This window comes from Ceratotherium simum, chromosome 2, assembly GCF_057802395.1.
Source record: "Ceratotherium simum simum isolate JZ-2026a chromosome 2, ASM5780239v1, whole genome shotgun sequence".
NCBI lineage: Eukaryota > Metazoa > Chordata > Mammalia > Perissodactyla > Rhinocerotidae > Ceratotherium > Ceratotherium simum.
In genome coordinates, this window is record NC_141901.1 from 13,535,589 (window position 1) to 13,606,423 (window position 70,835).

Genomic DNA, 70,835 nt, shown 5'->3' on the forward strand with positions numbered 1-70,835 from the left:
ACCTCGGAACACTTCTCACACTGCACTGTGAGGTGTGTGGCCTCTTTGTGCCTCTGTTTTTAAATGGCCATGAGAGTAACACCTATCTCATTTTGTTGTAAGAATTAGAAGAGTTAATACACATAAACGTGGTTGGAGCAGCTGCTGGCACATAGCATGCTCCATTACATGTGAGCCACCCTCATTATCGCTATCAGCATTATTTCTGTGCCCATTTTCCTCAGTAGACTGAGTTCTCTGAAAGCAGAGACCGCGTCTCATTATATTTGTTCCCCCAAAGCCTAGCCCTGTGCCAGGCACCGTTTAATTGCACAATAAATACCTACTGAATGAATGAATCAATGAATGAATGGTAGGTTCCCTAATCCTGCTGTTGGAAAGGCTTACTCCATCCTCTGGCTACACAGTCATTTCTTCCTAATAGCGTCAGGTCGTTAGTTCATTCAACAAATAACTGTTGGTCACCTGCTCTGGGCCAGGTCCTGTTCTGGGAGCTGAAAGTACAGCAGGGGAACAGAAATTACAAAACTTCCAGGCCTTGTGAAGCTTACCTTTTATAGGGGGGAGGGAAGAGACAAACAAAATAAACAAGTAAAATATGTTATGTTAGAGAATGATCTGTGCTATGGAGAAAAATTGAACAGTGAGAATGCCAGGAGCAGGGGTGCTCAGTGTACCCCGAGTGCCGAGGGGAGACGGGCCTGAGAAGGGGATCCTTGCAGTCGGCCTAGGAGACGAGGGAGTGGCCACGGGAGGTGGGGAAGAGCCTTCCAGTCAGAGGGCACTGGGAGATCAAAGATCAGCTCACTTTTACTGTGCTCTGACTGGTGACCCCTCAAGGACAGCTGTCACAGCCTTACTGAAACGGGAAGGGTTGTCTTCAGTACCCTCTCAAGGTCGAGGTCAAGGTCAGCGTATGGTACCGAGTTTTCTACAAAGTACCATCAACTTTATTAACTAATGTGCGTTTGTAGAGTGAAACTGGATTTCACGATCTGATTAGGGAAGGACACTCCTGAAAATTCCCGATCTGCTTCTATCTATATATCATAGATCTCTTTTCCTCCTGGATGCACCAAATGAGAATTAAATGAAATAGTATATGAAAAATGCCTAGTGCTATAACTGGCACATTGTAATTGCTTTAAATGGTTACTCCTGTTATTCCAGTCTTACTCCCTCACCCTCCCATTCCTCCCAAATGTTGCAAAGGAGGAAAAATACTGGAGGAGGCTTTGGCTCTGTTGCTACGTGGGGAGCACAGGTCGGGAAGGGGAGGAAAGAGATAACTGGCTATTGCATATTTTCTGCACCAGACCGTGAGCAGCTTGAGAGCAGCAATCTCCGACTTTGCAGCTATGCACAGTGCCCAGCAGAGCACCTGCCACATGGTAGGTATTCAATACATTCTTGAGGAAAGAATAAATGGGAAGTCCACTGCAGTGCCATGCAGTGGGGCATGCCCACTGTGCTCGTTTCGATGACCTGCCATGCTTCTCAGCTGGCACGAAAGAGGCTTGACCAAGACCCAACATCTCAGGAACTTAACGCTCTCACTGTCTCCCGTGTACACTCTCTCAAATGCTGCCTGGCATTTGGGTGGTGAGTGAATGGCAACCCACAAAGGGGTTTTGGGTGATTTTACTTCGGTTTAGCTTTGTTGGCATTTAGATAAATCATCCCTTTCTGTAGTTTTAAACTTTAGCTCAGTGCTCTCAGAGAAGATATAAATTATTAAACAAAGGAAAGCAACTCTGGCTTCAGATCAGATGGCAATTAGCATCACCTAGCACTGAGAAAAGGCCCTTCATGTGGTCCACGTGTCAGCATAAGGAGCTGATGATTTGGCAATGATGCTCAAGTTCTGGCAGATATTAATCCCAGATGTGCCTGGAACCCGGAAGGACTAATTGAAATGATTCGGGCATTCACCCCCACAACAAGAGAAAAGAAGAGGAAATTTAAAAAGAGAAGAAAAAGAAAAGAAAAGAAAAAGTAAATCTTGGTATTAGAACAGAGGGAATTTGCATGAACTGCTCGTTTTCTGTGTACCATGCATGGAACATATATGATCTCACTTTAATTTTTGTATCATGAAGTAGGTGCTAGTATTTTGCGGATGATGAAACTGAGGTTCTAAGAAGTTAAGCGTCTCACACAAAGGCACACAGCAGGCGGAGGAGCTGGCGTGGACAAGGATCTGCCCCACGCTAAGCTGCCTCCTGTCATGACAGCCTGGGGCCCCACAGGCAGCCACACAGTACCTCCCATAGGGCTCATGGGCAACGAGCAACAACGCCTGGGAAGAGCTTAATCTGGGCCACCCCCTTTGAGTGGGTACACCAGGAGGGAAGAATGAGTCTTCACACATTTCAGTGACATCAGAATTATCTCGTCCCTCTATGGAAAGGAAAGAGAGGTTTCTTTATTACAAACTGAGCATAAGTCATGAGGTCCAGGAGCAGTGTTTCTCAACTTTTTCTCTACTGTGGGCTCCCACTTTTTCATATGTTGTGTCCTGACTATTAGATTATAATCTATATTACATGTGTGGATATAGAGATCGAGATGCGTTATATATTTTATATTCCCCTTCAATGCCAGAACCGGGCCTTGCCCCCAACACACACTCAGTAAATATTCATTGAATGAATATTCTTGTGCAAAATCTATCATGGGAAATAAAAGATTATAACCGATCCAACTAAACAGGGTTCAAAAAAGAGAAGCCTTTAAGCGTTGATTTTTTTTTCTGATTCCAAAAGTAAATCCTCCTCTTGGAATTCAGAAAGTGACAGGAGTTATTGACGCTGGAATATGGGGAGAGGGGAGGTTGAATTAATCAGGTATCAAAATGGAAATCTTTATTTACCTAAGAGTCCCTCTGCTCCTGCCAGATGCCTCTTACCGTGAAGAGTCTCCACTTCTCAGGGATGATCCTCGTAGAAATGAGGGAAATGCCGCTTAAGAAGGTACATAAAGAGTTAAAAGGACACCATTAGAAAGGCGTGCAGAATTTTCAGGTCAACGTTCTGACTGGTCAGACAAATATTAACAGGAAGGAGAAAGGGCAGAGGGCTACACTGCAAAAGACCCTCGAACTACCGAGACAACAATGAAACTCTGAACAATGAAAGCCAGGAAAACTGGGAAGAACATACTGCTTCAAAGGTTCCCAGTAAGACGGTTTTTACCCATCTGGAGAGACCACACAGACACTCACACACACATACACACACACACAACTGATGAGAATGTTCTGGGGCCTTGGAAACCTTCCAACAACCACTGTTGCCAACACTGTGCCCTTGGTCTCAAACCACCTGCTTGGTGTGACACAAGCCAGATCTTCCAGCTGAGCATCCCAGGACCATCGGAGTTCACATTTGCCAGGTGACTTCAGAGCCTGAGGAAAGAGCCAGCTCAAACATATCACTTGGGACCATGCCAAAAAGCAGCTGCCTAAATAACAGCCCCATAACCAGCTCCAGTAAGATTTTCCCGCTGGGTGAGAAGGGTCATTTATGCTGCCAGGATATGGGTTGCAAAGCAGGAAGAAACATTCAGGTAAAAGGGGCTGACAAGGGGCCGGCCCCGTGGCGTAGTGGTTAAGTGCGTGCACTCCGCTGCTGGCGGCCTGGGTATGGATCCCAGGCGTGCACCGACGCACCGCTTGTCAGTCCATGCTGTGGGGGCGTCCCATGTAAAGTGGAGGAAGATCGGCACGGATGTTAGCTCAGGGCCGGTCTTCCTCAGCAAAAAGAGGAGGATTGGCATGGATAGCTCAGGGCTGATCTTCCTCAGCAAAAAAAAAAAAAAAAAAAAATCTGACAATGTGATAAAATCTATAGCTTTCTTCCTCAGAAATTTCAAACCCTCTTGGAACGAAAAGACCTACAGATGTCCTCTGATATAGCTACTCTCTACCATTGCATAGCTAACCCACTTTTATAAAATACCTAGAACTTATCCAATGCTCTATGTGCTCAGCACTGTTATAACTATTTACAAGTATCAATTCATCTAATAAACGCAAAAAAATTCTATGAGGTGAGAAATATCATTACTCCCATTTTATGGATGAGGGAACTGAGGCCCTGGAAGATTAACTTGTCCAAGATCCCATGGCTCCAGGGCCCTCACTCTTACCCACTACACTACACTATGTCTTGTGTTAGGATCCCAGGGAAACCTTCTTAGATTTTTATCTCACTCGCTGTCGTTAACCCGGAGTAACCTCTTGGTCTTTCCATTGGGAATATATATGTGCTCCTGAGGGTTTATTCAATTCAGCAAACCCAATGAAACCTTATTCAGCACGTGCTAGGCAAAAATCAGGACCAGATGCAGGGGCAGGCTCCCTCTAGTGCGGTAGTCAGGAGTCTCCTCACTGTAGCTTCCTCCCAAGGAGGAGACGCACTGATGCGGGATACAGCTTAGAACTCCACTGGACCATAATGCAGGGGGGATTCTGTGCAGTAAGCAAGGAGTTAAATGTACTTGCATCCCTGACCTGCTCTCTCCCCTCCTTATGTAGTCCCTGACTTTATTCCCAGATTGTGTCCTCATATTTGGTGAGTGTGATAACTTAAGCCTTCGGCTACCTACAAACTCCCCTCTCCCAAGTCTGTTGGGGGTATGATGTAGGCCAGCTCTGCTCTAGGCTGTGTTTCCCTTGACCATCTCTCTGTTAGAGTCAGTTGTCCTTGCCCTCTTACCTTCAGAGTGGTCAAGATTTGGGTGTTGGCCTCAGAGAAACGGACCAAGGAAGCCAGTTTTCAGTCCAGTCCTTGAGCTCTTCAGGAGGCAGAGAAGAAACCGGGACTCACACGGTGAAGCCAGCTCACACAGGCTGCGGGTTCCACGTGGGGGTTTTGGCCCCCCCCAGTAGTGTGTAATCAGTAGTGTGCTACTGTCTGGCCATGTCCTCCATGCATTTCTACTTCAAAACCAGTAGTGGTGAACTGTGACTGATTGAGGATTCTGGTTTTCAGGATCCCAGCCGTGTATATATCCATCTTGGAGATCTCTTAGAGATATAAGGATCAATGAACCATGGTCCTTCCCTACCTTCTAGGAACTTACAATCTAGCAGAGACATAGACATAAACACAAGTAGTCAGATACAAGGTGGACAGAGAACACACAGTCTGTCTACCTGGGAACACAGAGGAGGGCAAGATGGACTTCAACTAAAGCATCAGAAGGGGCTTCACAAGTCTTGAAGGATTAATAGGATTTTGACAGCAAGGGAGGGAAGCATGTTCCAGGTCAAGGGAACCACAGAAGTAAAGACTACGAAGCATCAAGGGGTGTGGGGTTTTGAGAATATCGATGACTGAAGCATCAGGTGAAGGAGCTCAATGAGAGATGAGGCTGAAACCAGCCCATAAAAAACCTTAAATGTCATATTAAAGGGCTTGGCCTTTCTCCTTTAACAAGTAAGCAGATATTACAGGCTTTGAGTATTTTCTGAAGACTTCCCCTATCTCTCCCTTGAACTTTAGACTAGTGAATACAGCTGCATGGACTTGGCACATCTCCACTTGTAATTCTCACACACATCTCAAACTTAATATGTCCAAACCAAACTCTCAATCTTCTCCCCATGTCTGCTCTTCTGGCAATCTTCCCCATTTTCCTGCTTCTAGAGCCAAAAACCTGGGAGTCGATTTTACTCCTTTCTTTCTCTCACACCCACCAGCCAATCCATCAGCAAATTCCAATAGCTCAACCCTGAAAATATATCCAGAATCCCACCATTTCCCACCACCATCTCCACGGCTACCACGTTGGTCCAACCATCATGATCTATTGCCAGGATTATTGCAAGAGCCTCCTGTCTCCCACTCCGAGTCTAGGATCCACTCAGCAGCCAGAACCATCCTTGAAAAATGTAAGTCAGATCATGTCAGTCACTCCTCTGCTCAAAACCCATCAGGAGTTTTCCTCTCACTCAGAATAAAGGCTCAAGGCCTTACCTCAGCCTCTGCGTCCTACATGCCCTGACCCTGCCCCCTTCTCTGAGCTCTTCTCCTACAGCCTGCTCCCCTGCATCACCCCCAGCATCCTGGCCTCTTTGCTGTTACTCACACACCAACACTGCTCTACCTCAGGACCTTTACACTTGCTGTTCCCTTCACCTGGATCTTGAAATGGGGAGATTATCCTGGATTATCCAGGCGAGTCCAGTGTAATCAAAAGGCTTCTTATAAGAGGCAGGCAGAGAGAGATTTGACAGAGAAGAAGAGACAGCAAAGTGATGATGAAAGCAGAGATTGGAGTGATGTGGCTACAAGCCAAGGAATGCAGGCAGCCTCCAGAAGGAATCAGCTCGCTAACACCTTGATTTTAGCCTCCTCAGACTCATTTCAGACTTCTGGCCTCCAGAACTGTAAGATAATAAATTTGTGTTGTTTCAAGCCACTAAGTTTTGGTAATTTGTTACAACAGCAGTGGAAAACAGATACAGCTGGGGAACCACCAATGTCTGTCACAAGTAGAAAGGGCACCGGACAAGGATTGTTGGATCTCCAAGAATCCTTTTACTTTGGAATTCTAAGAAACTAAAGGGGCTTTTAAAAAAAATCTTGCAGCCTCTCCTGCTTCTGTCTGCTTCCATGGCAAGATGCCAGGGGCTGAGCCAGCCCCGTGCCACCTCCTGTCTACTCAGCTGGGCCTCTTTTGCAGCAGAAGCTTTAGGAAACACTATTTCCAGACCTGACATATAGAAATCATCTTATTTTTTAAGAACATTAGCTGTCCTAGCTTTTTCTTTCTTTCTTTTTCCCCCAATGGGAGAAGGAGAAAGAAAAGACTTCGTGCCCTGAAGTAGAAATAATTACCTTCAGGACTTCAAGACTGCCTTCCCACTGTTTATGCCGTTCTGATCGAAGTCAGTCATGAATTAAGAACAAACTGGAGCCTTCTATTCACTATTTCTTTCAATAATCTTTCTGCCTCTCCTCCTTGAGGAAAAAAATTTAAAAACCAAAGACTGGTATTACCCACAGTGATAATGTTTTCACGTTTATATTCTCAGAGAGCGTTAGCGTCATTAGGCAGTTAAAGCACACGACACTTCTGTCGCTGAGGCGGGTCAGTGCTGTTATTCTCTCTTAGCGACAGAGATCCAGGTGCTGCAAGATGCAGCCCTCGCTCACACGCTTGTCACCCATCAGTCACAGAGCCAGGGCTGGAAACCAGGTCGACAGACTCTCAGAGCTTTCCAACATAGGTAGAACCAGCAGCAGCCAATAGTCTCCAGAAAAGATTGTTAACCAAAAAAAAACAAAGTTTATCCATTAATAACAGGATTCAAATAGAGTGTTCCCATTCTTTGGGGGAGATAAGATGTGAATAATGATGAGAGAACAGAAGACAATGTAAAAATCAAGCTGTGCTGTGTGGCATAGACAGAAAGAGCTGCAGGAATTCAGAGAAAGGTGTGTGATTGTGGTTTGTGTGATTGTGGAGGTGCGTCTATGCAAAGTCTTTTTTTCCCACATTTTATACCAACTAGCATTCTTGTAGCTGAGAGAGGTGCTCTGTACTCACGTGGTCAGAGCACATGTATGTTCTACCTAAAGACAATACAGCAGACGAGAACGCATTAGTCATTAGGGAATCGGGCCTCTGTACTCCTCTGTTCTAGTGACTGACCTGGATTTAAGAAATCTCCTATAGCTTAGTGACGGCATTACTATAAGACTTATGTGACCCAGCCTGGATCCCTGCTCCGAAGAGACAAGACAGAGAGGTATTTGGAGGACTTGAACTGTCTTATCATTTGCTGAAATGAGCTAATTCTTTTAAGCGGCTCCGTGTCTCACTTAAGGCCAATAGGTGATTTCAGTGAGCTTTTTTCAGAAGGACAGAATTGAATTAAATCAATGGTTCCAGACTTTGGGATTTCACAGACCAATTAAACTTCCCCTCCCTCCCAAAAATAAATGTGGGGGACTCAGGAACTTTTTGTTTTGCCAAGTAAAGGCATTTAAAAAATCGCTATCATCTGCTGTTACCATCATTTTATAAAAGAAAGGGCATTTTAATATCAAATAAAGTGAAAGGACCTAATCTCAGAATTCTAACAGAGAATTCACGTAGCTCTATGAAAACCCACTACATTGTCCTTATTTTTCTCATTTCATTGCAGACTGGTGACAACTTTGCAATGTTCTGGCCCCAGGGGCAGACCTGTGTTTGGAAATCCCTGGGTTAAATGCTCTGTAAGGTCTCGGACGCTCTTAGTTTAGACATCTCATTTTACCACTTGAGTACAGATTCAAGGAAAGCCATGCCACATACCTTTTTTGCTCCTTGAAGCCACAGTGACAGGTAGACTATGCCAGCACAGGGTAGTCTCTGAGGGAATAAACGCTTTCATCCATCCACCTACCCTCTCATTCATTCATTCATTCATTCATTCATTCATTCAACATTTACAGAGCAGCTGCTGAACACCAGGAACTATTTTAGGAACCAGGGAAACAAAGAAGAATTTTCAAGCCCTACCGGTACCTAAATCTTGAAACAAGGAGACAACATTGCGGAATGCAGCAAGACCTGCAAACAGCAGCGCCAGGGCCCACGCAGGTGTGGTCAGAAGATGGGGGCAGTGGGGCACAGGGAAGGAGGGGTTTGTGCATGTGCTACATCCACCAAAATTTCCATCTGCCATTGTACACGCCATGGTAACAATGCTGACAGCAGGCCTATCTTCAGATAAGGCAGACAATGATACATCCCACTGTTCTAATTCTGGAGCTGCTATGCCACCTCATTAATATGTGAAAATGTGTTAAAAAGCTGCTGATAAACAGCTGCACAGAGGCAGAAATAGTGGCTCCCATCACATTTGCAAGCTTTATTGGCTCTCAAACATGGCGTGAGAAGCGAAGCTCTGCCTGCATGTATACACTGGGTAATTTGCTGTAATACTCCATTTTATTGGTAGACATTTTGCCAAATCATGTCTCCCCAACCACAGTTTAAGGACACTTCTGATTTGCACAACTCTGTAAACTGCCTCTTTCTTAGAAAGAACTGTCATGTCGACAAGTATAGTTGTTTTAACATTCCAATTTATCAATAAAATGGAAGATTGACTAGCTTCCATGCATTGCACAGTTTCTAATAATGGAATTTCTATTCACTCAGAAAGCCTTTGATTAAGGAATTAGATACAAGTTATCTACAAATCAGTGCAAGCCTGGATCGACTGGGGCAATGGAAAGTGCATTTCTCAGGGGAGGGGAGTAGAATTGTACCCCGATCCAGGACCAGACTGGGAGTTAGAAAAGAGGCTTGTCTGAAATGGTATAGCCAGAGCAGATTTTCATTTCTCCCGGGCACCGCCGCCCAAGGCCAGGGGCAAAAGCCCCAATTTACCCTACTGTGGGGACGGCTCTGCTCTGTATTTCTCTAGCTACACTTCCAGCTGGAGGAGAAGTCCCCAGGAAGCTCAATTCCAATTACCTCCTTTCTCCCCCCACCTCGCCCCTTTCCAGTGACAGATTGATGGCCTTCTCAGGTGCCTTCTGAATGCACCCGTGACGGGGGACAGCAACGTTGAGCTCACTGAATTGATTTCCACCGTGTCCCTATTTAGACCGGACCTGCGGAGGCGATTTCCATCGCTGACCTCCCCTAGCCTCCCCCACCCCGCAGAGGAATTGCAGCCTGTTGTGGGACCTCTCTTCTGGGTAAACATTAAACTGTTTTCTGTTGGGTGCCAGGTAGCAGCTGCTCCTTTCCTTCTGGGCTGGGGATTACGTATCTGTGTAATTTTTATATTGTGTTTGTTTTCTTGACAGATGGCTTACTTCTCATTATTGGGGTGGCATGGCAGGGAGAAGAAGGGTGTAACTCTAGGGGCGTGTTCTGCTTGATAAAAGGCAGAAAAAAAAAATGTGGATTTTTTTTTAACACACAGAGAACAAAACTATATAATTCAACCAAACACGAACAGCTCTGGATCCTGCAATTACCCAAGCAATATCCAAGCGATGCTTGGAGCAGGGTAACTTAGAAACAGATTTTCTTTCTAGCAGCATTTAGATGATTCTCCCAGCACACACATCTCCTTTGGCCTAGCTCCCTTGGACCCCGTCCCCACCCCACCTCCTGGAAGAGTGCAAAAACGGGCTCTGGGTCAGGGTGCCCCCACGTCTAGAAAATGTGAATGTTTCCTGGCAGGGCCAAGAGTAGGGGGCCTTAGAACTGCAAATGCGGCATTAACCTAAAGCCCTTGGTATAAAATTTGACCTAATTAAGACACTACCAGGGCAAAGCGTTCCAATAGCAACGACACAGGTTGTAAAGGGGTGAAGTACCTTTGAAACGAAGAAATGCATCTGCCAAAAATAAGCGCCCCCAAGGGTCAAATGAGGAGTTATAAATGCAGACCATCACTCAGGCCAGGCACCGCCCTTCCCTCCGCTGCCACGAAGGTGGCCTGCCTGGGGCTCTCTGCAAGGAGCCCTGGGCTCCCTCTTCTGAAGATCTATCATCTCTCCCAGGGACAGTTTCTCAAAAGCTGCAGTGATCCTCTCCTTTGTGCCCCTTGCCTCCCTTACTAAGCCATTCATTCATTCACGGATTTTTTTTTTTTTTTTTTTGAGCATTTACTCTATACCAAGACCTGCCTCAGCTTCTGAAGATATACAAATGGATCAACTTCTAACAAGATGATGACCCCACATGGAAACCTCTAGGCCATAATAATTTGTAGAGATTTTCTTGCAAACAGTTTTGAGGTTCTCATGGTGGGAGAAATTCATTCAGGTCTGTTTTGAATATTGAGCCCTTATTAGGCATAGGCACTGTGGAAGGTGCTGGAAATATAAAGATGAGCAAGTTACATCGTCCCTGTCCCTGAGAAGTCACAAGTCTAATGGAAAAAATAGACATATGCATAAACACTTAAGATGGGGAGTAAAATCCCTCAGTTGCAGATGGGAAACAGAGGACCAGAGATTCACCCCAGCTGAGACAGTAGCATGAGACTGGAATAGGCTCAGTGAAACTGCTTGGGTTTACAGAACAGGTACAACTACTATGGATTTTTTTTTTTAATTTTTTGTTTATTGCAGTAACATTGGTTTATAACATTGTATAAATTTCAAGTGTACATCATTATACTTCTATTTCTGCATAGATTACATCATGTTCACCACCCGAATACTAATTACAACCCATCATCACACACATGTGCCGAATTATCCCTTTCGCCCTCCTCCCTCCCCCCCGTCCCCTCTGGTAACCACCAATCCAATCTCTGTCTCTATTTGTTTGTTTATTGTTGTTATTATCTACTACTTAATGAAAGAAATCATATGGTATTTGACCTTCTCCCTCTGACTTATTTGACTTTGCATAATGCCCTCAATGTCCATCTGTGTTGTCACAAATGGCTGGATTTCATCCTTTCTTATGGCTGAGTAGTATTCCATTGTGTATATACCACATCTTCTTTATCCATTAGGCCCTTGATGGGCACTGAGGTTGCTTCCAAATCTTGGCTATTGTGAATAACGCCGCAGTGAACACAGGGGAGCATGTATCTTTACGCATTGCTGTTTTCAAGTTCTTTGGATAAATACCCAGCAGTGGAATAGCTGGATCATATGGTAGTTCTATCCTTAATTTTTTGAGGAATCTCCATACTGTTTTCCATAGTGGCTGCACCAGTTTGCACTCCCACCAGTGAGAGTTCCCTTCTCTCCACATCCTCTCCAACACATGTTGTTTCCTGTCTTGTTAATTATAGCCATTCTGATGGGTGTGAGGTGATATCTCATTGTAGTTTTGATTTGCATTTCCCTGACAGTTAATGATTTTGAACATCTTTTCATGTGTCTGTTGGCTGTCTGTATATCTTCCTTGGAGAAATGTCTGTTCAGGTCTTTTGCCCATTTTTTAATTGGGTTGGTAGTTTTTTTGTTATTGAGATGCATCAGTTCTTTATATATTTTGGAGATTAAGCCCTTATCAGATGTATGGTTTGCAAATATCTTCTCCCAATTGTTAGATTGTCTTTTCGTTTCGTTGATGGTTTCCTTTGCTGTGCAGAAGCTTTTTAGTTTGATGTAGTCCCATTTGTTTATTTTTTCTATTGTTTCTCTTGCCCGGTCAGACACGATGCTTGAAAATATGTTGCTAAGACTGATGTCAAAGAGTGTACTGCCTATGTTTTCTTCTGTATGTTTCATAGTTTCAGGTCTTACATTCAGGTCTTTAATCCATTTGGAGTTAATTTTTGTGTATGGTGTAAGGTAAGGGTCTACTTTCATTTTTTTGCATGTGGCTGTCCAGTTTTCCCAACACCATTTGTTGAAGAGACTTTCTTTTCCCCATTGTATGTTCTTGGCTCCTTTGTCAAAGATTAGCTGTCCATAGATGTGTGGGTTTATTTCTGGGCTTTCGATTCTATTCCATTGATCTGTGTGTCTGTTTTTGTACTAGTACCATGCTGTTTTGGTTACTATAGCTTTGTAGTATATTTTGAAATCAGGGAGTGTGATACCTCCAGCTTTGTTCTTTTTTCTCAGGATTCCTTTACCTATACGGGGTCTTTTGTTGATCCATATAAATTTTAGGATTCTTTGTTCTATTTCTGTGAAAAACGTTGTTGGAACTTTGATAGGGATTGCATTGAATCTATAGATGGCTTTAGGAAGTATGGACATCTTAACTATGTTAATTCTTCCAATCCAAGAGCACGGAATATCTTTCCATTTCTTTGTGTCTTCTTCAATTTCTTTCAGCAATGTTTTCCAGTTTTCCGTGTACAGCTCTTTCACCTCTTTGGTTAAGTTTATTCCTAGGTATTTGATTCTTTTTGTTGCAATTGTAAATGGGATGGTATTCTTAATTTCTCTTTCTGCTACCTCGTTGTTAGTGTACAGAAATGCAACTGATTTTTGTATGTTGATTTTGTATCCTGCAACTTTACCATATTCGTTTATTACTTCTAAAAGTTTTCTGGTGGATTCTTTAGGGTTTTCTATATATAAAATCATGTCATCTGCAAATAGTGACAGTTCCACTTCTTCCTTTCCAATTTGGATCCCTTTTATTTCTTTCTCTTGACTGATTGCTCTGGCTAGGACTGCCAGTACTATGTTAAATAGGAGTGGTGACAGTGGGCATCCTTCTCTGGTTCCTGTTCTTAGAGGGATGGCTTTCAGTTTTTCACCATTGAGGATGATATTAGCTATGGGTTTCTCATGTATGGTCTTTATTATGTTGAGGTACTTGCCTTCTAAACCCATTTTATTCAGAGTTTTTATCATAAATGGATGCTGTATCTTGTCAAATGCTTTCTCTGCATCTATTGAGATGATCATGTGATTTTTATTCTTCATTTTATTAATGTGGTGTATTACGTTGATTGATTTGCGAATGTTAAACCATCCCTGCATACCTGGAATAAATCCCACTTGATCATGGTGTATAATCTTTTTAACGTATTGTTGTATGCGATTTGCTAGTATTTTGTTGAGGATTTTTGCATCGATGTTCATCAGTGATATTGGCCTGTAATTTTCTTTTTTTGTGTTGTCCTTGTCTGGTTTTGTTATCAGGGTAATGTATGCTTCGTAGAATGAGTTAGGGAGCTTCCCCCCTCCTCAATTTTTTGGAAGAGTTTGAGAAGGATAGGTATTAAGTCTTCTTTGAATGTTTGGTAGAATTCACCAGGGAAGCCGTCTGGTCCTGGACTTTTATTTTTGGAGAGGTTTGTGATTACTGTTTTGATCTCCTTACTGGTGATTGGTCTATTCAAATTCTCTACTTCTTCTTGATCCAGTTTTGGAAGGTTGTATGATTCTAAGAATTTATCCATTTCTTCCAGATTGTCGAATTGGTTGGCATATAGCTTTTCATAGTATTCTATTATAATCTTTTGTATTTCTGAGGTGTCTGTTGTAATTTCTCCTCTTTCATTTCTGATTTTACTTATTTGTGCCTTCTCTCTTTTTTTCTTGGTGAGTCTAGCTAAAGGTTTGTCAATTTTGTTGATCTTTTCAAAGAACCAGCTCTTGGTTTTATTAATTTTTTCTATTGTTATTTTGGTCTCTATTTCATTTATTTCTGCTCAGATTTTTATTATTTCCCTTCTTCTACTGATTTTGGGTTTTGTTTGTTCTTCTTTTTCCAGTTCCTTTAGGTGCATTGTTAGATTGTTTATTTGAGATTTTTCTTGTTTGTTTAGATAGGCCTGTATTGCTATAAACTTCCCTCTTAGAACCGCTTTTGCTGTATCCCATAAATTCTGGCATGTCGTATTTTCATTTTCATTTGTCTCCAGGTATTTTTTTATTTCATCTTTGATTTCTTCGTTGACCCAGTCGTTGTTCAGCAGCATTTTGTTTAATCTCCACGTATTTGTGGCTTTTCTGATTTTCTTCCTATAGTTGATTTCTAGTTTCATACCATTGTGGTCAGAAAAGATGCTTGGTATTATTTCAATCTTCTTAAATTTATGGAGACTTGTTTTGTGGCCTAACATGTGATCAATCCTGGAGAGTGTTCCATGTGCATTTGAAAAGAAGGTGTATTCTTCGGTTTTTGGATGGAATGCTCTGTATATATCTACTAGGTCCATCTGTTCTAGCGTGTCATTTAAGGTCAATGTTTCCTTATTGATCTTCTGTTTGGATGATCTATCTGTTGGTGTAAGTGGAGTGTTAAAGTCCCCTACTATTATTGTGTTACTGTCTATTTCTCTTTTTATGTCTGTTAATAATTGCTTTATATATTTAGGTGCACCTACATTGAGTGCATAGATATTTACAAGTGTTCTATCCTCTTGTTGGATTGTTCCCTTGATCATTATGTAATGCCCTTCTTTGTCTCTTTTTACAGTTTTGTTTTAAAGTCTATTTTGTCGGATATGAGTACTGCTACCCCAGATTTCTTTTCATTGCCATTTGCATGGAGTATCTTTTTCAATCCCTTCACTTTCAGTTTGTGAGTTTCTTTAGGTCTGAAGTGTGTCTCTTGTATGTACCATATATATAGGTCTTGTTGTTTTATCCAATCAGCCACCCTATGCCTTTTAATTGGGGCATTTAGTCCATTGACATTTAAAGTAGCTATTGATAAGTATGTACTTACTGCCATTTTTTAACTTTTTTTTTCTCAGTGTTTTAGTAGTCCTTCTCTGTTCCTTTCTCTTTCTATACAGAATTGATGGTCTCTTTAGTTTGACCTCTGTCTGAAAGCTCTACTCTTTAACTCCCCTCCTCCCTCCTTTATGTTTTTGTTATCATATCCAACCTCTTTTTTGTGCATTTGTATCCATTACCCTCTTATCATGGAAATAGATAATTTTTCCTATTTGTGGTCTTCTCTTTTCCCCTTAAACCAGTCCCTTTAACATTTCTTGTAGCACTGGTTTCTTGGTGACAAACTCCTTTAATTTTTGCTTATCTGGGAAAATTTTGATCTCTCCTTCAATTTTGAATGATAACCTTGCTGGGTAGAGTATTCTTGGCTGTAAGTTTTTTCGTTTAGCACTTTAAATATATCATGCCATTCTCTTCTAGCCTGTAAAGTTTCTGCTGAGAAGTCAGCTGATAGCCTTATGGGGTTTCCTTTGTATGTAACTTGACTTTCTCTTGCGGCTTTTGGGATTCTCTCTTTATCTTTAATTCTGGACATTTTGATTATGATGTGTCTTGGTGTGGGCCTCTTTGGGTTTATCTTGTTTGGGGCTCTCTGTGCTTCCTGTACCTGGATGTCTGTTTCCTTCCTTAGGTTAGGGAAGTTTTCATCTATTATTTCTTGAAATAGATTCTCTGCCCCTTTGTCTCACTCTTCTCCTTCTGGGACACCTATAACACGGATGGTAGTGCGCTTGATGTTGTCCCAGAGGTCCCTTAGACTGTCCTCACTCTTTTTAATTCTTTTCTCTTTTACCTGTTCACCTTGGGTAATTTCTTCTAGTCTTTCCTCCAGCTCGCAGATCCATTCTTCTGTATCCTCTACTCTGCTTTTGAGTCCCTCTAGTGAATTTTTCATTTCCAGTATTGTATTCTTCATTTCTGATTGGTTCTTTTTTATACCTTCCATTTCTTTGTTGACATTCTCACTAGGTTCATCTATTCTTCTCCCCACATCAGTGAGCATCCTTAACACTCTTTGTTTGAACTCTCTGTCGGGTAGGTTGCTCATTTCTGTTTCACTTAGTTCCTTTTCTGGGGTTTTGTCCTGTTCCCTTACTTGGAATGTATTCCTTTGCCTCCTCATTTTGCCTCTTTCCCTGTGCTTGTGTCTACGTATTAGGTAGGTCAGCTACGTCTCCTGCTCTTGGATAGGTGATCTTATAGAAGTGATGCCTTAGGAGGTCTGCAGTGTGCTTCCCTCAGTTCTCAATGTTCCAGGGGTGACCCCTATGTGGGCTACGTGTGTCCTTCTGTTGTGGCCTGTTTGCTCTCCCTGTAGGCGCCCAGGGAGGCTGAGTTATGCTCCTGGCCAGCTGTTGTAATGCTCAGCTGCTTGTAGTTGTTGTGGGCCCTTCAGTCTCTTTATCAGCTATGGGGAGCCCCAGCACAGTTGGCTGCAAGTTCTAATACCACAATTGTTTTGCAGTATTTCTTTTAAGTGAGTAGGCCCCCAGCGTGGCAGGTTGTTAGGCTCAGGGCCTTACAATTGCTATAAGCCTCCAGGCTTTAGGTCTCTTGTCAGCTCTGTGAGGATTGCAGCTGGGTGGGGCTGGCCTCAGGCACAGGAGCACCCAATTGTTTCAGGCTTTGGAAGGTGGGGTAAACCCCCATCTGGGTCTTTGAGAAGCACAAGTCTTCTGCAGCTGACAAGCCCTGCCGCCCACAGGTCCACACACACAGTCAACACAGTCCTGCCCCATGTGCACACCCTGACCTCCCGAAGTGGACCCAGTCTCTCCATGGCAGGAGCCCCACACACTCCATCCACTCCTTCTGCACACCCTGCCCCACTGAAGTCAGCTCAGTTGCCAGGCTGCAGAGAATCTAGTCGCCAATCTATGCAGGTCCACAAGTTGCCTGAGGGCTTGTTGTTGGGTGGGGCCGGTCTCTAGGGTGGGCTGCCTGCCCTGGCTGAGCTGGATTAAATAGGTGCTCTAGTGGGTGGGGCAGACCTGGGCTAGCAGGCCTCAGGGAGAACTCCAATGGCCTCTGTGTCAGCATGCCCACACCAGGCCACAACAATGGCCACCGCCAATGTCCCAGTCCCTGGAGAGGTCTCACTTCTCATCGAGATGCACACAGGGCCTATTAGGTGAGTCTCTTTTCACCAAAGCACTGTGCACCTTTCTTTCTGGTGATTTTAGGTTGCTTTCTGAAACGGGTGTGTTTGCGCATGGGCCCTTTAAGAGCCTGTTTTAGTTTCTTTGTAAACAAATTTTCTGGGGGTACTCCCCAATGTTTTAGTAGCAGGCGAAGTCAGATGTTATGCCACTCGTCTCGACTGTGCTGGGTCCACGTAATGCCCACAGCGGGGGCACTCCCCGGCTCAGGGCCCCGCTCCTCCAGGGAGGGCCGTGTACCTTTGGGCTGCTCCCGGGCGGCCGTGAAGCTGGCGGCTTGTGAAGGTGGCGTTTTTCCTCTCCAGAAGGGAGTCTCTGCCTCTTCTACCTCAGTTAGGATTGTCTGTTGTTGCAGGAGTTCCTCTTATCCAGTTTTCAGTCTGTCTCAAGTGTAATTTTTCCACGAGTAGTTGTAAATTGGCTGTGTCCTCGGGAGGAGGTGAGTTCAGAGTCTGCCTACACTGCCATCTTGACTCCCTCCTCACAACTACTATGGATTTTAAACTAAGTGAACAAGAGGTAAGGGTCTAGGCTCTGGGACCAGGGGTCAAATCCCAGCTCCTCCACTTACTGTGTGCTCTTGGGGAAGTTGCTTACACTCTCTGTGCCTCCATTTCCTTGTCTGCAAAGTGAGGCTAATAAAGCCACCTCTTTGAGTTGTTTTAAGGATTAAAACAGACAGCATATATGAAGCATGTGGCATGATGCTTTCCCGGCTCCATCATTAGCTGTGTCACCTTGTGCAAGTTATTTGAACTTTGTGCTTGATTTCTTCAAAATACCTACTTCATAGTGTGTTAAGAGAATTTAATGAATAAACACATGTAAACTCTTGTAACAATGCCTGGCACAAAATCTTAGTTATTATTATTGATGTTTTTATTACTACAAATAGACCCCCAATGAAATAATAAAAAAGTTTTACATTTTAAATTATGTTCTCATATTCAAAGAAAAAGAGCATCAGCCTGGAAATCAGAACGTTAATTAAGGAGATTTAGGAAAATTGATTAACCACTCCGGGCCATGGTCTTTTCATTGATAAAGTTGCCTCCTCCAGAACCCGCCCAATCACCTAGTTGGCAGAATCAGGGCCTCCTGAAATGGCACCTGGAGCAACACCTGTCCCGGGAGATACCTGGTCACGGTCTCCCAACTCTCCTGTGAGCTTTGAGAGCTGGTACTTTTCTTTCACCTATCTATCCCATGAGAGGTTCTAAGTAAATGTGTGTTGAATGAGCAAATCCAAGTTTTTAGTGAGAACTTTGGGGACACTGAGAAATTCCATTAACTTCCTTAAAGTCACCAGTTTAGCTCGTGGGAGACTTGAGCCTAGAACCGAGAGTCTTCTCATTCTTATCACAGCGTCTTCCCCGAGACTACAAAGTTAGCCTCTACAGAGTGATAAATTGGGAGTGATTGTTTTCTTTGCAAATGATTCTTTATTTTAGGGGCTTAACATCAATTACCTTTAAATTGCAAACTAAATGTCAATGTATCTGCAACTTGTTGGTAGTATACCTGTTGTGTGAAGCAAGTGCGGCTGGATCCTGACTCAAGGTATTAACTGATGTGCATTATCAGAATGACTAACACCATTTGCAGGCTTGGGGGTTGCTTTGTTGTTGTTGTCTGCAAAGAGAAGCTGAAAAATTACATAAATAAGTTATGACTGTAAGGCTCTGGTTTGTTCTTAATTCCTGGATATTCATCCAAATACCCAAAGAAGTGTAAATGAAATCTTTAAGCTCAAATCAAATTATTTCTACTCCAGGACAATGAGGTCTCCTTGTGATCCCAAATCATAGTTGTAGAACATAAGAACAGTGAAAAAGAAACAGTCAGTGATCATCTTTCATATTCCAAAATTGCCTCTTAGAACTCAAAGACAAGTTTTAAAAGTCAAGGCCTGTGATTTCCAAGAATAGTTTCAGGGAATATAAAAAATTGACTAAAATTTGCTAGCCAAAAGTTTGGATTTATTGACATAGGATCTGTCACATCCTATTCTGGTAAGTGGGACTCCATGGATATCTACACAGTATCAGCTACTTGGAGGATGCTTAATGGAGAGGTTGTCTTCTAGAAAATCGTCACTTGAGAGTGAACAGTAATTGTGAAGAAGAGGAAATAAAAGGTTGGGGTGGAGCTTAGGTGAAAAGAAATACATTGTGAAGGGATCCTCGTGGAATGGCATCCATGGATGTGCGCACACGAATCACACTTCAGAGAGTTCCACTGCAATATTCACGGTCTTTTCCTGCCTCAGAATCCCGTAAAGGGCAGGAAGAAGCAAGAAGGGAGTCTGTGATAGCAATTCAGCAAGTCTAAATCGGATTATCTCCCTTTCAGGTGCCGCTGCTCCACGGTATTTGCCGTCACAGTGCACTACTACCCTTGTTCCTTCAGACTTCATGCACATCCACCACATCCTGACACCACTTAAAACTCTGGCCAACAGATTAACTACTCAACACGCTAGCAGTGAACTTAACCTTGATCTTAATTTACAAGAGGCGGTACAATTTGAACATATTAGCCCCCAAGTAGATATATAAATAGATAAAACCCCTATATTATTAGGGGATATCAAGGTACAAAGTTCTTTGAATATATCTGTAACTGTTTTCACATTAGGCAGTAATTTCTGTGTTTATATGTCTGGCTGCCTCACTAGACTATGAGTATTTTAAGTGTCAAGACCACCTTGTTGGGGATTGCTGGGAAGATGGCAGCATAGGTGGACTCTGAACTCACCTCCTCCCAAGGACACAACAAATTTACAACTATGCTTGGAACAATCACCCCTGAGAGTGAACCAGAAACCAGATAAAAGAACCCCCACAATTTACCACGCTGACTGAAGTGGAAGAGACAGAAATACCTTTCTGGAGAGGAAAAAGCCACATTCTAGCCGTGACGCTTCATGGCCGGGAGCAATCGCAAGGTACGAAGCTTTCCCTGGAGGAGCGGGGGGTCTGGGAGGGAGAACTATGCCACAATAAGCAGCTTTTGAACTCAGCACAATCGAGACAAGTGTCATAATATCTGGCCTTGCTGGCTGTTAAAAACAATGGGGACTATAATCACCAAGACAAAAAATAACAAATGTTGGAGAGGTTGTGGAGAAAAGGGAACCCTCATACCCTGCTGGTGGGAATGCAAAGTGGTGCGGCCACTATGGAAAACAGTATGGCGATTCCTCAAAAAATTAAAAATAGAAATACTATAAGATCCAGCCATCCCACTTCTGGGTATTTATCCAAAGAACTTGAAATCAACAATTCAAAGAGATCTATGCACCCCTATGTTCATCACAGCATTATTCACAATAGCCAAGAAGTGGAAGCAACCCAAGTACCCTTCTATGGATGAATGGATAAAGAAGATGTGGTATATATATACAATGGAATACTATTCAGCCATAAAAAAAGGACAAAAGCATCTCATTGGCAACAACATGGATGGACCTTGAGGGTATTATGTTAAGTGAAATAAGCCAGACAGAGAAAGATAAATACTGCATGGTTTCACTTGTATGTGGAAGATAAACAAATACATGGGAAAAGAGAACAGATTCGTGGTTATCAGAGCGGAAGGGGGCTGGAGGTGGGCAAAAGAGGTAAAGGGGCACATATGTACAGTGACAGATAAAAATTAGACTACTGGTGGTGAGCACGATGGAGTCTATACAGAAATTTATAAATAATAATGTACACTCAAAATTACACAATGTTATAAACAATTATGGTCTCAATAAAATAACTGAAAAAAAAAGAAAGAAAAAAAATAACAATGGGGTATACCCCCAGAGAAGCTATCAAACATAATAGAAAGAAAACCCTGCTCTTAAATGGCCCACGCACAAATTCACCCATTCCAGAAAGCAAGACCATCTCGTCAGGAAAGCAGTGCAATGCCTAACACATCATTTAGTTAATATTTGATGAATAAGTGAACCAATAAATGTGTGTATGTCCAGGGACAATGTGGCTAAAAGCCCGCATTCTGAGGTCTACCTGATTCTAATCCCAGCTCCATCCTTACTAGCTGTGTGACCTTCGACAAATTGCTTAATCTCTCTCTTGAGTTTTCAGATTCCCCGTCTATAATATGTTGCAATAATACTATATACTTCATAGAATGCATACCACAGTGCTTGACACAACGTAAATACTCAATAAATATTATCACTATTATGATTGAAATTCAGAACGTCTGGCCACTGTAGCTACCAAAAGACTCCAAGCATTTAGCTAGTTTAATCCCCAACTTTAGTCAAGAAGAACCCATTTTGTAAGGCTTCATTTCATAAGCTGAGACACAATTTAATGGCCTTCCAGAATGTGAAAGAGTTCCAGGTACAGGTGGTGGTGAGCAGCTGTTTTCCATCTCCGCTGAGGACCAGCTGAGAGTCTTAAAGAGCTGCATGAGTGATTTGGGTATAAAGTATTAGGAATAGCTTCCTAATGTTTGAGGGTGTGGAACTCTAGGCTGAAGCTTCAAGGGAAGCAGTGGAAGCCCCCTTTCTTGAGAGTCTTTAAAAATTGGATGCTTAGGGGCTGGCCTGGTGGCATAGCGGTTAAGAGAGCGCTACCGCTGCGCTGGCCCGGGGTTCGCAGGCCCAGACCCCAAGCGCACACCGACGCACCGCTTGTCAAGCTGTGCTGTGGCGGCGTCCCATGTAAAGTAGAGGAAGATGGGCACGGATGTTAGCCCAGGGCCAATCTTCCTCAGCAAAAAGAGGAGGATTGGCAACAGATGTTAGCTCAGGGCTAATCTTTCTCTCTCTCACACACACACACACACACACACACAAAATTGGATTCTTAACTGGCTCTAAGATGGGTAAAGACCAGGAGAACATCTCACATTCAAGTAACAAGTAGTTTGCTTGGGTCAGTCAAGTTCGAGCTACTCTGCTGTTGACCTAGTTCCAGCAAAGTACTGTTACCTGGAGGTATATTCAAAAAGGAAGAAAGTATGGGAAGCCGATTCCTCTACTTAGTGAGATTGTAACAAAAACATTTTAATATGCTGCTAATCCTCATTCAAAATAACTTGAAATCTCATTAAGAAACCATTTCTGAAGGACCTGAATGAATGGTGCCTGGTGTGAGTGCTCCATGAGAGCAGGCAGCGTTGGGGGTCGTGTTCAGAGGAACCTCAGGTAAGTACCTAACATCCTATTGCGTGCAGATCATACTATATGCAATTTCCAGCCTAACATGGCAAACAGGAGGGGAAAGTCGCTTCCATTCCACTCTCTGGGGGCGGGGAAGTGTCAGAGAAACTCCTGCGAGTGGAGAGACCCAAATTACACACCTATTATTCTTTTCAAGCAGAAGAGGAGTTTGCATATTTCCTCTTGGGAAGAAAATATTCTGATTTTAGTGAAGAGGTGGATGCAGTCTGTTGCGCTTCTTCTTGGTTGCTTAGAGGAAGAGACCAAAGAGAAAGAAGATTTCTAGGGGGAGAAAAAAGCTAGCAGAGGCTTTGATCCTGAGCATCTTGCAGCTTGAGTTAAGGCTGAAAGGGGAGTCTGTATAGGTGACTAAGGAATCAAGGCCTGTTTGCAGTTTTACAGCCATATAAGGGGATTAGACAGAAGGCTGGAATGTGACATGTGATAAAGACACTTTAAATGGAGTTTAACGGTTTGTTCTCTTCCAAATTATTAAACATTAAGTTTAAATGTTTTCATATAAATATTAAATTATATGTATATAGCAGGATCACAAATTTGCACATTACCACTCAGTTTTTTAAGGAAAATGTAGCTGCTTCATTTCCTATAACTGTTCTTCCTCTAAGCTCGAATCCCATTGAGGAGTAGAGATTCTATACTCAGTCTCTTCCCTCTTAAACAGTGTCTTTGGTAATTCCTTTTTTTTTTTTTTTGTGGTGAGAAAGTTTAGCCCTGAGCTAACATCCCTTGCCAATCTTCCTCTATTTGCTGAGGAAGACTGGCCCTGGGCTAACATCCGTGCCCATCTTCCTCTACTTTATATGGGACGCCGCCACAGCATGGCTTCACAAGCGGTGCATCGGTGCCGCCCAGGATCCGAACTGCGAACCCTGGGCCGCCGAAGCAGAATGCACGCGCTTAACTGCTACCCCAAGGGGCTGGCCTCTGGTAACTCCTTTTTTTAAAGAGAGAGAATTCTGTTTGTTCTCTCTCCCCAAAATGGCTCATGGCGATGGGCAAAGAGGGTCTGTGGCCGATTTGGTGGGCCCCATTCTTTGCAGGTGGCTGGTCTGGCCTGGCCCTGATCTGGTGTCTGCTGGGGCATGACTGGTCCCTGTGGCCTTTCGTTCCCTGCCGGAGTCCACATACACAAGGCTGCAGGGAGCTAGAGGCTCTGCCTCAGACCACAGTCATCCCCAAGACCAAGCTGCTATGGCTTCCAAGCCACACTGGACAAGTTGCCAACCCACAGCCAGCTTCTCCTCAGGGGTTGCAGCCTTTGCCCAGCTATGGATGAGGAAAGGGGCCACGACCCCAGTGCTCCCAGGCTCCCCACTCCTAGCAGCATGTTTCTATCACAACCTGCTCTGCTCCCAAAGCCTCCACCTTGTAAAGAAAAAGAAAAATTTTCTTCTTACGGCTGCACTTGCTTTGATTTACAACTAGTTTTAACCAGCTGAAGCTGTAAATGACCTTTAGCAACCTCAACACCACTAAAAAACACTGATAAGCAACTAAGAACTCTGAGTGACCCCGGTTCATCAAACCCTCACTGGACCCAAGTGAGGGCTCTTTCCTGACCAATGAACAATAGGACTTGTTTTAACCAATCATGTACTGATTCATGGGTGCATTCTGATTTTGCCAGGGTACGAGTTTTCAATCGTGAATTAGCATAAATACGATGACCTCCTCCCTTTCTTGTGCGTAAAACCCGCTGACTTCCCCCTCAGAAACTTCTTCACTGTTGCATACTTTGCCTGGGAAGTAACTGAGCTCAATGCTTGCTCTGTTGACACTGTGGTCACTGGTTTTCCATGAATAATTCCAACAGAAGGAGGAAGTGAGGACACAGGCATCTGAGGTCTTTGCCTTTCTCTTCAGTCCCCACACTCCTCCTGTAAAGTGCTCCTTTGTATGGGGTAGGTCTTCCCCTATGTCATTGTTCCCACAGGCACTAAGCCACATGGCGTAGCATTGGTGGCAGATGGGATACAGGAAGAAAAACTGGCTTAGTAATAAGGACACATTGAAAAGTAGTTTTAAATTATTATTCCCGGGCCGGCCCTGTGGCTTGGTGGTTAAGTGCGCGCGCTGCGATGCCGGCGGCCCAGGTTCGGATCCCGGGTGCGCATCGAGGCACCACTTCTCTGTCCATCCTGGGGCCGAGTCCCACATACAGCGACTAGAAGGGTGTGCAGCTGTGACGTGCGGCTATCTACTGGGGCTTTGGGGGCAAAAAATAAAATAAAAAAAATAAAAAATAAAATTATTATTCCCATTATATACCTATATCAAGAATGAAAAATCCAGTTTAATCTGGTAGGCAACAAGACAGTCAAAAGTTTACTTGTTATATTGTATACTAATAATAAACATTTAGAGTACTTAGCAAGTACCAGGAACGTTTTTAAGACTTGACTCTCTTAATTCTTGCAATGTCCCTACGTGGTAGGTACTATTGTAATTACCATCCTCGTTTTATAGATAAGAGAACTGAAGCACAGGACAGTTACATAACCTTGCCCAAGGCTACTAGGTGAACTGTGAATGAGCCAGGATTCAAGTCTAAACAGCTTGGTTCCTATGAAACTCACATGCTACTGCCACAGTTCCACCATGGGGTGTCAGCATAACAAACCCAAGGGGCAGCAGTCTGTTAAGGAAGCATTTACTGAGGGCCTTCAAAGTGCAAAATACTGATGCATACATTTCCTAATTTAATCTGAGAGATGAATAAACATTTTAGAGAATATGAACTATTTAGTTAATGGAGTGACTAATTTGCATCAGCAGAGATTTTGTCCATATTTTTTTAAATTTAAAAAATAACATTAGAATAGACTTTGGGTGCCAGCCCAATGCATAGTCATTAACTTCATGTGCTCCACTTTGGTGGCCCGGGGTTCAAGGGTTCAGATCCCGGGCGCGGACCTACACACCGCTCATCAAGCCATGCTGTGGCAGCATCCCACATACAAAATAGAGGAAGACCGGCACAGATGTTAGCTCAGGGCCAATCTTCCTCAACAGAAAAAAAAAAAAAGACTTGGAAGTTAAGAGATCAGTCCCTAGATTCTTTGTTAACAAAGGGCTCTTTCCAGCCATTTGCACCTTATCACACAATGAAGCCGTTACTAGAAAGACTTCAGGGAAGAGATCACTCACTGTGTTCTCTCCCTCTGCAAAAATCAGCCAGAGACAAGCATTTGCTATAAAATTATCTGGTTTAATCGCCATCAACATCAGAACCATAGTACATTAGAGTACAAAACCCATATGTACAATTACACATACAAAAAAATGTTCTTTGTGAGGAGCAATTTTCAGCAAATCTGACAAACAGCAAGAGTCATTCCTATTTTGGGTTTGAAAGGAGAAATGGAAATTTCCACATTGTCTTCCTCCTCACTCTGGCTCCAGTGACCCTCCGAACATCAATTTGCAAAGGCCTGAGGTAGGAAGGGAGGTATTAACAATATCAGGCACTCATTCCTCCTCTCTTATGGAAGGGGTGAATTTTTAGGAAACATTTTCCGTCATTTATTATACTGATGTTCCATCCATCTGCATCATTAGGTTCAGTAGTTACCATGACGATATGCTGCCTACAGCAATCTAACTTGATAGCCAGTTGCCAGAATGTGAAAAAATAGGACCAGCTAAGAAAGTGAGAGAAATATAATTAATCTGAACCACATAAAAAATGTGCACAAAACCAGGACCAAGAGGGAAACTGCTGAAATGTCACTGAAGAGGGAATTATGACAGGAAGCAAAAATCAAGTTTCAGTATAAAAATTTTGCTAACTAGAGCCATGAATCGGTCTAGAACTAAGACTGAGGAAGCAGTCAGTTAGTTTAGAATATTCCTCTGAGCGCCTCCCTCCTCAATAATTTCCTTCTGCAGAGCCCAGTGGTGTCATCACTGATCCCAGCAGTGGTATTGTTAGGGCCTGACTTTCCTGAGGATCTAAAGTCACCATTCCAAGTGCCGCGGCCATGGCATTCCGCTCACTTCCAGGCTGCCATTACACCCAGCTTTCCCACCTGATGAAGTAATTCCCATAGTTCTGAAACTAATCTTAAGAGACTGGACTGAGCTGTGTCCTGGGAGACCCTGTCCCCTTGCCTTCTCCATGCCCAATGGAGGCAATAGGCCAGCACAACCCTCTTGGGGGCCCCAATATGGCAGAGGGGCTGGGAGATTAAGAAAGGAAAGCAACATTAAAGTTGTGCTTCAGGGAGACCAGCCTGGGACAGGTAGTCGTTCTTATCATGGCTGGGTTGGGTAGCGGCGCTGAGCTAGACGATTTGGCCGGTTCAGGCTAGTAGCTGTGGGAAGCTGGAAAAGAACAAACATGGCACCAGATTATTGCCCCAAGCATGACTCCATCCAGGGCTGACTGGCTGGATTGAGCTAGGGCATCCTAAGAGTCTACAACACCAGCTGTCTTTGGCTTCCCACGGTGGTGTTCTAATTATTCACTTTCACCCAACACCTTCGCTTTTTAAATATGGAGAAAGAGATTTGATTTCATAAAGGAGGGAGGCCAAATGATGCATTAGAGAGATTAGTCTGCCCCAGCTCTTGAGGAGTGGGGAGTTCAGCTTCTCTCAAACTTTGCAATGATCCCCTCACCCCCAGGACAGAGTGAGGGTGCAACCACATCAGTGATACCAACACCAATTGTGTCTCTCGAGTCTCAAGACTTATGAAAGGTCAAAAGCAATATTAATCATAGCAACCTTCATTGAGCATCTTGTGTGTGCCAGGCCCTTCACATACATGCTCCCATTTATCCTCACAACCACCCTGTGAGGCAACAACCACTAACCCCATTTTACAGATGCAGAAACTGAGACTTAGAGAAGTTAACTCACTGCTCAAGAACTCACACGCCGTAAGTGGTAAACTAGGATTATAAACCTAGGTCTCATTAATCCGAAACCTGTGCTCCTAACCCCTCTCCCTCGGAGCTCCCTTACCTGGGGGACCTGAGATGGGTTGTAGAGAGGAACAGGCCCTTTCAAGGTGGGTGAGGGAAGCAGAACACCAGGGTTAAAGTTGAGCTCAGAGGAAACACCCTGTGATGAAAAACAATAGCAAGTCCTGTCAGTCACGATTCCAGAATGTCAAGGGCTTCCCTGAGCACCAACTTTGGTCAAGAGATGCAGATGGGAAGGGTTTCTTGATAGAACTCAGGGAATCTTGAACAAACAAACATGGCACAAGTGGGCACAGCCAACCCCTGGGGCTGGGGTGGCATTGCAGAGGCTCCGGTGCTACCGCCCCTGGAGCACACGAGAAGAAAAAGCCACAATAAATTACATTGAAAGCGTCATAAACAGTAATAACATATTCTTGAAAGGCCTAAAATACTACAAGAGTGCTCTAACCAGGCCACAAGAAATAAAAATGTTTTCCCAGCAATCGGCATGAAATCCATACCAGTGTGGACAATTCCTCAAGGGTTTATTACGGCCCTTGCCAAGGAGACGGATGAACTCTGGCTCCTCCCGGGACAGGGAGAGAGGCCGTTCTCCAGACTTCACCTAAGGAAGCAGTTATAGGCTAAATCGTGTTCCCCAAACTTCATATGTTAAAATCCTAACCCCATTACCTCAGAATGTATTTGGAGGCAGAGCCTTTAAAGAGGCGATTAAGGTAAAATGAGGTTATTAGGGTGAGCCTTGATCCAATATAACTGATGTCCCTATAAGAAGAGGAAATTTGGACACAGACACACACAGAGGGAAGACCATGTGAAGACTCATGGGGAAGACAGCCTTCTGCAAGCCAAGGAGAGGCCTCAGGAGAAACCAACCCTGCTAACACCTTGATCTCAGACTTCCAGCCTCCAGCGCTGTGAGGAATAAACTTCTGTTGTTTAAGCTGCATGTCTGTGATGCCTTTTACGGCAGGCTTAGCAAACTAACACAAAAGTTTTCTCCGTGTTCCCCATGAGTCAGGCCCTCACAGGATGGCACCTCCAGCCAGGCTGCAAGTTCAGTGCTCACACACACAGGCATCTGGAGGGGCCCTAGGCTCAGCCCGTGGGCTGCTCACCTCAAGCCCAGACAAGCCTCCACTCCCAGTGCCCTCGGCTGTTCTGCCACTGGACGCTGATCCTCGGACCTCACCCCCACCTAGAAAGCAATGAGTCGGTTGTGTCCACTGCTCAGGACTGAGAAGTCCCTACTCCAGAAGGTACCCCCAACCCCCAGGGAGCACAGAGAGGACCACAGACAGCCTAGAGGATGTGAGGTTGTGGTACCTGTGCCCCTGGAAAAGGCGCTGGCGCCCAGCAGAGCCTGGGTCCCGGGGAGAGGTGTCGGTGAGAGGCCTGGGCTAGCCTGGGGAGGGGCAGATGCTCTGGGGGTCTCCTGCTTAGTGGAGAAAGAAAGGCAGCATTGGTGGTTAACAAAGTCATGTCAGTCTGCTTGTATTCCTACAGTGCCCACAACAGCCTCCACTCACAACCTGCTGCTGGGGTTCTCTCCCCAAAACTCCGTTTTCTTCATGGCACTCCTCTGCTCAATAATCCAAATTATTGCTGCCCCTCCAAAGTCAATATTTTTTGCCCTAGATTTTAAGGCCTTTCATCATCTGCCTTTCCCCTCACAATTCCAACTTATTTCCCACCATCTCCCATCAGAAAACCTCTGCTTCATCTGGACTGGGATAGGGGTAGAGTCCAATGCCAGCTCCGGGCCCTCCGAGTGCTGAGGAAACTTCCTCTGAAGAGCCCACAGGAGAGGAAGCTTCCCTGTCCCCCCACCGAGGTTACCTCAGAGTCAGGACTGTCAGATGAGTCTTCATCTCCAGAGGGGAACATGTTGTTGGTGGGCTTCAAGCGAAACCAGCTGAACCAGCCAAACCCTGAGCTCTGGAACGGGGAGGGGAAGTTGCATGTCCTGTAGATTTGCTTCTCCCACCAAATAGGAGATTAACCCACCCTGACGTGATGATGGGGCCAGGGACACAACCAAAGCCCAGATTCCCAAGTCTGCTCGCCACTTGGGGAAGGGAACGAAGGGAAGAGAAGAACAAGTCCCCCCACCTTTGTGCTCTCTTTCACATCCCCTGGCTTTTCTCTCTGTGCAGTATTTTGGGGAGATTTTTTATCTGCCTCGTAGGAGGGCTCCTCCTCATCCTCCTTGACTGAAATGGTGGAACTCTCAGAAATATTTCGTGCTCTGGGAATCAGTGGCACCTGAAATTAAAGAAAACAAGAACTAGCGTTTTTGTTCCACTTGACAGGTTACAAAGGCACATGTCCATGTACTCCCTGACCTGACCCACTCAATAAATCAGTGGGATAGTCTTAAGGGGTCATATTTTACTGATGAGGAAGTGGGGCTTAGCCATGAGAAATGATTTGCCACAGGTCTCAGGACAAGGCCAGAGCCCAGACCCAGTCCTCATATTATCTCTATTCTTACGGGGTTTTGGCCACTGTGCCACCTCCCCAGAAACATAAGGTTTCCAGAACTACACCAAGGCCTGGAGCAGGGGGTATGCAACGCTACTGCTGGAGGTGAAGAGAGCCAGGTAACACCTCGCAGGGACCCACGAACCCAAAAAGAGAAGGTAACAACCACCGAACCCAACTCATCCCAGAGCTCATTTCCTAACAGACTCACTCAAGATCAACTGTGAACAAATGCACCAGAGGGGAGTACAATGTGCCCATGTCCCTTTATATTAACTTTGTCATTGTGGTAAAATATACATAGCATAAATCTTACCAATTTAACCATTTTGAAGTGTACAATTCAGTGGCATTAGTATATTCACAATGTAGAACCGTTACCACTCTCCATTTCCAGAACTTTTCATCAGCCTCAACAGAAACTCTGTTCCCATTAAACACTAACTCCCCGTTTTCCCCTCCCCCAGCCCCTAGTCACCTCTACTCTTTCTGTCTCTATAAATTTGCCTATCCTAGGTACTTCATATAAGTGGACTCATACCACATTTGTCCTTTTGTGTTATGTTTACATTTTCCACTCTCAAGCATAATTGGTACAACCTTTGGAAAACACTTTGGCAAATATAGAAAAGGCTTTCATTTTTATTCTAATGAGTATAGAATTTACTATGTACAAGCACTGCTCTAAGTGCTTTATGTACAGTGATTCGTTTACCCTTACAACTGTCCTGTGAGGTAAGTACTATTATTATCATCTCATTTTACATAGGAGAAAACTAAGGCACAGAAAGGTTAAGCAACCTGTTCAAGGTCACACAGCTAGTAAATGGCAGAGCGAGGAGTCAAACCTAAGCAGTCTGGCTCTCCTTCCAGGAATTTCTCCTAATGGAATAATTCAAGAAATAGACAGGGCTTATATACTAGGATGTCCATCACTGTGTTTTATAAGAGAGGAAGGAAGGGAGGAAAAGGTAGATAGAGAGAAAGAAGAGGGAAGAAAGAAAAAGAAAAGAAAAGCAACACACTTGAAAGATTTAACAATGTGGGAATGATGAACTAACATCTGAGCTCCTTATGTGGAATGAGAACCAAAACGCGGGCTCCTTCCCAGGGCCCACAAGGCCCTCGGTGATCTTGCCTCTCCCCACCTCTGGCCTGGCTTCTTGGCGCTCCCCTCTGTGGCTCCCCATTTCTTAGTACTGTGAGTCCCTTGCTTTTCCTTGATTGCACCAAATCAGTCCTGTTTCAGGGCCTTGTGCTTGCCGTTCCCGCTGCCTGAACACTTGTTCCTACACACTCAGCTGGCTCATATCCACGCCCTATTCTGACCTCGCTCGAGGCCTCCTCCCCTGGCCACCTCATCTAAGGTAAAGCCCCAGGCGTCAGCTGTCACCGCCACTACAGGGAGCACCACGAGGGCGAGCTCTGTCTGGTTCCGTGTGTCCCCAGCCCCTGTAACAACGCCAGGCACACCGAGGAACCCAGCATGTGTGGATGATGAGTGAATGGTGGTGCTCTCACACAACGGATTTTATCATACCGACGTTAAAAATCATATTTATGAATGACATGGAAATCTCAGTATATACTATTAAATAACAAATAGGAAGTAAAGCTTCACATACACATGTTCTTAATGATATGTGCATATGTATATACATTTACACATACACATAGGAAAAATACTGGAAGGAAATAACCAAAATATTTGACTGTGGGATTCTGAATGATGTTTGAGTCTTTATAGGATGCTTTTTCTTTATTTTTCACCTTTTCTATAACAACAATGTACTACTTTTTCAATCAGAAAAAAAAATGTAAAACATAAGTTTTTTAAGGCCTGTAGCCCAGTTACTACTTGAGAAAATTACATGACACCACCCTCCAACCAGACAAAGCTGACGAACATCTTCAATTTGGGACCAGCACTGCCCAATGTTGGGGCAAGGGGCTCATTCATTGTACAGCTGGGTAGAATGATTAATTAGACACAGTCACCTCGGAGACCTTACAGCCTAACTGAGGAGAAGAGAACAGCCACCGTAGATCTTTGAAATAAAGCAAGGTGAAAATTAAAAGAAACAAATATCAAGAGGGTGCAGGGCATGGCGAGTGTTTGGTGCAACAGTAAGAAGGTGTCAGAGGGAGCAGACCCGTGAGGCCCAAACTAACCCAGCCCTGCCGTCCCCACAGACACAGGTTGGTGGGGTTGAACATACACAAGAACACAGCCGCCTGCCTGCCTCTCGGGATTTGGTGTAGAAAGAAACAAGGAGGGACACAGCACAATGAGGAAGAAACAGCTGGTGCGAGGCACAGGAAGGAGTTTGCACGTGGCTAAGAAAACACGGCGGCTGGAAAAGTCCTGATGCTTACGGTGGGCATCGGCATCTTTTATACTTTGTCCTCTCACCTGTGGTTTGGAAATGACCTTTTGACCATCAGGCTGCTGGAAGGTCTCTTGAGACACTGTGTTCTCTTCTGTGGCACAAAACACAAGCAAAAGTAGTGATTCCAAGTTGTGCTTTTTCCATCCATCCTGAAGAAGGAAATCGTCGGCTTTTCCAACTGCAAAGCAGCCAGAGCTCCGAGCCCATAACCCCAAGCAGAGCACAGTGAACATGAGTCCACTTGCACGGCCCTGTCAATTCCAGCCGCCCCAGGACACGCTGGTCACCCAACCGCTACCCTGAACACCAAGGTCGTTCCTTAGGAATCCTGGACATCAGAGCCACCTCCAGCTACGTCACAGGGACCCTCCCCCACCATCCCCTCCATGTGAGTCTCCCGTCCTGGACAGACCTTCTCTTAGAGGGTCTAAGATCTGATCCCCCTCCTTAGTTCCCAGCACTTCCCTGGCGTTGCTCAGCACTGCTCACCCAGACTCAGCCCCTGCTGTCCAAGGCCTGATGGGCCTGAAAAAACTCGGGACCAGCACAGAAGCACAGGCCTCTGCTGGCAGTCCCTGACAGTGTGCTCTTGGACACAGGACGACTTCAGAAGGAGGACGTGGCCTACACTACAGCTGGAGGTGCAGGGGGCATTTTCTTGGCTTCTCTGCTCTGCAGCCTCTTTCCTAGAAACTATGTGATCCAGGGGGAGGGCAGGAGTGGCTGCCCTTGGCCTCGCTCTGCTTGTCCCAGGAGAGAGGCAGACGGGAATGGAGACAGCAATCTCCCTCCGAGGTATGCAGAGTACCAGCACTGTGGCTGGCACACAGTGGGCCCTCAGTCCTGTGCACACCCAGCTCCGACCCCACCTCCTCCCACTGGTCCCTGCACCTTCCTCATCTGCTTCCTCCAAAACCCCTCTCTCAAGGCTTCCAGCCTCTCTGGCAGGTCTTACCAGGGGGCAGGTGTATCTGCTGGGTTTCCTCCCAGGCCCTTCCTCCAGGAGCCCCTGTCACTGCCTCGTTGCCACCAGGCCCTGGCAGACAGGTCTCGGGAACCGAGTAAAGAGGCACCGGGACCCCTATCTGCCCGGAACCTCCTCCTGCTGGGTAAGAGCCCGGCTGGAGAGGAAAGGGCGCCTGTGGGCTGGGCCGGGCTAGGCCCATCTGCTCCGGTGTTGGCCACAGGGCTGAGCGGTCCCCAAAGGCTTCTGAGTCGCCTTGACGTCCTGAGAGATCCTGGTAGAAAGTGTTTTCTAAGGACAAAGAGGAAGAAGTGAGACTGAAATGTGGCCTTGGCGTGGACGCATCGCACGGGAGCGTTCCTGCCTGTGTCCTCTTTGGAAAGCAGTCACAGGACAGGCCGCTTGTGTGGCTGCCATTACTGTGAACACAGCGGTGATTAGTTCACAAAATTATTCCTCTCACTACCGTCTATGATCTCTGAGCCCACCAGGGGTTTGGGAGGGCAGAAATTACCATCTCATTTAACTCCACACTTCTTTATTTTTGGATAAATTTTCTCCTTTAAGGATATCCTAATGGACTTAGGTATTCGAAACTTACAAAGTTTCCATTTAAAACCCAAACCAGACTGCAGAAATGATGGCTTTGCTTTTAAAGGATCAGAGCGTGAGCCCTGGAAGGGACCTTGGTGGTATTCGTTCTGGCTCTGCCATTTTGCTGATGAGATGGACTAAGGTGTGGATGCGTTCCACGACTGGCCCAAGGTCATGGGGCTGGTGTGGGCAGCCGACCCACCTGCTGGATTGGGTGACAGGCGACACAGCTGCTTCCTAGCAGAAGCGTCCAGAGACACCCAGCCTGGCTCTCCTCCGGCCCTTCACCCGCACAGATTCCGTGACACAGAGCAAAGCCGGGAAACAGAAACCAAGTCCTGCCCTCCCCCTCACTCATCCCCGAAGGAAGGGCTAAAGGCTGGGAAAGGACTGGAAGAAAAGAGATGAGACCCTGTCCTGACCCCACCATGGGGTGTAATTTGGGAAAAGGGCGTGGAATTAATTGGGGTGATAATGTCTGCCCGACTCAACACTCAGAGGCATCCTGAGGGGAAAGCAGGGATGTGTTGAAAACACTTTGAAACATATTTCACATTTATGTGGCAATTGATAGCTCAAACATCTGAAGAGTTTCTATGCCCCCAACAGTAACATGAAATACTGATAATCCACCATCTCCAGCCTCAAGAAACGTGTTCAGCTGTGGAGACGGTACTAACACAGGCGAAACAATTAGGCAACAAGTATTACAACCTGAATGTGAAGCAGAAACTAATAACATGGGAAGTTACAAGTGTCAGGATGCCTGTGGGCACCAGGGCAGTGTGGAGAAGGTGCCTGCACCAGGGCTCACACTGACACGGGCAAGGAAGGCCTCCGGGAAGGGAAGGGCGTGTTTTTTAAGTTACGTGATCTCATATAATCAGATCCTGAGAGTCAGCCATTTACACGCTCAGTTCGTGAGTTTAGGTACCTGTTCCTCTGGCTCCCGAAATATCTGAGTGAGCAGAAGGAGGATCGCCCATGTGGCCTGCTACCTTTTGCTATTTAAAATAAAGTAAAATCTTTTTAAGCAACAAGAAGAAAAACAAGAACAGGAACAGTGGTTTAAAAATTAAGTCAAAAAGAAACTTCAGTGGAGTGATGATATAAAGGAACCTCAGTTGAATGCTGGGGGCTATGGGAGAGGGTCACGGGAGGTGGGGGTGCGGTCTCAGCCCCTCCTGTCTCCCAGACGAAGGGGCAAGTGGAGGGAACTAAACTGTGGGCCCCAGAGCGTGCAGCACATGGGGGAGTAAGGGCTTTGCACATGTGCCTTAAAAAAATCCACTGTCCTCTCTTCAGAGACAGTGCGAGAAAGAGAATGTAGGAGGCCCTGTTCCAATTACCATTACAATTACTACCAGCAGCTTTTGCAATTGTCAGAACAAAAAGGAAAGGCCCGGAAGTCTTTTAGGCAATTGCCCTACATTACATGAAAGTGACACGGGTCCACTGTGATCCATTGTTCCTAACAGAGAGATGGAAGCTTTGATGGTCATAAAAAAGTACGTTCTGGGACCGCAGAGAGGGTGGCGGGGTGAATCGGAAGAGGGCCCTGCTATCTCACAAGCGAACACGGGACAACGTTTCCACCCAGGAGAGCTGCAGCATCCGGGAACCTGAGTCCCACCCCCTCCCGGGCCAGACGAGCCTCATGGGTGATGGAGTTCCCCACAGCCACCATGGGGTCCATGCCTGCCTCCTCTGTGTCTAGGGGAGCGAAGAGGGAAACAAGGGGCCCACCCCACTGACGGGCTCCAACCCCACTCACCAGCTCCTCCAGCCGCCTCCGAAGGTGCACTAGCCAGTGTGGCTCCAGGTCCCTCTCCCCACGGCGTCCCTCTAGAACCAGAGGATCTGACAGCTTCAGTTTCTCTGCTAGCTGTGCCAGGTTTCCAGAGGGGTCAGGGGCAGACAGTAGGAGATGAGGGAGGAGAGAGAAGTGACAGAAATGCAAAGACCATGGGGAAAGAGGCAAGAAGGGAAAAGAAGAAAGAGAGCCTCAACTCACTTGTGAATTAGATTATAAAGAATAATTGAGAGGGAGCAAATTCAGCAGCTATCTTCCCAAAATTGCAGCATAAACAATTAACCCATCTTGGTGTTAGATGCTAAATAAAATACAAGGAGAAACTGTTACTCAGCTTTATGTTTCTGCAAAGCCGTCTGCCCTGTAGCAGCGCTTCTCAAACTTCAGTGCACCCAGGAACCGCCTGGGACCGTGTTGAAGTGCCAATGCTGATTCCAGACGTCTGGGTGGGGCCTGGGATTCTGCATTTCTAACAAGCACCCCAGTGATGCCCATGCTGCTGGTCGAGGAACTACTCTGTGTTATAAGACTCTGTTCCATCATTAAGTCCCAAAACTTTCCTGCTCCACTCTGGGTCGCTGAGCTCCCTAAGACCATCATCCTGTTGGCCGAGATTTCTGGGTAAGGGGGTTCAGCACCACAGATTTCATTGGTTACAGAATGCAACACTTGGGCCTCGTCTCAAGCAAAGCAAAAATTGACGGTAGGCTGCCTTTTCACTCTCCAGCTAATGGATTTTTCTTCAATTAATTGGAATAACTGTTTGCCTGATTGTTTTCTTCCCCAGGAATTAAAAGTTGATATGTTTTTGTTTTCCTTTTTAAATGTGTCCCACATGTGATAAAATATTCCATGCATTTAAAAGCATTTTAATAAGGATCATTTCCTGTTTTAATCACTAAAATATATTTTCTGAGCCCAGCTCTTATAATTAGAATGGTTCACCGGAACACGTGGTTTTACAGTACCAGGAAAGCAGATGCAAGAATGAATTTCTTGCGTAGCACACGCCTGGTTTCCAGCCGCCAATCCCACCGCCCCCCGCCCATAGCATCCTTCTTTGTGCAATGTCAGGCCTCTGCTTATCACATCTGGGCATGCATACGTGGTCAAAGACAGCCATGGGCTCCAATTTTACAGCATGTTCAAAGAAGATGAAATGTGCAGTCTAAGCTGCTTTGCTTGGCCTTCTCTGAACACTGAAGATAAAACACCTGCAGGGAACCCTTTGAGAAGCTCACCTTGATGAGTTCCACTAATAGCACAGGGTGACTGCTCTCTCCCTGGCTAAGGAGGGCCGTGCCAATGGCTTCGCAGTAATGCAAGGCCTGGGACGCAAGGCCATAATCTGCCAGACGGGAAGCATAAAGGAGCTTATACACCTGTGAAGAGGAACAGGGCCAGTGACTCGTCCAACCAGGCAGGGATAGAAAGAGTGAAATGTAGATAAGACTTCTTGGAAGTCAGCTGACTGCCAGCTTCCTCTAACTTTGGCATCCAAATATCAACGAGGGCTTTGTACCATTGGGGCATTCTACCTGTGTGTAGGCTTAATTCCAAATCCAGCCTGCAGTTCCTGCCTCAAAGAGAAAGGGATGGAGGTCCCATCAGCTCAGCCTCCCTAGGCCCTGGTCGCCAGGGAAATGCACCAGAGCACCTACTCCTTATCAGGCAGCCCACATCTCTGGAAAGCCTGGTGGATGTGGGGCAGGACCAGGCCCCAGGCGGACAGAGAAAAGAAGAAAATGTGACTCTGGTGTAAGGGGCGTAACGGTCAAGGGAGAGTACAGACCAATACAGGTGAGCGTCCACAGAAGCATGAGTGACGGGGCGAGATGGAGCATGAGGGCCTGGGAATCAGATCCAAGTTCAAATCCCAGCTCCGTGCCAGGTGTAGAACCTTGGGCCGGTTACCCCGCCTCTCTGTGCCTCAGTTTCCTCACTATAATATGGTGATAACACTATCTGCCCCTTGGGTGTTGTAAAGATTAAATGAGATAATCCACGTAAAGTGCTTGGAACAAGTGGTGTGCAAGAGATGCGAGCCGACAGCACGTTAACGCCTCTGAACCTCATCTTCCTCTTTTGTGACAGGTGGGGGGAATCGACCCGGCCTCACAGGAGTGGAAATGATACACTAAAAGCACGATAGCACAATGCAGGCACGTAGAACACATTCACTACCACTAGCTAATCTCATTACCATCAGCCAAAGGTAACTGAGAGGGGGGACGACTGAAGAAGGGAAAGAGACCGAAGGCCTGTATCCGAAGGAGCTGGTCAGGCAAGGCTTTGCTGCAGAAGGCGAGTCTTTGGTAAAGCTCTTCAAGAAGATACTAATTGGGTCATTTCCCCTCATATACACAGTTATGGTCATTCATTCCTCTTCAAGGTTTTCTGTGTTGAGTTTCATGTGGTGGTGTGTGTGTGTTTGTGTGTGCACATTGCCGCTGCTGTGTGCACTCTCAATACGGGCACTGAAGGAGTCTTTACGAACTAAGGGGACAACGGGCATCAAGTAGAGAAGTGGAGAAGAGAGGTTAGAACCTGCCATGTGGACGCCACCTGCACAGCTGAAGCCCTGAGGGGAAGAGAGAAGGACGAGGGCCCAGGGCAGCTCAGGGAGGAATTTCCAGAGTTAGAAGACAGAGACATCCAAAAGAGGTGGAGAAGCAGGGCGGAAGGAGAGGGAGAAGGGTGAGCAGCCCACCGGGTTGGGCCTTTACGCTCCCCCTCGCGAGGCCCAAGGAGCAGTAGAGCTGTTTGGAGAGAGCAGAGCGGGAGGAGCTGCAGGTGTGAACGCGGGGCCCTAGGCCTGCACGTGATTCCCACTTGTGCGGAGGGAGGCAGGAGCCTCCAGCAGAGAGGCCGCTGCAGTGTTCTGCTTTCATGTCTTAAAATGCAGATCTTTGGGGGACCTGGAAAGAAATCCTAACTCTTCCAACTCTCAAGCTAACGAGGGAAAGTTCGGCCCAGCTCCCAAGTGCCAAACAGCAGAGCTGGACATCCAGCGCCCGCAGCCGTCTGACACAGCCAAGGCGGGGGCCTCGGGTGGGTTCAGTTACCTGGAAAGAAGGGATGAAGCATTTGGGGCGGCCCAGCATCTGACAGTACTCGAAGATTTCCGTCCTCTGGATAGCCTCAGTTGTTGCAAATTTCAAAAACTCTTGACTAAAACCAGGGAATAACAATAAAAGAGATTGAGGCAGGGGGCGGGGGAGGAATTTAAATCCTCACGGCTAGCCAGACACCAGCTGCACCTGTTCACGGTGGAGTTTCTGTCCTGGGCCGAAGCCTAGGGCAGCTCCAAAGACAGAAGAGACTCCGGACCTCCAGAGGGAAGGTCCTGCCTCCTCTCGCTCCACCTTCTGGAGGCTGGAGAAGGACCAGAACAGAGGCTGCACCAGAGGCGCTGGGGGCAGAGACCATAAAGGTCCTTCACCTTCTTTGCTGGAAGGTCATTTAAAGCAAGCTGCTCTCCATCCCAACTCGGCAGGAACCAGGTCCTCCTCTTAAACACTCTGAGAGCCAACCTTAGCGCCCTGAAAGCCTAGGACGTGCACCTGTGAAAGACCCCTCCTACCCTGAGAGAAAGAGCAGGAAAGGGGGAGCGATGTGAAAAAAGAAGGCATGGCAGAGAACCGGGGACTGCCAGGCCAAAATCAAATGACGTCCCTGTGTTGGATGCTCATTCAGCCAATGAGAAAGCAGACTGAGTGAATGTGGTCTGAGGGGTCATCAGAGTCCCCACATGCCCCAATCTCCCCTCGACAACACAGTGGTTGACATCACGGTCACCAGGGCTATCCCTGGGTTAAGACTGTATCTCCAGTAATACCCTCGTGCAACATGAACACAGGAGGGGGAGATACAAACCCACGCACACTTACTGTCACGTTTGGCACTGATGGGCTCCTTGACAACCTGACTATGCACTATCAGAGGCCAGGGCCTTGAGAGAACAGGCCATGAGACGGACGTTTCTACAATGGTGGGCAGTTTGGTGCAACAGTTAAAAGTAAGAGTTTTGCAGCCCGACAGTCTGGATCCCAAGTCCAACTTGACCCCATACCAGCTGTACTACCTTAGACAAGTTATTTAACCTCTCTGTGCCTCAGTTTCCCTCCTGCATAAAGTGAAGATTAAAAATACACCTTCTTCATAGGGCAAATTTGAAATGGTTCAAGGAAATAGTGCAAATAAAATGACCGGCACAAGGTAAGACCTTCGGAAATCTTAACTATTACAGGGAGAGGGAAAGAGATCCAGAACGTGGAGGACCACTAGGGAGCAAACTGGTCTTTTTGTCCGTTACCCATTGTCATTAAGGTCCTTCTGTGTGAAAAGCCTGATGTTATGGCAGAATAGGTGACAGGTGAGACGTTGAGGGACTTGTGCACCAAGTCAGTGTACGGGTGTAGCAGCTAAACAGAAACTTCTTCCACTTTCCAGTTTTGCCCAGAGTAGGCTCTCAGAACTGGCCCAGGGCTGCCCAACACAGAGCCGCAAGCCACCGCGCGCACACTAACATTTTGTAAGAGACAGTCTCTGGTCGTGGAACTAGGGTGCCACCAAGTGGCCACAGGAGCACAATACAACCCAATGGCACCAGCTGGCCTCTTCCTGGAGCAGGACCTGGGGCCTGAGGCCCCCTGGTGGTCTGATGCGGCACCCACTGGGCATCTCCTTGCCCAGACCTGTGCCCAGACCCCCAGAGGAGGGGACAAGCGATTGCTGAAATTCACACAAGAAAACCGAAAATGGAGCCATGAAACCCAGCAAGGGCTAAAACAATCCTCTGGAAAACGTCCTTCCCATTGCCTTTCCCCCAGAGGATCGCATACCTGTGACTACTGCCCAGCAAGACCAGATGGTCTGTCTTCCCGGTGTAGCAGCCGAAGGGCACGTGAGCCATGAGGTAGCAGAAGTGAGCTGCCTCCACCAGCCCCTTCCCAGCTGCAGGAGGAGAACAAGCCCCAGTCACGGAACACGCCCACGCAGAACCCATCCTCTGGGTGGGATGGGAGAGAGGGAAGTGTGGGCTCCGAGGTCAGGGGGAGAAGCCTCAGGGAGTAAAGGAATGAACTCATAGCATGAGTCACACACCCCAAACCCCACTCCCTCTCCCACCTGAATCTGCAGCCTCAGACTACATTTCACTTCTCTTCAGCCAGAATAAGGCACTGTGTCACGTTCCCCGTAATGGGCCTTTGACTGGGAATTTGCTAAGCATTTCAGTCCTCCTGAGGGTGAGAAGGGAATAGAGGTGCCTACACCTGAGCAAAGAAGCAGGACACGGGGAGCCGGGCTTCTTCAACTAGGCTTCTGGGGGCGCTAATGCCTCCCCTGCTAAAAGCAAACAAGAGAAGACTTTTCCCCCTGCTCATGAAAATCACATTAATTATCAAATTGTTCCCAATTTTAAAATGTTCTCCCATACATTTTCTATTACCTCAAAATTGGATTAATTCCAGTAGATCAAGTACCTAGCAGAGCCTGGCATCTGAGAAGTTCTCAACAAAAGTTAGTCCCCTTTCCACCCAGGTGCTGATGATCTGCCCTCTGACTTGGCACAACCTCACGCAGCTGTTTTAGGTTTAAACAGAGCAATATTTCCAAAGTTCCACAAAGAGTACCATGATTTCTCGATGCCCCTTGACCAAATTTGAGAACCACTGATCTGGAACATTGAATAGCCCCTAACTGCTTTTATAAGCCACATTCACAGAGAGACAATACAAATAAAGACCACACAATGACCCAGGTAGTTCGGGCAAAAATAGCATTTCCTGTCTGACTGAGCTGGGTCACCGTGAGACTAACAGTAACCGGAAGGCGAGGTGCCCGTGTGTTAACCCCGTCTTCAGAGGAATCTGATGGGGGCAGAAGACCAGCTGCTGAGAGCAGCCTCCCCAGCAGCACAGCACCAGGGTCTCATGGCCTCGTCTGCCCTGGCTTGCAGCAGAAATTCCGGGAAACAGAGAGGCAAAAAGGACACTTCTTTCCCTGGAGTTTCTGTTCCCAAAACACTGAGGCTCCTGGGTCAAAGAAAAGCCTGAGGCATAGACTCAGGTCCCACCCAGAACCTCAGAACCCAAAGACAGGATGTTGAAAGCTGGCCTGGAGATACCCTAAAGGAGAGGAGGGAGACGGTGCTGGCTTCTGCTTACCCAGGGTGTCCCCCATGGTGACAATCGCACGCTGATGCAGCTCCGGGTCCCCACCTTGATTCGACAGAATCACAGCCAAGTGAGGCCTCCAGTCTCCCCACTGCTTGTCCCCACAACACTGAAAAGCCGCAGAAAAAATTGAAGATTTACTGAAAAATGTCACAATGGCCAGCATGTAGATCAAGAAGGTTGTGTCTATTTCCCGGTTTAAGGGAGTTCGGGGAAGGCCCATGATACGACCTGCAATGCTGCCATTCAGAGATTTCGAGTTCTCTTTTTAAGAAAGCAAAACTTCTGGAAGGATGGATAGGCAGAAAAATACATATACATACCTACATATATATGGATATCGGGAGACAAGTAAAATGACACTATTGCTCACTTACTAATTTTCAAATTTCTTCCTGGTGCCCCTAACCCCAATAGCTAGGGACAAAATCCGAAAAAAAAACCCTGATGTTTCAGTGGGAGCAGGAAAATCAAGCATCCTTGGCTCATGAGAAGAGTTTGCGTTAGCCTGTTAGAAGTCAGGGGAACACTGGGCTCCTTAATACCTTACCCAGTGGCTAATGTTTTCTGGTTTTACAAAGCCCTTTCACACACATCATCTTATTTAACCTTCAAAACAACCCCATGATGTCTAATTCCTATGGCCACGTGAGGAAAGAGAAAACCAAGCCAAGTGGCCCAGCCAGCACTCAATCCCCATTGTCTTCCTCCCAGCCAAGGGCCATGGCCCCTCCTTCTGGTGACAATGCAGTGGCAGCAGAACTCCACAGAGGGGCAGTAGAGTGTAAGTAGAGAACCGGGAGGAAGCCTCACACAAATGGTGGGGCGAGGACCACCTTCTCCTGAATGAAGGGGAATTTCAGGGCGGGAAATATCAATAAAGAAACAACACAATGTCACGAAAATAAGCCAGGCCCTGGGTTCAACTGGAGTCCTGCCTCTTACTAGCTGTGTGACCTTGAGCAAGTTTCCTAATATCTTTGAACCTTTGTTTCCTCCTCTCTTAAATGGAGATCATATTTCTACCTAACAGGGTTATTGCTGATAATAAAATAAGATAGTTAGGTAAAGCACATAGCACAATGCTTTACACTTGGTTTGCTCTTTAGAAATTACATGTAGGTGTAAATGCACACACCACACACACACACACACACACACACATAAACACGAAGGGAAGCCCAGCAAAGGAAAGAGGTGATTTGCAGTCCAGTCTATCTTCCAATTTGTTACATAGAATGAGTAGAGCAGGAGATTGACAGTAATAGCTAAGATTTTGAGGTAAAACAATTCACAATTTGGTCTTTGCAATTATCCCAAGGAACAAAAGATGCTTTATTCAACTCCACTTTATAGTTACTCTTTGTTTATCTGGGCAATGCAGTGTGAATGAGGATGATGATAATAATAAATCACAATAATAATAGCAGTTATTTATTGCCTGTGACCATGAACCATACCCTCCCTGTGCTAAGCATTCTCCTATGAACAATCACAGGCATTGGGTACTATTATTATCTCCATTTGAACATGTAAGCCAGGCCCTTTCTTGCTGGAACTAAAGGAACCAGCAAAAGAAGAGCTCTTTTGCTAAAAAGAACAAAAACTTGGAAGTCGTTCTTCTGTCTCCTCCCCAGGTGATTTGAAAAAAAGTCACTGTAAAGCAGAACTATGGAGAAAGAGAGAGAGAGAGAACACAGGCCATGCATGGTGGTTGACATGTTCAGATATTCTGTCTGCTTTAACTTCCACAATAACTATTGGTTAGGCCCCAAAATGCCTATAAAGATGAAAAACGGAGACTCTGGGGTTAAGGAAAAAGGCCAAGTTACACAGCAGTAAGGAGCAGAGTGTAGGCAAAACCTGAGACAGAAGCCCACATCTGTTTCCAGTTGCCATGCTTTTTCCACTTCACCACTCATTACAAGTGACTCAAGTCTAGACTTTTACTGGATGCTGCGATGCTAGGAAACTCCGACACTAAGATCAAATGCTGCATTGGCACATCACCTCCGGCTTCTCAGTTTTCTCATCAAAAAGTAAGGAACATTTAGCTAACTCGACCATTGCAGTGAGACCCAGGGGACCATACGCTGATTACATCATTTCCTGCATTTAGTGCTTCACGACGTGATGCCACCTCATCGCAGAGCACAGGCCATTCAGCTGAATTGTGAGGTGCACTCTGTGTTCCAATATAGCCAGTTGGTTTGACAATGGGGCATAGTCATCATTTCTCTTTTCTTTTCTTGGAAGTGTCCACAGACAATAAGAAGAATAAAAAGCAAAAGTGTGAAGTCCATTTTCATTAAAACTAGCTGTCAGCAAAAACCCAAGCCTCAAAATACAAGAAAAGGCATCCAAAGGTAACGGAGATGGAACAGAGGTGGTTCAGGAGGAAAGAGAGAGAACACCAGAGGGAGAGGACCCCACAGCTATCTCTGCTGCTAGGGAGAAGCAAAGGCTACACAGACACTCCCAGAAAACTCCAGGTGGTGCGGAAAATGACGGATAGCCTGGAATCTGGCCCTGGCCCCTGCCCAGCACAAACCTCCCATAAATAACTGGTCCAGGGAAGACTTGACTCCTGTAAAGAGACAAGCACAGACTCCATACAAACATATTATAGAGACAAAAGGAGGGAAGTAATGGGGAAAATAAATGGAAGGTGGAGAGAACATTCACCAGAAAAACACTACCACAAAACAAACGAAAAATGGTCACCAAACATTTCATCACGAATTTAAGTAATGAAACCATTTCTCCTAGGAAGCAAGGGCCTAAAGCCAAGTTATAAGAGCTCAGGAAAGAGACAGACAACAGGAGGAGATAAATGTGACCTGCAGAGCTCAGGAAAAAACTGGGAGGAATATCAAAGAAATAAAAACAGAAAGGGAAAGAGCACAAAAGTGAAGCGACACTGACGAAAACATAGTAAGGTACACAGGATGGAAATGAGAAAAGCAAAAGAAAAAAAGCAAGCAAGAAGAAATGAAACAAAAAGTTTTTTTAAAGAGAAAATTATATATAATTCACATGTGTGTATATATATATATATAGTTCATAAGTATGCCATATATATACATAAAAAGTATATAATGGAGTTCCTGAAAAGAAAATAATGAAACAAAACAAATATTGAAGGATATAATTCAAGAAAATTTTCCTAAACTGTAAGATATGAATGAACTGCTTAAAAGAGTATGCTGTGTCCCAAGAAAAAACTGACCCAGACAGTCAACACCTAGATATGTCCTAGTAAAGTTATTGGGCTTCAAAGATAAGGAAGGAATACCTTGGGGCAAAAAGATCAAGCCTCTAACTATGGAAAAACTACCTAGCTGGCCTCAGACTCCTGAGCCGTCTCCAACTCTAGAGGACAGGTAAAATCTACGTCTAGCTCTAAAGCAGCAACGTGCAGTAGTGGAAAAGAAGGGCAGCCTTGCTGTCGAAAGCCTGGAGAGCAGTCTCAGGTTTTCTTGCTCCTCACAACAAGGCAGGCAGCCGTGGTATCATGGAAAGGGCGAGGTCTTTGGAATCAGACACACCTGGGCCGATCCTGCCTCCACTACTCGCTAGCTCTGTGATCTTGGGTCATTGCACACCTTTGCACCTCAGTTTCCACGTCTGCAAAACAGGGCTGATAATTCCTACCTCCGTGCATTCAACGAAATAATATGCATCAAAGCTCTTAGCACAGGGCCAGGCACATGGTAGGTGATTAACAAAGAATTATTATTTACTTTTCATCTTTAAAGCCATCATCTCGTTCCTGAGCAGTGCCCACCCCCTAAACCCTTAGGATGCTGGGGGGTTGGAGGAGTCCTGTCACAAAGGGTACCGTGGCTGCTTGTGGGATCCTCCCCGACATGAGCTGGAAGAGGGTCTGCAGTGGGTCGTTGAGCGCCAGCGTGCTGGTGAAGCTGCAGAGAGAGGGGACCATCAGTGGGGAGCAAGCCAGAGAGGCTTTCACCATCGCCAGCGAGGCACAGGCCTCGTATATTTCTCTTTGATTTCAGCAGCTTCTTTTGGAAAGGGAGCTTCTCTCTGCTTTTCGGTTGTACCTCTGTCACACCCCCTTTCCTGTGGAGTGGGGGACTGGCAGGATCTGTATTCCACCACACACCCTAGATAGAGCTCACTGTTGGGGGATATTTTCTGCACTTTGGCACTGACACCCTAACTGTTGAGTGACCATATCTGTAGGCCTTCTTCCTTCACGGAGATGACCCACCGACATCTCAGAGACCCCTGGAGAGCCCCCGCAGTTAACCCGACCTCTTCTCTGTGGGCTCCTCCTGCCCTCCCACCCTCCGCTCCCCCGCAGTAGCCCTCCTCCACGCCAAGCCCACAGCGCTCGGTGCTGTTTTTCTGGCTCATCACTTGCCTGGGTCTGTAGTGCTTTTACTTATAAGCACTAAATAGTCATTTTCAGTAACCAAAGAGGCGTAGAATGGGGACTAGAAATGATCCTGCTGGTGACGAACCATGGGCTATGTCTAACAAGCATATAATAAGCTCTATAGCTGATTTGAGATTTAAGCATACTCAGTAAGAGATTTTTCACAATTCACTGGGCTCCATCAAAAATCAATGGCCCAAGGCAAAAATCTGTAGCAGAGATGTATGCTACAATGTGGCGTTGTGGGATGTTCGTTTCCAAAACCTAAAGGAAAATCAGCCCTCAGAACACCATCTTTTACTTCATAGCACCCTTGCGTCGGGAGCTCAGAGCACTTATCACATAAAATTCAGTGCCCTACACTCTTGCAGTCTCTGAGCATAACGAAGTGCACAGCGGTGTTCCTAGTCCCTGGAAAGACTGAGAGTTAGAGGAATGAAGAGACTCAATGGGGGCCATCATGAAGAACGGGCTCCTGGGAGTGTGACAGCCGTTAGCCCCACAGAACTTAGAGTGGAGGTGTCCCTATTCTCAGCCAGCTCTCCGCCCAACAGGATTTGTGGCCAATTCAAATATAAATTAAGCTGAGAGGGTATCTTCACAGCTTTAACCAACTCTAGAAGATAAACATTTTGAAGTAACATCCTTCTCACCATCTGACCCAAGCCTGCTCCTTATAGGAGGGTCCCCCTACTCCACCCACCCCACCACTGCTACATATCTATCCCTGCCACCCATGAGTGCTAGTGCAGCCTAAAGGAGTTACTGAAGCTCCCCCTACACCCTCCACCTCCATTTGATTCTGATTCTCTTTGCTATTTCACCCCCTTATTCCAAACTCCTGGCTATGGACTCACACCCCCATTCCTATATCGTCCTGGTTTGGGCATTTCCTGGTCGACCCTGGCACCCAGATCTCAGTGTACCAGCGTGATTTCTAACTAAATGCACCCCTTCAGTCTCATCGTCTCCCACTGCCCTAGAGGAAGACTTCCATTTCTAATTCCCAGTCCTATAAACCCCTTTTCCAGAGTTCATGGTCCTGCTACTCCATATCTCTACCTTCTTCTCAGCACCCACATCCCCACTGCAAGACTAAGCGTAGACAATTACTAACCCTCAGTCCTAAGGCTCTGTCAGTTAACCTGAAGTGATCACCTCACTGAGTATTCCCTCACTGATGGAACTGTCTAGAACAGCCTCCCAAAGAGAGAAGGCTACTGCAATGTAGAAACTTACTTAATTTTTGGAAACTCTGACCCTGGGAAATATTACTAAAATGTTTTATTCAACTTAGCAGGGAGAAAGAATGTGTCTGTGTCTAGGTTATAAGAATCTGGAGACGAGAAATGCTCCATCCAGCTCAGAAAAGAGAAATTGGACAGATGCTTGGAGTGTGGGGCTTCTCAGTGCATCTTGCATTTCTCCCCACCCTTACTCCTACCTTTGGTGGGGGATCTCTGCTCCATTTGTGCCCTTTGAAAGTCCTCGACTCACCCACTCATAACCCAGCTGTAGGTCCTTGCGTCCATCTTGCTGGCCAGGAACAGAGCATGGCCCCACAAATGGTTCTTCATGGCCCACTCCAAGGCTTCCTGCCAACAAAAGCATCACGTTCAATATTGCCTCGCTCACTTTCCTCTAACAACAACAAATGACTGTGTTGAGGTCCTGCTGCCCCAGAGTAATCGAGGCTGGGCTTCCAGGAAGACTCTGAGAGCCTCACATGTGAACGTGAAACAGGAATAGTGGGAAAGAGGCTTTAACTGGCATGTAGTTCTCTCTAAGTTGTCCCCTTCTCCAGCCTTCACTTTATCAAAATCCATTATGCTATTTCATTAGCATGTTGTGTCTCCCCCTCAAACATAGTTTCCAGTTAGCTTTATCTCTTGCGCAAAAGTCACACAATACTTTCATGAACCTAAGCACCTAAAGGGAGAGAAATACCTCACCCCAAGGACTGAGTCTCAAAAGACAAGTAACAAGATGGTATTCGTGGGGGCATGTTACAGGAACAGTTTCTTTTTTAACAACTGTGGCAGAAACTGCTAGTTCCTCACCAAAACCCATGTTCTCCTTCCTGGACAAAGAGCTGGACTACATGTTCTCACCCGCCCTGAGCCTAGGTGTGGCTGAGTTCTAGGCCGTGGGATGGGAACGGAAGTGACGTCCGCCGCTTCCAGGTCTGGCCCATAGAACCTCCAATGGCCAATCCTCCATGGCCTTTTCCTCATCCACTGGCTGGAATGAAGACACTTCTGGGAAACCTTAAAGACTATGTGTTGAGATGGTTGAGCCTCCTACATCCTGAGTCCCTGAATGACGACATGGAGGAGGGCTGCCCCACTGACCTGTTCACATGCCCTGTGCTCTCATATGAAGAGAAAGCAGCTGCTATTCTGTTTGAGTCAGTACACACACAGTTAACCTACCCCACCCAATACCACAACTGTTTGTTAACTATAAAGTGCCTTCATATGCCAAATTCATGACACCATTAACGTGGTGAGATGGATTAGAGGTGCAAATTTTAAAACATACCCACATTCACCTTTTCATTCAATTTTCAGAATTATTTAGTAAGGGCTTAATCTATATGTGAGGTTTTGACCTGGTATTAATAATTTCCTTAGTGCCCCAAAATAATGTGATTTGAGGACAGGAAGTCACTCATGAGGTAATTCCACCTCAAAATGAAAATGTCTTTGATCATCCCAACAGCTCCCCATGTTATCTTATTTGAAGAGAGAAAGAGAGAACAAATTTAAACAGCCACAGGGAATTCAGCCTTACATTCAGTATAAGTAAAAAAATGACATTAAGAGTTACTCTTTTTGTATGTTTAAACTATTTCATAATAGTATTTTTTTAAAAAGGAGTTAGTAAGGGCCGGCCTGGTGGCACAGGCAGTTAAGTGTGCGCCCTCCGCTGTGGTCGCCCGGGGTTTGACGGTTCAGATCGCGGGCAGGCACCAATGCACCGCTTGGCAAGGCATGCTGTGGCGGCATCCCATATAAAGTGGAGGAAGATGGGCACAGATGTTAGCCCAGGGCCAATCTTCCTCAGCAAAAAAGAGGAGGATTGGCAGATGTTAGCTCAGGGCTGGTCGCCTCACAAAAAATAAGTAAATAAATAAATAAAAATAAATAAATAAATAAATAATAAAATACTAAAAAATAAAAATAAAAAAAAATAAAAAGGAGTTAGTAATGATTGCTTGGGAATCACCAGTTTACTCAAAAATCTGCTCCTCCAAAATATATGTGAAGAAATTGAGAATTTATATCAAGGATATCAGTCTCACACAGTGCCAGAAATAAGACCCCAGTCAAATGTCAATAAAGGTTTTAAAGATATTTTCACATCTAGTTCCTCATGAATCTCTCTGACCTTCCATAGTACTCTATCTCTCCTGTGCTCACCTTTAGGTCCAGGTAGGACAGGTGGGGTGGTGGGTGGTGAGAAGCCCAAGCTCAGGCATCAGACTGCCTGATCTAAACCCTGGCTCTATCACTTACTAACTTTCCTCATCTGTAAATATATAAAATAAGAATAGAACCTAACTTACAGCGTTTCTATTAAGATAAATGAAATAATGCATGTAAGATTTAAGAGAGTGCCTGGAACACAGAAAGAACTTTTTAAATATTTGCTTTTGTTATTGTGGTGTTGGTCATTACTTATCTTTCTAAAGGGGTCATCACGGATGAATCTCTGTATCCCCCACTGGATTCAATACTTTAGATGTAGTAGTTGCTTAATGAATATTTATTGAATAAATAAATCACTGGTGAAATTGCAAGTCCTTATTATATAGTGAATATATATATAGGGGATGGCTATAATTTGATCCCACTAATTTTCACTGAGTATCATGTTTAACGCTCATTTAAAAAATGACATCATATACAAAAAAACCCAGAGATTAAAGATTTAAATGTAAAAGTGAAGTCACAAAAGTACTTCAACTTCATTTTCATAAATTAATTTTGAAGTAGGAAAAGGCTTTATAAATATGGCCCCCCAAAATTTGTGATTTTGGACAGAAAATCCTAAAAAAAATAAAGAGCTTCTACAAATCAATAAGTGAGAATCAAAAACCCAACAGAAGAAATGTGGAAAATCCATGACAAAAAAGTCCACAGATTAAAAGACATTCAACTTCATTTATAATAAGAGAAATGCAAATAACTACACTAAATTAAATATTTTTTCACCTCTCAGACTGGCACACGCCAAAAAGATTGGAAACATACTGGGTTGGTGAGAATGCGGGGAAACAGGCACTCTTATACGTTGCTGGTAGGGTAAGGGCACCACCTCTAGGAAGGCAATTTGTCAGTATCTATCAAAATTACAGACCACATACCCTTTGACTCAATACTTCCACTTCTAGAAATTTATCATAGATATATTCTCTCACACAGGGCAAAATGACAATGGTTATTCATTGCAGCATTATTTGTAATAGCAAGAGACTGGAAATAATCTAAACCTCAATCTATAGGGGTTTGGTTAAATTAATTATAATTTATCTATAGAAACCTATGTGGCTATAAGAAATAATGAGGAAGGTATTTACATATTGTAAGGAGCAGGGGTCAACGGAATGTGGCCTGGAGGCCAAATTCAGCCCACTGCCTATTTTGGTAAAGCCCACAAGCCGAGAATAGTTTTTACATTTTTAAATGATTGGAAAAAATCAAAAGAAGAATAATATTTCATTGTGCATGAAATTTATATATAATTCAAATTTCTATGTTCATAAATAAAGTTCTATTGGAACACAGCACACTCATTTACTTACGTAGTGTCTGTGGCTGGTTTCACATTGCAACAGCAGAGTTGAGCAATTACCACAGAGACACTAGGGCCTGTTAACCTGAAAATATTTACTGACTGTCCTTTCACAGAAAAAAATTTGCCAACCCAGTATATTTTCTAAGATATTTTGTTAAATGAGAAAAGGAAGGTAAAGAAATGGTAATATAGTAAGCTATAAGAAAAAAAAGAGGAAATAATTGTATATACATAAAACATCTCTGGATATATCAGAGAGAGAAATTGAGTGGCTGGAGGGTGAAGGCATCCCTTCCCCCATTATATCTCTTTTATCTTTTGATTTTAATCATATATTCAAATATTTAAGTTTGCCTTAAGACTTTTCCGAAATGTGAGTTCAACTTCAAATTTTAAAAAGGCATAAAAAAATAGGTAAATATGTGAGGTGATGGATGTGTTAACTCGATGGGGGAATCCTTTCACAATGCGTATATATATATATACACACATACACACACACACATATATCAAATCATCACAGCGTATACTTCAAATATCTTACAATTCTACTTAAGTCAAATATACCTCAAAAAAATTTTTTAAATAAAAATAGTCCAATTTACACATCAAAAAATTAAACAAGTCATCATTCTTCATTTGTTGAATTAAAGTATTCAATATTGGTAGGCATACCTTAGAGATAGCTGGTGGGGGTACCATTTGTAAACAAACTTTCTGGAAACTAATTTAGTGTAAATATGAAGAACCTTTCAAAAGTGCATACCCTTTAACCCAGTAATTTCACTTCTAGGAATCTATCCTAAAAAAACAATAAAAAGATCTGCCAAAGACTTATGTAACAAGATGTTCAAATTGTATAATTTATAACGGGCGACAAAATTGTGAAGCTAGCCTATATATTCGATAGTGGATTGGTTAAATGAAATATGATACACTCATACAGTGGAATATTGTCCAACCATTTTAAAGTGGTACATTTTAATGCCATGGGAGTATTTCACCAAATAATCCTAAGTGAAAAACAGAAATAATGTAACTTATTTTGATTTTAAATATATATGCATAGAAAAATGCCAGGAGTAAGTATATCAAAATGTTAACAGGCATGATCTTTTAATGGTAGACTGTGGATGTTTTTATTTTTTTTCTTTGTACCTTTCTGAACTTCTTAAGTACTATAAAATGAGCATATATTCTCATATAATTAGGGGAGGGGTGAGTGGTGTGGATGGCAGGGACTTTTTAAAAACAAGCTTGAGGGGTCCCATACTTGCCTTCTTCCTTCCGTAGTAGAGCAGTTTAGTGAATTTCTCCACGATCTGCACAGGCGTCTCCATGCTGGGGGGAGTCTCCCCAGTGAGCAGGTTGCGGGTCCCTGAGCTCAGCAGTGGCCAGTCCTCATCGATCAGATTGATGAGGTTGGCCACAGGGGTCTGCCTCCTGAACTTCTCCAGCTTCTTACAGTCTTGCATCAGCAGCTCCGCAACGTCAGACCCCGCCGTGGACTGCAAGGCAAAGAGGGTCGTCCTGAGGGACAATGCCATGCGTCCTCATGCTGGCAGGCCAGGCTGGAGAAGGGAGGCACCAGAGCACCTGCCTTCTTCAGGAGGAGGCCAACATGCACCACAAGGCGGTCCTTTCTTGGATGGTTGTATTTCAAACTTCACCTTCACTCTCAGTTATTTCCTGCCTGTCAGGAGCCACAAAGCTTCTGTGAAATATTCACACTCCCATAGGTGTGTTACTTGGTTGCTGCAGTAACCCAAGAACTGTACAGTAACCCCAGGCCAGGACAGAAGGGCAGCGGAAAGGTTAGCATTAGCAGACTGGCCTTGACGTCTGAGCAATTTTTCCTGTGGGGCCATTTGTTACTTATTGAATATTACCTTTTATAGTCATGCCATAAGCTAAATCTTATCTATCCCAGGAAGACTTAAACTTCAACCCAGCCTGCGTCTGCCCACACATCAGAGCAGTAATACTCACCCCATTCTGCCGACAAAGGAGAACCAACAGCTGCCACAATAGAGCCAAGTCTCTGCTCCCCGGTGTGTCAGTTTTGCGGCTCTGAGCTGCTTTCTGCTGGCAAAATGTCATGACATCCACCTTGTGCACATCTTCCCTGCGGAGACATTTCAGGGAGCAGAGAGTGAGGGGCAGACTGTTCCCAGTACAGGACCGCAGGCTCCTCCTGCAGTGCGAGGGCGCCGGCTGGGCTGGGACTGAGATGGATGTCTGACAGCCCGGGACTGGGGAACGAGTCTGCAGCTACGGGAGAGTTGTTTCCTCGTAGAACAGGAGGGGACTCCGGACAGTCTCTCGTACACCCTCTCCATTTTACAGATGAGGAGGCTGATGCCCGGAGGCCTGAAACAACTACCTAGGGCAGCAGGTCAGAGCCCAGACTTTGGAGTGAGACAACCCTGGGCTTAACTCTAGCCTGTGCTTCTCAGCTTCCACAACTTTCTTATCTCCTCTGAGCCTTGGTTTTTTCCCCTAAGATAGGGATAATTTTAAAAAATCTATCTCCGTACAAAAAGGACTTAGCAAATTGTGTAGCATACGTTAAGCACTCAATCAATGGGCATTATTATTTACTCCAGATCATTCAATAAAATCAACACCAAGTTGGAACCAGTACTCTAGTGTCAAAATACCCAACTCGGTCTCTACCCCACATCTGCGTACCTGTGTGGAGGAAATAGAGGCAACACTCATTTTTACTAGAAGGAACTGTCAAAATACTACGTGGGGATTTTCTTGGAGGAGGAGATTCAGGATAAGAATACATTTATATAATAGTGATGATATTTAAAGGGCTTCCACGTGCACAGCCACTGCTTGGAATAGGCAGAGCTGGTGTTACATCATTTCTTAAATGGAAAACTAAGGCTCGGAGAAGGCTAACTGACCTGTCCGCCACGGTACTTCTAGTTAGTAGGATGCCTAGGCCTAGGCCCCAGGTCCTCTGACACCAGCCAGGACTCTGCACAAAAAAGGCCGCCCTAAATATTTATCAGCAACTAGGAATTTAAAGGCAGTTCTAACTCAATCCTGCAGAGGTCAGACTTGCACACTGTCCAGTTACTCAAACACTGACCATGTTCTCTCTCCAGAAAAAGGCAAGCATTTTTTTCCACTATGATTCACTTGACTGTGATTTCCCAGGCTATGCTCCGCTTTTCCACTAATATCTATTAAGTACACGGAACACTAAAATCTCCTGTCATGTAGTCTCTGCAAAATGGAACTGATTTCAGATTTTTAAGCCTTTAAGTTAATTTTTCTTTCTGCCCTTCAACTATCGAATTCCTTGTCAAAATGGCTCAGGCCACATTTGGCTCTATCTTGTAGCACAGAGAATTCTACTCCAATGGGGATAGACATTTTCTTTCCAGAAAGCCAAAAGCAAATCCCCAAAACACTGTTCTGGGCAGGAAGATTTTGTAGGTTTCAAAAGCCCTTACTCAGCAGCTGGTATGGTAATTTACCTGATCAGGGGTCCTGAGAAAGTCCTCATCTCTTCTTGTTCCTCAGAATCATTTAGAATAACCTGGAACAAAAATAAAATTTGGTCTTCAAGACTATGGCTACCCAATGCCCCTTTCAGTCAAGTCCAGTATCAGAACCCAGGCCGTGGTCATAGGATGTGACTCAGTGCCCCATGGAGAAAGCAGAGGACAAAAATGAGTTCTCCAGTTGCTGAAAATGAGCCAATAGCATCTCAGGAAAAACATAAGTCTAGCATCCCTTCTTTCAGAGAAGAGTCCCACCCATTCCTTCACACACACACACACACACACACACACACACAATCCACAGGATGCATGGCCCAGTTCCCCCATTCCTGGAGATGCCCATTCCTGGAGCACCCCATTCCTGGAGATGCCCAGGCTCAGGTAAAAGGAAGCAGGGAGCAGCGTGCTGGCATGCCAGGGACACAGAATCTTGTTACCTCCATGCTGTGCAGTTCAACAAGGGCCGTTTGTCCATCACTGGGAAAGCTGGGACCCACACACACCAGCTGACCTCCTGGCCCAAAACTCACAGGCACATGAGGGACATAGAACTTCATGGGTGCCTTGGGACCAGCTGCCGAGACATCCTCTGACCAACAGACACAGGTGGACACTGTGAGCATTACTGTCACTGCTTTGCTTTACTTTAGAAATATGCCACAGACACATTTCTGTCCAAACTCCATCTGGGACTAAGATAAGATTGTGGGAGGGCTACATAATCATAAGAAGCCCATGCTCCAAGTCATATTTAGGCCTCTGAGAAAATGTCAGAATATAATGCAAGGATTTGATGGTTTGGTCCAAGAGATAATACACCAGGCCCAGACTCTCAGTGATAGTGAGAGGCTGAGGACTCTCTGGCTCCTGTAGCCCCAATACTCATGACAAGTCTCCTACATCCAGACAAAGCAGTTATGCTTTGTGGTCTGCCTTTGCTTTACCAAATTGGCTCAGGTCGTCACTTTCTTTACTTGTTAGTTAAAAGTACCTCTGAGGGCCTCCTCTCCCAGCCTGAAGATGACTACGGGCAGTGTTCCCTTTCAAGAATCAGCTATGATGCAATATCCAATTCAAGAGAAAAGGTAGGAAATGGAGCCAAGTTGGCCTCTCTGCCCATGAGACCTACATAAGCAAACGAGGCAGACAATGATCCACTCTAGGAAATACAGGGTAAGGGTAACTTTCCAAGAGACTTGCCACCCATCCCTCTTCTCATCAGACTCAACCAACTCCTTTAATCACTTCAGGACCCACCAGCCTGAATGGGACTCCAAGCGGCTGAAGCCAAGCGGTCATACGGCTCAGAGGCATCTGTCATGTATTGACTGAGCTCGTAGCTGCTGGAGCTGAGACCAGACTCGTGCTGCCGGAGAAGGTTGGACTTGTTGGTCAGTGATGGCTGAAAGTTAAAAACAGTGAAAACAGAGGCGAAGAATCAGAAGCAGTTTCAGAGAAATGGTCCTCCCAAGGGTTCCTTCAAAGCAACAAAATTCAAACTTTCAAATAAATGCAGTGAATGTGGATGTGTTGAAAGGAGAAGGGATAATTCAATTGACATGTGTTTGCTAAAGGATGCATTATGTCCTAGTGGAAAGAGTGCAGTCCCTGGGGTCAGAGGGCCTGAATTCAAATCCTAGCTTTGTCAACACCCTGCCACTCTGACTTTGGACAAGTATCCTAGGGTCTCTGAGCTCAGTACTCTTATCTGCAATATGGATAATCACATCTGCCCTCTATAGTTCAAGTATGTACTCATGCATTCATTCACCAACTATTTAACAAGCACCCACTATGCTGCAGGCGCTATGTGTCCCCCGGGGATACAGACATACAAGAAATTCATGGAACTTACATCCTGGGAGGATACAAATAAAACAATGGGTGCAAAAGCTCCTTGTGCACTGTAAAGTGCTGTAGCTGTGTGTGGCTGCTGTTATTGTGTTGTTGTCACTCTTAGTCATCATGATATGTGCCCTGCCCTGTTCAGCATTAGGTATACAGAAGAGACTGTTCTCAAATCCAATCAGGGAAACAAAATTAATACAAGACTGTCAACAATTAAGAGCTCATTTCTATAGTATCTTTGCAACTTTTCTGTAAATCTAAAATTATTCCAAAATAAAAGTTTATTTTTAAAAAGTTAGGAGCTACAAATTAAGGCCCAGCTGGTATACATGGTAAGATTTTAGAAGAGATGGAAAAGTCAAGAAAGGTTTCAAGCTCACTGTTCAGACCTGAATTAAAAGATTCTAGCAACTTCCTGGGTAAACCAAATTGCTAGTCCACTGAGGTGCCGGTGGCAGCCTCTTCTCTTTCCCAGTACCACAGAGTGACTTGGGTGACATTTCCTGATCCAGCCAGTTTGACATAAATGCAAAAGAGCCAGATCAGGGCCCCAGACCCACAGTTTGGAAACAAGAAGGCAAGGAAAGGAGGAGGTGGGTGTGGAGGCTCTGCCAAGAGAGGAGGAATGGGACCCCTTCAGACTGCTGGCACAGGAGACCCCCCCACCCCCAAGGGCCCTGCCCTGCCACTGCCAATGATGTCAGATGTGATGCCCCCTCACAGGCCACCAGCCCCCAGGTCACTTCAGGTTACCTTATTCTTCTGTGCCCCAGCTCGTGGACTCTCTGGAAATAGGTCCCCAGGCCTCTCCCGTCCAGAGTTAGAAGCAGGGCTGTCTTCATAAGGGTTCCGACTCTGAAATCTGCAGCAAAGTGACAGGAGCAGATGAGAGGGGGTCCTGAGCTGCTCTCTGCTAGAGGCTGTGCTGCTGTGCGGGCAGGTGTCAGGTCAGCCCATGTGCCACAGGAAAAGCATTGTCCTCCTATTCACCTCCTCAATCTATTAACACCAAAAAAACAGGAGCTCCGGGTTCCGTAGTACAGTTACTAGAAGTGGCCCCAAACCCTGTGGAGAAGGGTTGGTCTCTGCAGCCTGACATCCTGGAATGGCTTAAATCAGAGGAGTTGAGTAGGTGAGTTCCAGGCGGGGTAAAGGCACCGGGTCCGCGGGCCCTAGGACAGGTACTTGCACAAAAGGCATTTCCCTGCTCGCCTTATCCTAGGAGCTATCCCACTCTCGGGGCACAAGAGTGGGCAGAGGAGAACACCCCAGCCCCAGGCAGGACCCAATCATGAGAACGTTTGCAAGTCCATATCTGTTCTGAGGCCAACATAAAATTCAGGCTGTCCTTTAGGATGGAGCTCAGGTAACCTCCCAGGACTCAGACTAGCTCAGGTGTGGGAACTGCCTCTCAGAGTTAAGAATCTCTCCTCCCAGGGTCCATGTTAATAGCTGGCCCGGGCCATCCTGGGCTATCCCACATCTCCGTGGCCAGGACAAAAGCAGCCAGGCATCCAGAGATGAGGGACAAGCACCAGATGCCATAAGATTTGCCTAACATAGTCTGAGTTTGGCTGAGTCATGTTGAACTGGCCTCTCCTTTCACACTTACTGGAACTGGCTCTCACTATTTGTTCCAAACGGACTATTCTGGTTTTCACGATCATGTTCACTGAGGTATTTTTGATCTCGATAATCTTCACGCCAGATATAAGGACTCCTTTGCCTTGGCACTGCACCCTCAGAGAAAACAAAATAAAGACAGGTCACTTCCTCTTCCTAAAAGTGCAGAAAGACACTAGCAAGCTGTGAGGCTAAGTTATTGGTGTAAAAACACGTTTGCCAAATTGAATAAAATTGACAAGTGAGAGCTACCAATGAAAGTCCATAAGATGCCCCACAGTCCTCTCTGAACCAATTAGCATGGCTTTGTACAATTGTACAATGATGGGGATCATGTGGGTATGTGGGGTGTATGTGTGTGTGTATAATTGTGTTTTCACTGTTGAAACAGATTTCTCTTTGCTAGCAGGTCAGAAGCTGCCATTAGCACATACCTAAAGCCTTACCATTAGTATAGGGTATAAATTTCTATTGGTGGATATCTGCCACCCTCAGGGTAAATGATGGTCAGACTCATTACAGCCTAGCCACACACTTGATGACTTCATGGTTAAGAACTGACTTCACTGTTACTCGGTCAGAGACTATAATCTTGGCTATAATAAGGCGTAGAAGAAAAAATGTGGATGAAGTACAAACTATCCATAATACTAGTAACATAATGATAGTTTCAGTACTATCATCTACATGTACAAAGAAAAGTGACTCCTTCCTCTCTCTTCTCCTCAAGACATCTAGCAGCAATGTCTTTGCTGTGGCCTCATCTGGCCAAGACAGAAGCAGGTGGGGGCCGGGGCTCTACAACAACCGAGCAGGATGCCCAAGGGGAGGCTCTGAGTGTGGCTCCTCTGGCCTCTGCCCTGTCTATCAGACCAGCTGCACCATCCCCAAGGCTTCTTGGAGATTATTCCATACCTCTTTCTTCCTGTAGCTGCTGTGGGTATCCATGGTGATAATAACCTCCATAAGCATATTCTTCCCTTAGGGTTGGAGAGTGATAGCTCTGATATGGATCCTCAAGGCCTGGCCTAAAATATCACAAAGAAGGCCAGTCAAAGCCAACAACTTCAGAGGACAGAATTATGAACCCCGTGAAGAATCTGCTTTAAAGCCACAGTTAATTCTAGATCCTATAAACAGAAAATCCAGAATCAGAGCAGAATTAGAACCTTTGTTTCAAAACAAGGCTGGGATTTTTATAGCAAAACCATAAAGTATGTCATTCTCCTTCCCCATGATCTCCCTTACTCCTCAAATACACACATCTAACAAGATGTTATCTTAGAAAACCCTTTCCTGAGATGACTGTGTAAATACCCAATATGCCATTGTAACTCCCATGCCTATTGCAGATGGAAATGAGTTGAAAAAGTTAAGTTGGACTACCTTAAATCTGATTGCTTTCATTGCCTCTGTCCTTAACATATCTTCCTTCGAGAACTTAACAATACAGAGAGATTAGTGAAAGGAACATCATGTTGTTAGTATTTTTGTCAACTAATAATTCTTTGGTATTTCATAGGAGCAAAATTCTTTACAGTAATTGTCATAATTTCAACCCTAAATCTGTAGGCAGGTTAAGTATCACCCCACCTGGAAAAGCTTAAGTAGAACATAGATGGCTTGCAACAGTCCATAAAATATTAAGTCCAGTGCTATCAATTAGAAGCAGGAGCAGGAATTTCAGATTCTCCCAGAATATCCTCACTGAGACCTCTTCATTCTGAACTTGGAGCCTGCAAGCTGATATCTGTTTTCTCTGAGGTTGACTTTTTTTTTTAATTTCCACTCATTCATTCCACGCATGCTTTTCTGTTTGCCTATCACTCTAGGTACTGTTCTAGGCACCAGGACTCTTCTTGGTGCCAGTGGTGTCATGCTACCCCTGGGTCAGAGTCATCCAAAGACAGTAAGAACTCTGTATAGGGATCCCTAGGAAAGGCTTTTCCGTAGTCCACAAACATTGCCTTTTGCACTCCCGGAGTGAGAGGGTTTCACTTGCCATTTTGAATTTCCCCATTCTTTCTACCCTCTCGCCAGCCCCCAACACCCAATCACATTATGATGGCTTCTTTAAGAAGCTCCGCTAGGGGAAAAAGAAGAGGGAAGTACTATCGTCAGTCACCAAAATCCAATTTGGGAGGGGAAAGTGTTTAGCTAAGTCAAGGTAGCAGTGTGGAGAAGGATAAAAAAGAAAGAGAGCTCGAGAAATAAAAGGAAAAGGAAGAAGGAAAAGAACAATCAGTTCATAAGCATTTAGGAGAGCTGGGTCAATTCCAAGCTCTAAAACCATACCTTGAATACAGCTGACCGGGATAATAACCTTCATAATAGTCAACCCCAGACACAGGCTGATGCCATTCCCCAGGCCTGGACACGCAATGAGGCCGCTGGTGGTCTGCCCTGGGGTTCTGGTGTGGCTGGGGGCTCCCTCGGATGTCTTGCCATTGGTAGAACCTCTCTCCACTGCGCCAAGAGTGAGGAACAGGCCGATGATGTCCGTCTCTCCAAAGCCCTCGGTCTGGATCCTTTGACGATCCTGTGGGTCTCCCCTCTGGCTGAGGCAGTCGCTGGGGAACCCAAGGTTCCATCCCTGACTGTCTGAGTTTCTCTTGTGTTTTGAATCAGTTGTGTAGTTATTTTATCTTCCTATAGACAAAACAAAAAGACAAAAAGAAAATTATCATCATTTTAGGCCTATATCCAAACATGATGGTTGATTAGGTTTTGTGGAAAGAGCACCTATGATCCTCAAAATCTTCTATCTAAAACAAACCACACTGGCACTGATACAGAGATATCTGGAAAAAATCTCAAGCAGATACATGAAAGAAATAACAAGCTAGACAATTATGTTGATGTTGCTTAAAAAATTTTAAAGTATATTTGGAGCAATAACGGGTGTGGGACGCATGGGAGACAGAGAACAGCAATAGATGAAGCTCCAAAACACTATCAAAGCATTCCAATTAAATAAATTTATTCCACCAGCAAATATTCATTCAACACTTACTATGGAGGCTCTACGCTATCAGAGAAATAGAGAGGGCCTTGGGGAGGTTCAAATCCTTCAAAAACTAGAGTTCAGATCCTAACTCCGCCACTTACTAGCAAATTAATTTTTTCAAGCCTCAATCTCCTTACCCATAAAATGGGGACCATAATGATTACCTTGCAGGGTTACTGTCAGAGTTACAGATAACATATAAAAAGTGCCAAACATACTGCCTGGTATACAGTAATCATTCAATAAACAGTAGTGTTATCAGAGATAAAGATTAGGGTAGTGTGAGTGGCTGAAGACATTTTAAATAAAAACAAACTTAAACTGACCTCAGAGGCATCTTTTCTGAATCCTTAAATAAACCTCTTAGAAGAACTAAGCCCTATAATATGGCCTCGCCTGCCCCTCCTCCAGGGGAGCCGAGACGCAGGTTTGGGATTGCTTACGTGAGAAACTAGAGAACCGTGTCTCAGTAATCTTCCTGGCTGGAGATTTTAAAACCTGGAAGTCTCCCCATATCAAACTAATTTTCCCCACTTATTCTCCAAAATGGGAAATAACTCCAGAGGACGGATTGCCTTCCAAGCTCCTCTGCCCATATCACAGAGAAGCACCTGCCTCCAGCTGCCTCCAAAGGGAAAGCACACCAGACCTTACTCCTGTTCAGGGATTCGCTTGTGTCAGGAACATACGTTAGCTCCGTCAGACCCCCCATTTTTTCTCCCCTGGGAACTGTTTTAGGTTGCCAGATTCTGAGGGAATCCAGTTAACTTGCTCTGGCTCCTGAAACTCCCAGACTAAAGTAAAAATTCTTGTCAGAACAAAAGGTCAAAGGGTGTGTGTTGAAATCAAAACGTCACACTGCTGGAATGCCACGGAGCCAAGGTCCACAGCTATGAGCCAAGAGCTGTAAGCAGAACATACCAGAAGAGCAAGGCGCAGAAGGGACTTCCACCTGAAGATCAATCACGGCTCAGGGAGCTTACAGCTTCCTTCCATGTCAGCCACTTCCTTGAAAAAGCCAGGTGCAATGAAAGCCTTTCCAGGAAATCCCAGCAAAGGCCATATGCCCCAGACACAGTGAAAGGGTACGTAGATCTTCCCTGAAGGCCCATGGAACTCAATATAATTTGGACACAAGGAAGCTTAACAAGAAGAAAGCCTCTTTCACCTTGTCCCTGGATATTTTCACCAGCCAGCCTTCCCCAACTGCAAAGGCACAATATCCAGTCTCTCCACCGAAATCACATCATTTTGTTGCCAAGATATAGCAACTCCAGTAGGTTAGACCTCAGGTTATAATTAAAGACACCAAGAGAAAAACACCGAAGGTTCTCAAAATGAAGGAATTGCATCTACAGTGACAAGTCACACTTGTGCATTCATGTAAATGACTTTCCCTGGTCCCAGTAAGGGTAATACTGCCTTTCCTAATCTGACAGCACAGCAAGCACAGCTAAAAGAAAGGAAAAAAGGGAGCTGGCACTCTCACACACCTGCTCTGACGGCTTTCCACCTTCCTTCAGCACAGCTCCAGAACCTGGCCCAAGAGTGTCTCCTCTCCTCTTGGACACTGTCAACGTCCGGGTGCCACTTCTACCAAGACTTACCTGGCCCTCAAATCTACAGCCTGTCAGTTACCTTTGCAACTGCCCAGCCTCCATGGAGCTGATTCACTAGGGCAAAGTACAGCCCAGCTACCTCAGTCTGGAACAGACATGACTTGACATATTTGCTCAGAACATGTCAGAGGCTGGTGTTTCTGTTTGCCTGGCTGTGGGGTGAGCCAGGTTCACTCTCATAAGAAAGGATCCAAACCTCCACAGCAAAGAAGGAACAGAGACACAAGGGAGAGGAAATCCAGAGATCCCTGAGGCAGCCTGGCCTGGTGAGAAGGGCACCACCTTTGGGGTGTCAACTCACGGCCCTACCACTGGCTGGCTCTATTACTTAACCTCTCTGAGTCTGTTTCTTCTTCTCTAAAAGAGGAATAACAATTCTTAGCTTATCAGGGTCATTATGAGGATTAAATATTGGTAAAGTGGCACCTGATATATAAATATGTATGATCTATAAATATTATCTTTTCCTTTCAAAAGAGATGAGCTAATTCCACCAGTTGAGGCAGGGATACTCACTGGTGGTTAGTAAATACCTGGTTTGTCTGGTTTGGGTTTTTCTCATTCATGTTTCTCTCCATTGGGTTCTGGTTGTGTATCAATTGTGTTATCTAGATGGAAGGCAAATTCAAATGCCCAATGTTTAACTGAAAGCACTGAAAAATTTTCTCTCACAACAAGAAAATAATTTTCATGTTTGAAAAATTCATGTCTTCATCATTGTTAAGGTAAACACGGAGGAGCTCATGTCTACTTTTGAATTAATATTTAAAATTCACCAAATCATCATGTTAATATACCTTAAAATGACACAATGTTATATGTCAATTATATCTCAATAAAGCTGGGGAAAAAAATAAATGAAATTCTGAATTTGCTCTAAAAAGGCCCATATATTCTTTTTTTCAACAAACACTGAGTCTCTCTTATGTGCCAGGATTTGACACACATAAATATGTAAGACACAGTCCTTGCCCTCAAAAAGCTTGGAGCAAATTCACCTCTCATGCTGTTACTAGTCCAGGGAAGAGCACCCCGGTTGGTCTCATGGTCAGATACAGTAATGCAGCTAAACTATAAGACTTTGTCTCTACCCCTCAACTGACTCCCAGGAGTACAGAATTCTCTGACTGTGGCTAGTGGGTTCTTATCCCACTGGTAGGCCATGAAGTTTGTCTCACTAATGGTTACACTGCCACTTTTAATCCTCCCAGGAAGAGATACTGGAGAAGGAGACACACCTTGTCAACAGGAATCAGAACTTGGTTGATTATGACACAGACTCAGATATCAAATTATGTGCTCCGATATGTCATATTAACATTCGTGAAAGTCTGCTATAACCCTTTTGACTTATAACCTGAGGTTAGTCCTGCCTTGTAACACCAGCTACATTACTGCAATGTTAACTTTAGAAAGTATCTTAAAGGTTATTTCAGCAACTTCACTTTATCGATGATAAAACTAAGATCCAGGGAAGCAAAGTGATTTACCCAAGATCACAAAGCTAACTAGAAACTCAGGCAGGATTATATTCGTGTGCTGAAGTTATCTTGCACCAGGTTTACAAGAGCTGATTATTAAATATTCAGGAATTGTGTGAGCCAGTAGTTAAACCATTGGTAATTTAAGGTCGACCATGGTGGGAGTATTTACACAGAAACTCACAAATACTACAAAGCAAGGTTGTTGTTGTTTTCAGAGAACCAGTTTACCAGCATCCTGATTACCAACCCAAACTCCTAGAACCTAATTCAGTGTTCTTTCAACCACAGAATTGTCATTCTGTTACTAGCCTTCATTGCACATCTCTGGTTTAAACATCTAGCCCAGTTATTCCAAATGCTCCTTTTGTGACATCCCAAAGCATCTCTAATTATCTCAAGAGTTATTATGAAACTCTTCAAACACTCACTAACCAAAATTAATTTTAATTAGCTTTAATTATTTTATATAGACATATGACATTCAACAGTTATATGGGTCATGGAACAAAATAGATCATTTGGGATCTCACCACTCCAAAAGGTTTGCAATTAATTTATCTGTTCCTGCCTGCCCCAGCCCCACATATCTACAGTTACTAAGTCTTTCAACCTGGCAGCTCAATTCCTCCTGGTTTCTAACCAAATTTACCCAGCTTGACAATATATTAGCAGCTCATCTCCACCAGGAGGTAGGCTAAAATCAGTCTTGCCACCCCAAGCCCTGGTTGCAGCGCCCTCCGTCAAGCCAGAATAGCTACAGTCTTTGCATGATCCCTTCCCTAAGTGTCCTGTCCTCATGCCTGATTCCTGTTCTGCATTCTAACTAGTCACTGGAATTGGAGCCCTGGCCCCTTGCTAATTTACGTGAATTTTCTCTCCCAGCCCCTGCTCTCCTTTCCAAATGCCAGACCACCGAGAGGATCTTGCCTCAAACAGGAGTATCTACCCTAGTTTGACATCTAACAAAAGTATCATCACTGCTAATGATGCTGCTACTCCCTATCCACCAGATCAATGCTGATGTATGCAAACACCCACCTAGATCCAGGTCAGATTTGCTGTGAATCACGAGCACTATGATTTAATGACTAATTTCTCTTGCAAGGGACAGCTCAGCAGCTGAGACATCCCTCAGACTTGATCTCATTCCTTTACTGAAAGTAAAAATTTAGAAAACAAACTGAGAGGCTCTCTGTCAACAGGTTAACAGTAATTATTTCAGTCTGGGTAATAGCATTGTGGATGATTTTATTTCTCTCTTCTTGCTTGTCCATATTTTCTAACTTTTCTATAATAAACATATATTATTTTAAAAGACAAAATCAACTAACATTATTTTTTTTTATTTTAATTTTTTTTTGGTGAGGGAGATTGGCCATGAGGCAACATCTGTGCCAATCTTCCTCTACTTTGTACATGGGATGCTGCCACAGCATGGCTTGATGAGCAGTATGTAGGTCCATGCCCAGGATCTGAACTTGTGAACCCCAGGCCACTGAAACAGAGCATGCAAACTTAACCACTACACCACTGGGCCAGCCCCTCAACTAACATTATTTTTAATCAATATTATATCCAAATGTGCTGTTCTAATGTCAGTAAATAATTATGCACCCAAGTTGCTAAAATCGGGCAGTGACTCCCCAAAGAGTTCAACATTGGCTAACTGTGTTCACTCTGCTCTTCTAGAAAGAAGATTCTGGAAATCATTCATACGCTAAACAAATGTTTATTGAACAGCCACTATATGCCCACCATTGTCACATGCATTAAGGATACAAAGATAACATATAATCCCTGCCCTAAACAATCTTTCAGTCTATTGGAGCAGTAGACATTCAAATATGCAATCATAATGCAATGCAATCATTATTCTAATGGATATATCATTGATTTTTCTAATGAAAGGAAGCACAAGAGAAGGCACAAGTCTAGAAACTGGGAGGTGTGCTAGTCAAGGTCATTCTACAAAACAAGCAAGACAGATGAATGCCTCAACTAGAGCAGCTACAGAGAGATTGAAGGAGAGAGGAGAGATTAAACATATATATGTATGTTTACAAAATAGAATCAACATGAATTGATACTCTACTGAATGTAGAAAATGAAGAAGAAGGAGAAGTGAAGGACAACCCATTTCAGGCTGTAGAGAAGGGAACACACTGCCTTTTTTTGGATAATAATCTTGAAGGATGAGTCAGTTTGGTGGAGAAGATGATGACTTCAATTTTGGACATCCTAATTGTGAGGGCCTTTGGACTGAGGTAAGGATGGTCAATAAGCAGTTGGCTATACAAGTCCAGAGCTCAAGAGAGAGGTCTGAGGAGAGAGATGTGATTGAAGCCACAGGCTTGGGTTGTATTGCCTAAGAAAAGCTAAGAATTCGAAGACAAGTCCTAGGAAAGAACTCTGAGGAGCACCAACATTTAAGAGCAGAACACAGAAATAAGAGCCTATGAAAGATAATAAAAGGTGCCAGAAAGGTAAGCAGACAGCCAGGAGAAGATGGTGTCCTGGGAGCCAAGGGAGGTGATGGCTCCAAAAATGGGAGACTGGTCAACAATGTCAAACTTAGGAGAAATCCTGAGAAAGTCAACAAGTGAACGTGTTCTCTGCATGACTAGATTCAACAATTAGGAGGTTTGACAATCATAACATGAACAATTTCAATGGAACTAAGGTCAAGGGAATAAGGAATTAGATACAGAAATCACTTACACAGAGAATGGAATGTAAGGAAAGGGAGATTGCAAGTAAAATTACTCTTTCTAGAAGCCTGGGTGTGAAGAAAAGGGGGCGCTAGCTGGGACGACTATGAGGCAGTCAGGTTTGAAGAACTAGTTTAGGGTGGACAAGATGAAAGAGAGTTATATGCTGATTCATATGGAGATACAGAAACGAAACACAATTACTGAAGGAATAAATCTCAAAAGAGGCTGTCACATGGGAGCCAGGGTATAGGAGCAAACATTAAGCCTAGCTGAGAGGAAGGGCACCTCTTCCTCTGAGAAAGGGATAATGAAGGGAGGTGAAGACAGGCATAGAGGGAGGTAAGTTTGTACATAAAGGGAGTGGACACCAAGAATTCTCTGTGGAGTAGACAGCCGAGCTCTACTGACTAGAGATCAGGGTGAGCATTTCGTAAGAGCCTTGAGAAACATTATGAAAGTTTGGATTGGCCAGTGTGGAAAATGGAAGTGGGCTTTAACTAGGAGCATGTGCTCAGAGTAACGAGTGGGCTGGAAATGCAGCTGTTATTGGTCACCTAGATGGACTTGAAGCTCCGTGGGGATAGTGACCACCTGTGCTTTTCTCCATGCTCTACCCTCAGTGCCCAGCACAGGGCCTGACGTATGACAAGAGCTCAGTAAAGATTTTATTGATGAATGAATGGAGACCTTGAATTTATAGCAGCAACAGCCTAACTGTATGATTGTTTCCAGTAGTTTTCCTACTCATTATCCTAAGTATAGAATTAAACTTTGATGGGGAGTTTCTAGAGAAAGTTGAGGCAGTGAGTTAAGGGGACTGACCAGAGAATTGTGGGACTTAAATGAGATAGAAATAGATGCAAATTATCTGCATACCTGATTAAACTGAGGTCTCTACCTATACTTGAGACACACTCCAACAGGACAGTGAAAGAAAAACATTAAATCACAATTGAAAAAAAAAACCTTAGTCAAAGTGGGAATGACTGGATAATGTCCACATCTGCATTTCCAACAACATCTGCTACATTGAGGCTCTTTTTAGTCTGCAAGCATCTCATATCTGCCTCCCAGAATGAGTCAAGGGGGTGAGGGTTTAGTGCAAAGCAGTCTCTTGACTCTGGCAAAGCTGTCACTCGGAGCCAGTCTTACAGATATGGAGCTCGTGGCCTCAGCCAGTGATGGGTGCCAAGGATTTGATCCCTTCCTTCTGGTGAGCCGTGGGGCAGGCAAGATGCAGAGCAGCATGCGCCAGTCAGCGGTTCCATTTATCAGGAGGGACTGTGCCAGGAAAACGTGGTCTGAGGGCCAGAGACAACTAGCCTGGCACAGGCGCCGTAAGCCACCAGTGCCAATCCTGGGACTGCTGCACTCACACAGTCTTAGAAGTGAAGGTTTGGGCACAATGCAGGTTTCCTACAGGGCCACAGAACCCTGTGTACGAGCCCTGACAAAAGGGCTCCTTTAAATGTCCCCTACCTGGCTGCCTGCACACGTGCCCTCTCTGCTTTCCCCTCTGCTGCCAAGAGCTAGAGAAGCAGCGTATCACTCAGGAAGAATGACTGCCTTCTTCTTTATCAGCCCTGGGCTGGCAGGGGTGGCCCCAACTTCTCCTCTCTTCACCCCTCCCATTTTATTGATGCCCCGGAATCAGAATAACTAGGGTGGCAGATGGATGCTGCTGTGACTTCTGACCCCACATCAAAGGCATGGGTGATTCACACAGCCCCTAAACAAAATAAAGGGCTGTAATATGCTCGAGGTGTTCTCTGAGCCCACGAGGCCAGTGGGCCGTAAACTCCCCAGAGGTGCAGTACAACTTGGCGGCCCCGGAATAAGGCTGCCTGTGTGTGCATCTCAGCCCCACGATCTGCTGGCTGTGTGAACTTGGGCAAGGTATTCTGTATCTCCTTTTCTTCATCTATAAGATGGGGATAATAATAGAATCCACCTCACAGAGTTATTATAAGGGTAAAATTTGATTAAAAACCTACAAAGTACTTGGCATTTAGTAAATGCTTGATAAATGGTAATTGTTATCATTTCTCTGGAAATACTGTTAAGTGTCTAGGAAGTTTTCTGCAGAAGACATCAGACAGGGATTCACTGATTATCCTTTACTGCTGTGAAATCCATAACTCCTCCTTAACTCTTAATTCAGTGCCCCCATTGAGCCACGAGATCTGGGTAAAACAGAGAAACTATGTCACATGACTACATAGCAAAAAAAGAATGGGTTAAGTTAAGAATATCAGAATTAGAAACTTCAAGAAAATGTAGCCCAGTTCTTTTCTCACTGGAGTGCTTGTAGCCCCAGGGACGATGCAGGATGCCACAAGATAAGCACTAATTTTATTGTACAAGCAATTTTAAAATGTATTTTAATTTTAAACAAAAACAAATATTGTACAAATTAATTTTAAACAAAAACAAATATTGTACAAATAAAACAAAAACAAATAATTATTGACTATTATGGAATAAAATTCAAATTTGTATTAATTTTTGCAATGAAGCATGTGACTTTAAAGAAATGTCATACTTGCAATGGGACAGATACCCATGCCTTCACATACACATAGCCTGCACCCCCAGAAGTCACTCCCTGCCATTTGGTGGAAATGTTTGAGAGACACATTCTGAACAGGAGCAGACATTCAGACACATAACTGATGAGCTGGGAAGACTCCATCCCTGCAAGTAAAGCAGTGTCTACACCAGGGAGACTCAGGTCTAGGCTCTCGCTCACATAGAGTTCTTTCATTTACAGACCCAGCTCGTCAAGCTCTCTACTGCTGGATGATAATCCTCTATTGCACAAGACTCTATAGGGTACCCAGGAGTCCAGTGACTCTCTTGGTTTACCTGGGGCAGGAAGTGTTTGTTCTCCAAGTAGGGCCTTAGGCTCCTTATAGAAACACACTCCAATATTTTAGCATCAAGATGCTCTTCTTGCCGTATAACACACATGTGTGCCTCAAACTCGCGTTCAAACTCTTGAATAGGGGAAAACAGCCATCATGCTACTCAGCAGCCTTCTCCTTTCCAGGTTACATAGTCCCAATCCTATTATGTCTCCTTATAAAGTTTCCTTCCCTCAATCATTTTGGGCAATAGCAAAGGCCCTGGGAAAAAGAAATAGGAATTTAAACCTGGATTTAGTTTTAACTGTACCATTTCCCAGCCATGAGACTTTGGAAAAAAATCACAATCTTTATGCACCCCCATTTCTTCATCTTTAAAATGAAGTCAAAAAAGTACCCTGCAGGGCTGTGATGTGGATGAAAGGAAATGCTGTATGGAAAAACACCCAAGTGCCTGTTAAATAGAGGAGTGGGTTTTCAAGAAATCTTTGCCTTTCCCTCTTCCAGACTCCTTACGTTCTGTTAAAGGTGTGACAAGCTAAACTGTACACAAAGCTCACGCGTATGGTACAGGATAGTGGTTAGGAGGCCAGGCTTTGCAGTCAGAATTGGAGTTGAGGCCCAGTGCCTCCACTGACCAGCTGTGAGGCTTCAGACAAGTTACTAAACCTCTCAGGCTAAGTGTCCTCACTTGTTAAGTGATTGTATAATAATAGATATCTTCACAAGGTTGTTGTAGGATAAATGAGATAATGTACTGTTCACGGCATGTGGTAGGTGCTCAATTAACATCTGATGAACAGATGAATGTATAATCTAAGAAAAGCCCCGAGCACGGTGCCTGCACACAGTAAGCGTTTAACAGATGGTTGTTGTCAACGTTGTCATTGGAAAGAGCAGAGCAGAAGAGGTACTTTCCAGGCTATTCAGGGGATATGTTCTTAGCTTTTATCATAGCAGTTTGTATTTAATTTTTATCTCAGCTGTTTTTTTATTAGTAGCTTAGCATCTAAAATGAGGTAATTGTTTTTAAATTGTATTCTGCCCTCTCTCACATCAAAATACTCCTTTGCACGCATAGCTTGTCATCCCCAGAGACT

At 44.8% G+C, this 70,835-nt stretch overlaps 1 protein-coding gene across 1 annotated transcript; it reads right to left on the minus strand.

Moving 5' to 3' along the window:
* Nucleotides 1–25,703: 25,703 nt before the first annotated feature.
* On the minus strand, nucleotides 25,704–60,677 carry SEC16B (SEC16 homolog B, endoplasmic reticulum export factor). The gene is made up of 25 exons (XM_004425005.3): nucleotides 60,346–60,677; nucleotides 58,966–59,078; nucleotides 58,040–58,160; nucleotides 57,181–57,289; nucleotides 55,837–55,981; nucleotides 55,017–55,168; nucleotides 54,553–54,614; nucleotides 53,048–53,183; nucleotides 52,336–52,566; nucleotides 47,756–47,853; nucleotides 45,698–45,779; nucleotides 41,848–41,965; nucleotides 40,522–40,633; nucleotides 38,743–38,848; nucleotides 36,919–37,059; nucleotides 35,639–35,749; nucleotides 34,799–34,862; nucleotides 33,262–33,561; nucleotides 32,330–32,397; nucleotides 29,545–29,697; nucleotides 29,272–29,370; nucleotides 28,759–28,867; nucleotides 28,551–28,630; nucleotides 27,470–27,568; nucleotides 25,704–26,825 (listed from the first exon to the last, which is right to left on the minus strand). Exons 1-25 carry the CDS (start codon nucleotides 60,639–60,641, stop codon nucleotides 26,757–26,759), a joined length of 3,174 nt encoding a protein of 1,057 aa, XP_004425062.1. The 5' UTR covers nucleotides 60,642–60,677; the 3' UTR covers nucleotides 25,704–26,756.
* Between the last annotated feature and the right edge of the window lie 10,158 nt (nucleotides 60,678–70,835).

Excerpts from the sequence above, each read along its gene's own strand:
- SEC16B (XM_004425005.3), bottom strand. The coding sequence starts at position 60,641 with ATGGAACCTTGGGTTCCCCAGCGACTGCCTCAGCCAGAGGGGAGACCC. Across the intron at positions 57,290-58,039 it reads AATAGTGAGAGCCAGTTCCA|ATTTCAGAGTCGGAACCCTT; the intron begins GTAAGTGTGAAA and ends ACTTTGCTGCAG. Across the intron at positions 55,169-55,836 it reads TTGGAGTCCCATTCAGGCTG|AGGATGTCTCGGCAGCTGGT; the intron begins GTGGGTCCTGAA and ends TCTGTTGGTCAG.